Below are 72,089 nucleotides of genomic sequence, written 5' to 3'. Positions count from 1 at the left end.
TGTGTGTGGAGTTGGTGCTTTGATTATGCTTCATGGTTTGTTGGTGTGTGTGTGTGTGTGTGTGTGTGTGTGTGTGTGTGTGTGTGTGTGTGTGTGTGTGTGTGTGTGTGTGTGTGTGTGTGTGTGTGTGTGTGTGTGTGTGTGCGTGTGCGTGTGCATGTGATAGTCCCCTGATTGAACAGCTGTCACTGCTGGCTGAGTGTGTGTACCAACCAGATGGGGAACACAGGGGTCAATGGCACTGACACATTGCCACCAGATGAGCTCGTTGTAAGATCCATAACACACATAAACACACGCAAACGTGCACATGCACACACACACACACACAACGCAGTGACACCCCCCAGTGGTATGTAAACAGATGGAGCTGAAGCGCAGATAACAACAATCAGAAAGAGCAAGTGAGTTATTTTAGTGTCAGAAAAAACGCCAGTTTGTTCTACGACATTTCAGTAAAAGAAAAAAACAAGCAGCATATTTAGGTGAAAAACGTATTTTTTCGTTATAATTAAATGCAAAATTTCTGGTGGCAAACAGAAAAGTGTCAAATTCATTCTAAAAGCGGCTCCCATATCAAATGCATAATCAAATCAGTGGAAATGAAGGTGAGTACTTGTGCTGGAGTTGATAAATCTTTTATTTAAATTAAGTGCATTTAAAGCAACCTTACCCTTTAGCATGCACTTCTATATATCAGCTCAACATTGATTGCCAGATTGTATGCAAAATAACTGCTGCACTTAATGCGATACATTGTCTATATGTATATTACATGAGCTAGTTACATGTGAACAGCTGAGCCAGTGAAGGTGAACCAAAGTGTTTAGGCATATGTATTACTGCTGTTTTTTTCATTGCAGCTTAGACAGATGTGTTTGAATGGCCCTCTATACATGTGCATGCTGGTGGATGCTGTGTTTGAGCGGGGTTGATAGTGTGTTACTGTCAGATGGCTCTTCGCAGTCTGCTTCCGCCATATGTCTCCTGTCTGTCCTGCCAGAGTCTGCTGACATGGTCAAAATGTGTGCACACCTTCGTGTGTGGATGCATGCAAGCGGCTGTTCGGGAGGCATGCATATAATGTATGTTTGTTCCTTGTTTGTGTATGTTTGTGTTTGAGATGGCGTACATCATTGTTGTGTGAATGGGTATGTGCATCACTGTATGTTCTGTTTGTATGTGTGCGTTTGCGATCCTATAGCGGATTAAATGTGTGTGTGTGTGTGTATGTGTGTGTGTGTGTGTGGGGGGGTCTGCTACTGCATCAGCTACTGCATCAGCCTGCAATAGCTAAGCACTAAAATCAACATTTCTACATGGTCTTGAATTAGAAGTCAACACATTAAACACATTAAAGTGTAACTATCCACTGCCCTGAATTTAAAGTGAACACATTAGGAACATTATAGAGAAACTGTACACAATAAACACAGTTTGGTGAAACTGTCCATGGTCCTGAATTACAAATAAGCACATTAGACAAATTCAAATGTAACTGCCCATATTCCTGAAATAGAAATTAAAGGATGGTTTCACCATTTTTCCTGTCTGTTCTAAAACAATAGTCAGGTGTCCATATGAACACATATGATAGAAGTTTTCCTCACGGTAATCATTCCTGCTGTTCATATTGGCTATTAAAAGATCATGCATTTTCAATGTAAGTGATGTGTGTTTTTGAAAATTGAATTTAAAACCTTACCTGTTGAGCTGTGGTGGAAGTATAGTAACAAAAACAGGAACTTTGGCACTAAGAATACTGTAACAATGAAACATATCTATTTAATTTGACTCATTTGGGCGGCTGACGCTTCATATTAGCTCGGGGTACACTTTTAAATACATTTTTGCACAGAATGTGGATTTTCAACTTATTTTTAAACCTTACACACGTATTACTTTACCGGGCAATGATACATCAACACATGAAAAGCATTACTGTGAAAATGTGCATGGTTCTGCAATAGAAAAAAAAATATTATGGTGGAGCAGGCCATGGTCATATATCAGAAATGAAAAGATTACAAAGAATACAATGAAAATGTCCATGATCCTGAATTTGAAATGGACAGATTAGACTTAACACTTAATAGTGAAACTCTCAATGGTCTTGAATGAGATATATCAACACACTAAACACAGTGAAAGCAGACATGATCCTGATTGAATTAAACATTATATAGTGAAACCACTCATTATCATGCTTCCAAGTAAAGCAAACCCTTCTTTTCTTTGTCCTCTTCATCATTTAATCTTTATATCACCACTAATAATAAGAGAAGAAGTTAAGTCAAGTACACCATAAAGATGTATTTCATCTCAGGAGACATATTCAAGTGAAAGAAAACTGAATGCAACTTCTCTAATGTATCCCTGTTCCTGACTCTTTTTTTTTTTTTTTTTTAAACCTCTGAGTATTCTTAATGCTAGTGAGGAGAGAAAATACTGTAAGTGCAGGCAGCAAGAGGTTATCTTTTAAGTAATATCAGATGTTTACCGTAAAAGATTCCCAGACTTCACATTGTTTCGTGAGTGCAAGTAATCCATAGTCAAAGGCATTACCGTTTTCAGCAGAGGAATAGAAATGACATTGTTAAGATTTAAGTTGTAACCTTATTTCCTTTGGGGTTACGCAAAGCGACTGAGTTATATTCACATCACACCCTTTTGGCTGGAAGCCCGTGAATGCATAATGTATAATTGAAAGATGGTGATTTGGAAAACAGTGAGGATGTGCATTTTGGATCCCATTGTGTTCAATATGTCAAAAAGAAAAAAAAAATATTATAAAGACTGTTTGCTCGTTATGGTGGGTGGTGGTGGGTGTTTTGTAGTGTACTATGAGTTTGCCTTTCATGGCGAGTCAAGTCCATCAGTTTTTATACGATTTCACAGTTGCGTTGCACCATGCTGAGTTAATCTTATAAGAACATGAAGCTGTGTTTGTTTCTCAGATGAATTCTATATCCCAGTGTCTCCAGAAAACCACAGATAGAAATATATTCTGTGCATATCATGCCAATGTTCTCACGGCGCTGTTGGGAGACAGTTGAGAAGGGAGGTCCTTGAGGGACCGAGGCAGTCAGTGCACGTTCAAATCCCTCTTCATTGACTGGAAAAGGGGGAAAAAAAGAGCTCTGGCCTCCAGTCATACAGCACACCATCACTCTCTTACACACATACACATACACACACAATACTTCCCTAGCTGCTCCCTTACACTCTGTGATTTTCTGCTAGTGTCACTGTAACCAGCTTGGTATTGGCAGTATCAGGAAAATAGTCTTTCCGCAAACACACACACACACACACATATATACATGTGCACATGTAAACACACCTACACGCACTCACTAGCCTATAGACATAATGATTCAGGCATGCTTTTGCCAAAGCCTTGGCCCAAAGTTGCCCCTTCGGCATTCCATGAATAATGGATAAACGCGTGCTGGGTGCCATCAAATAATAACAGAGTACTCAGACGTACCCAAGCACACAACCACCCACCCTCCTCCGCACACACATACACTTAAGAGCCCCCAGCCGTGAACTCCCTCCATGTGGGAGGTGAACCATGAGTGCAAAATGCCAGAGTTGAATAATTCTGTTTCTGTAGGAGTATTTAATCGTCAAGTGGTTGGGTGGGTGTGGCGGTGCGGGAAACCAAATGAAAGTCTGTCAACAAAAACAACTTTGAAATAGTGAGCTGTACTCGCAATCTAGTTAGAACTGCAAGTCAATAAAGATGGACAGGGCAGACAACTGGATACAAAGTTGATCATATTTAAACTGAGGGAGAAAATGAAGACAAAGTATAGGAGATAAATACAACTTCTGCATTAAATATTGTTTATTTCTATCTTAGCACAACTACTTTACCATTTTTCCTTGTTGGCATTTTTGTAGCAATACCAATCAAGTCCTATAAGCAGTGACTTTCCATTGGTGTCATCCATTGCCCCTGACAAATATCATGTAGACGCAGTCCATTATTCATGATGCAATTCCCCCAAGCCAGTACATGTTGCCCATGGTATGGGAAGAGTCAATGGTTTGATAGCCATTGGCTCAGAAGAGTTGCTAGCTTGCTCTCTGATTTGGTGATGTTAAGGAGATGTTCAGTTAATAATTCATTATTGACAGCCATGTTCATTCATGCAGGATGATGTCATGGTGTGAATTGGAGCTTAAGAAAACTCCTTTTTAGACCTTCATTATCAGTTTTTTTTGGATTAATTATTTAACTCTTTAGGCTGTGAAATGTCAGAGTATAATCAAAGAGGTGATCATTACAGTTCCTAGAGTGAGGTCCCACACTTAAGTCTTAAATAAATGCTGGTTTTGTGCAACCACTGGTCCAAAACTAAAAGCTATTCAATTTAAAATATGATTTTAGAAGCTGCTTTGACATTTTGTGGCATCAACAGGCATTCACTCTCTCTAGTTGCAAATAGGGAATCACAAGTGCTGGCTTCAAGTCAAATGCAGCATTACTCATGATGGCTTAAGCCAAGATGCAACATTATTGATCCCGATAACTTGTTACAACAGTGCAAAGAGGTTGAAAGAAGAAAAAAAAACGGTTAAAAATGAATGAAAACAACAAAATAAGAAGATAAAGGTCCTTGATTCTCTCCTTCTTTTTCATTATGAAATCTTTAATATGAAATTGGGACTGTCAGTCACCACAAGTGTTCTCAAATTGACCAACATTTTAAGGAATAAAACTGTGAATGATATATAAACTATAGCATCATCTGCAAACATGTACACAATCAGAAAAAGGTGTACTGTCTTTTTAAATGTATCTTTTGTAAAACATAAAAAACTGTCTTGTGCAAAGCTCACCAAATCTGGACTAGAAGCAGAAATACTCAGAGATGTATTAATAGGATATGAGTGTGTTTTTGTTTGTGAGAAACGGTATTAGTTGAAGTTGAAGGTGAAATAAAATGAAAATATGGTTTAGTGGAGAGGAGACATGGAAGGCCAAAGGAGACAAATGAACAAGGGATAGGAGGAAACATACAAATGAACAAACAAGCATGTCGTTTGGGTTGTGGGTCAGATGGGGTTATCCATGGATGGATGGGCATATGAAGTGATGGAAAGCAGCCTAATACTAGCAAGCCGCACAACCAGCCACGGAGCCAGGGGTGGGAGCGAGCCAAGCCCAGGAGCGGCAGCCCAGCCCCGGGTCAGTCTGCTCCAAACTCCCCTACTGATCTCCACCCAATTAGCATGGAGTTCCATCTGCTGCCTGGAGTGACACACACACACACACACACACACACACACACACACACACACACACACACACACAAACACACACACACACACACACACACAAAAACACACTCTCTCTTACACAGACATACACACAAAGACATGCACACCACTTCCATTACCCATAACAATTGCTCAGTGACAAGATAAGTGATAGCCTCGTCCAGCCTCCTGCCAATTACAGCCTAATGTGAAAGAGACTGATTCACTATCGCTCTCACACTGTTTGGAGGGCGCAGCCTTATGTATGTATGTGTGTGTGTGCGTGCGTGTGGGCATGTGTGTGCGTGACTTGTAGACGGCTTTCTCTATTTGCAATGGTGCTCTGGTGCAAACATCTGTGGCTAGTCCCAGACAGAAGGTTGCTCCTATGTTGGCTGCAGGCGAGCTCACTCTCTCGCTCTTGTTTTTCTCTCTCTAAGCCCCCCAATCTCTTCAGTAATCAATATTTAACAATATACCCCTTGCTGAGAGACAAAGATTGAACGTTAGAGGAGGGGAAGAAAAAAGAAAGGAAGTCAAGAAAGTTTGACGGTGGAGTGGACAGCACTTATTACACATATTCGTTGGTTTCCTTCACCTGCCGGCAGTAATTTATGACGCTGAACTCTGACATCAACGTACAGTAGTGGGAAATCTGACAAAAGGGACCAGGAGGTGTTCATCCTTAATTAAAGCTTCTACCGTTCCATCCTCAGTCGGCTATTAGAAATCGGTGGTGAAAACTGGTAAAAAAAAAAACAAGACTTCCTCCCAGAGCTGTATGCTAAACAACTCTTTAATTGAGCTGAATCAATTCACATTGTGTGACCAGCATAGTTGCTGACCGCCCTTAACCATCTCTAATTACTGACATGATTAGCTTTTCATTTACACCTCCTCTCTTTTGAATTCTGAACAATTCAATATGGTGTATGGTGTTTTTTTCATATTTATTACTAATGACTTTGTTTTTAAGGCAGGCAACCCTAATATCCCGTCTCAATCCTGCTGAGCTTTGACATATTGTTGTTATTTTGTTCTTGTGTATTGATGTTAAAATGTAAACGTTGCCTAAATGGCTTATTAGAGCACATGTGAGCTTGTTTCTGCTCCGAGTGCGGCTGTAAAACTGACTGACTGCGTGGCTTTCACTAGAAATTGAGCACTGTGATCACCATCACTGTAATAAGCAAAAACCAATAACAGCAGCAGCTCATTTTTTATTGTGTGGCATCTGGAATTGTAAATAACAAAAAGGACAAAGAAAAACCATACGAGATGGATAATGAATCCTGGTGGTTTGGGAAGCGTTGCATTTTTATATCTCTGAATAAGATGAGATGCGCCGAGCAGCTGATGCTTCACATTCTGCTCACAGTCTGTGCAGCTCTTTGTCGTGTTGCGTTAATGGATGGTTCAACCAAATTAGAATATTAGATTTGAATATATTGGATTAGAATATTAATATTAGAATATTTACTTGCCTCTGGAGGTGTCTAACAATGCAGATTTGGTTTGATTAGACCAGGATCCACCTCTGAGATTTCTGCTTTCTTCTAGTTACAATAGAGGTGAATGAGATGTTGTATGTGGTGTTTACAACAATTAAATGTTATGTATGTTTATGAAATTCTGTGCAGAAACGATCCCTGCCACTCTTATTCACAAACCTCATTATAAACAGTCTTCATTGTAACTACTTTCAAAAAGAAAAAGTCGTCATGAAAACTGCTTTTCTGTTGACTATTCAGTGTAACGGACATTTTTTCAGCATCAAAGAGTTGCTGTATTGATTTTTTAAATTAATTTCAAAGCATTTTTAATGCTGTGTGCCTCACAGATGAAAATCCATTCATCTACATTGTTTTAGAGTGGAGGCTGAAATCTCAGAGGTAGATATCTCAAAACCCTGCACGGCTAGATACAGTAAGAGCTAAAAGGCAGGTTCACAGTGTTTGAAAAGAAAAGTCAGGTGCCCCAAAATTAATGTTGGAAAAGGTTTTTCTTGAAAAAAACATTCCTCCTGTTCATACTGGCCACTAGAAGATCCATTCAGAGTGCACTTACATTCTAAGTGATAATCCACAGTCCTCCTTCTGTGTTTATCTGAAGCTAATATGAAGCTTCAGCTGTCCAAACAAATTAAATCAACATTTTTCAATGTTACAGTATTTTTAGTGCTACTATACTTCCACCACAGCTCAACAGGGAAACACAAAGAGGGAATTTGATGCTAAAAAGACTGTAAATGAGGCAGATATCCATTTGATATGACTAATTCAGACCACTGAAGAGATTATTGAATGTATTTTGACATACAGGATATTAGTGTTGCAATTACAATGAGGAAAAAAAGTTCATAATTCACATGGACATCTGACTGTTGTTTTCAAACTGTAAACCTTTCTTTTTAAGTACAAATTCTCAAGAGGCTCATTAGAAAGAATATTGTACATCCTTCACTCACTTCACTTCACCCAGAATGAAAATGTTCACATTGAGTATTAGTTAAATAATTCATGGCCTCAGAATAAGCCATGCAGTAGAATCCAGCTATAGATTTATGGCTTTTGCAAGGAAATATTTCTAGAAATCAACAGCTTTCTTTTATGAGCATGGCAGATGCTTTCTGCAATAACCGATAATTGTACTATACTGAACTGAAAGTAAACAAGTAGTAAATAATGGCTTTGAACTAGAAAATTGTTGTACATCACTACAACAACCACTCCAGGTCATCTCATCATCTTATTTGTGTGTTCCCTCTCATCTTTCTTCCTCTTTTTTTGAATGTAGCTCTGAAGATAGTGGTGTGCTTTGCCAAAGGAAATGTTCTCTTCCTCTTTAATCATATTTTGTTTGTTATATTGTTTATATCAATATTTCCTGAGAGTCATTCTAATATAATGGGGGTTGTAAAAGTCATGATGTGCCTTCTCTTTGTGTTTTTCGGCCTTACTTTTGTCAGCTACTCAACTTCAAAATCCTCCCTTTAAACAGCACTGACACAAGAGTCTGCCTAACACAGACTGTCAGTTTTGTTATTGGACCCTTTCTTATTATGTGTTCTTTTACAAATTGCACTACTACATTGTATTTCTAAATCATAATTAACAAACTTCTAAAGCATCCAAACTCCTCCCTGCTATAAATAAGATATGATCTCATGCAGCACGCTAACAATATGCACCTGCGGGGCTAGAAGTTAATGTCTCACCTTGTTTTATTAAGGTCAGCTGCTGACATTTTTAATTCAGGTTAGTTAAGCCGAGCTCATGACAGAATCATGACATGTTGAGACAACACAGGGGTTGACGCTAAACGTCTTAATAATTCATGCAGGTTGAGGATTAATTGAGAATGCCTGCTCTCCGCGGTGTTGTCGGTATGTGAAGGACAGATGGAAGATGCGTGAATAAACGGGGGCACAAAAGGGATGAGTGAAATGGGTTTTATGGTGCGTGGTACCATCATCTGATAAGAGTATGTGTTTGTGAATGTGTGTGCAGGTATGTTTGTGAATATGCCACGTTGTTTGTCTCTGTCACGCTATCAAAGCCTCACCTTTAAAAAGAAACATGCTTGTCAATTTCTATTGCAAACCACTTTCAGCAGGAAAATGGGCCATTGTGTTTATTTCAGTGGTATAGAGGCTCAAGCATACACAGACCTTTTAAAGGGGGCTTGAGCACCTGCACGTTTGACTTCCTAAAGAAGTGTTTTTGTTTGATAGTTTGTGTTTTGTTTACATAAATAGATAAATAAATTCCTGTTATCCCTGCTCCATCCAATGGGACATAACAATATACTCAGTATTAGAGCCTACATCGGTCAGCTGATATTAGCAGCGGATATTGTCCTATCACAGCTATATCTGTATCGGCATATATGTTGTCCGATATGCACCAATATTTTTTTACATTATAAAGGCAGTGTTTTATGTATATTTGATCATTTTTCTTAATACAAGTTTAATATGTACATACATATGTTTTTGTTGTTGTATGTGTTTGATTATTTATAAAAATGTATAATTATTAAATTCCTAGTGAAGTTTACAGTTTCAGTGCACTGTGTTTATAGTTAAACAGTGAAATATCATGCCTGCATAACATATCTTTATCACAAAGGGCTTGATAACCACATACTGTAGCAATAATGTGCGTTTCATATACATATTCTATAAGATTATTGGCAAATATATCGATATTGGAATTTTTTAATTAGGTATCGCATCGGTCCCAAAAATCCAGTATCGGTCAGGCACTACTCAGTACCTCTTCTTGTTTCTGCATGTAGGTGTTACGTATGTATATGTATATGTTAGTGTTAATAGTTTACTGTGAGGTAAAGTGACTGTAGTTGACAAACAGCTAACATTCAGGAGGAGTATTATTGTCATGACGCATCCCATGCAAAGCAATTATTGATATTGTCACATAACATGTTTGCATCTTCATTCTCACAATCTACAAGACAATGATGATATGACACACTTGAAATGAATCACATTCTCTTCCCTTCTGTAATAAGCAGCCACAGAGCTGCTTTCAATGTAAGCTAAGTTAATCTGTGTTCCTAGCGTCAAATTGATCTGCATTAACTATAGTCAGCAGTGGTGTTGTCATTGTGTAAATAATGTCAGATATTACAATTCACAGTAAAAACAAACATATTTCCTTTCTTTGTATTTTATGTGTTATATTTGCTCAACGGGTCACTATATGTACATGTACAGGTACATTTACATGAATGTTGAATGTTGTTTTATTTTTAGGCAAATAGTTAAGTTCAAGCTATTTTTTTTTTTTTATTGGAGGGAGAGAGGGAAGGGATGAAGGATCATTACTTGTAAACTCTTTGTTTTTTATACACCTTATATAAAGTGTTGCTGTTTAGAACTATGGTTTAACTGGATGATGTCTCCCAAGGCTCAATATAATGATATGATATGTGAATTATATTAAACCAATTTGATGACACATAGTAATAGCATCTTAGGCAGACAATATCAGCATCTTCTTATTGCCAGTTTTTCCTGAAGCAATTAAACCTTCTATGGAGGTGAGAGAGGTAGCCATGCAGCCAGAGGAAGTGCATCTTTGTCAGCAGTATTCTGCAAGTGAGCATGTCAGTCAGAGGGCTAGGTTAGAGTTGAGCTGGTTAATTGTGTGGAGAGAGGAGAATTTACTGAAATACCCTTCATTTCTTTGCATGTATCATTAATTAACTGTCACGAAGCAGTGTTTAAACCAACCTCAGTCGTGGGTTTCATTTAGATATGTTTTAATACCTCTTTAACAGTGTTTCTAAAGTAGTAATTCCAGGCATATATTTATATATTTATTTTATAACCTTAACCCTAACCCATGCATGTTCCAGTGAAAGTATTTTTAAACAGCAGGTTAGGTGCACAACACCAGTAAAGTCATAAAAGGTCTACGTCTCTGGAACCACATGTGTGCCTCTACTGGCCTCACATCAAATCCTGCTACAGCTGTATTTCCTCTGCTCCTCTTTCTGCTTTCCAACTTGTCAAATTAATGAGATGCTGAAGTGTTTTCCTTTTATATGAATCCAAATACAACATCCAGTGGTCTGAAAATTGTACAACACAATCATTCATTTCTGAGTTAGATACAAACCTGTAGTGTTGTCAGTACCACTTCCAGGCCCTCTTCTCAGCTCGCTGCCCTCCCCCACTCATTCACGACTGCTGCACATTACTGAGCTACATACACACTGCTCATGGTTGCAAAGTCGGCATTATGATTATAATCAGTGTTACAAACTCACAATACATTCATTTTCCCTCAGGGTTGTCCCAGACAAATACAGATCACAGAGGTCAGAACTGGTGTGACCTGTAGTTTTAAAAACTCAAATTAACTCACACGGTAGCAGCGCACAACAAAGACATCGCCTATTTTACAGGATTGCTGATCCAAGAGGTTTGTGGAACAATTCAGGATACTCATTACTTGTGTCTTTATAGCCAGTTAGATCAGTACTGTTCCTCACACCCATAGCTGATAATATGCACATTTAAATACTGGAGTGTCTATTTGCACCCCTGGTACAAATAGCCTCGGCCACACAGCTGAACTATTTGCACCCTCGACGTATAACAACGTGAAAACATGGCGGACATTCATCTTCCAGGCCAACAGAAAAAGGCAAATTTAGAAATGTTTCATCTCTAATGTTTGTTCTAGAGACATTTCTGGCTGGAAAGTTTACATTTTCATAATCTTTCCTCAGTGAATGCATACAAGCGTCAGTTTTTCAGTTAGAAATGATTTGTCGCCAATATCTATCTTCCGTATTAGCAAACATATTGGGCTGTCACATTACTTTGTAGGAAAGAAGCGTAACGGGCAGTGTGTCCGTCATTAGTTCAGGAGACTCTGGTTCGAGTCTTTGCAGCAGCAGTTATTTATTGATAATGTTTTCAGCGGAAAAACTCTGGAAATCAAATTTTGACAGATCTATGGTTGCCATGGATGCCAAATACATTGTCAGACCTCTGAAGTCTCAGGCATTGGCCGTGAGACACGCATTTCAAACTGCTGTCACGCTAACACGCCACACCTGACATTTCTCACGCAGGGGAGTGATAGATCTCACCGGACACAAATTGTTATATGATATACAGAAGAGAACAGCGACGTATATTTATCCCGCTGTCCCGGTGGGATACGGGAATCTTCCGCATATCTCCAGACGCTCCCCTTCGACAGCATGCACTCCTGTACTGGGGTGCAAATAGCATTCATTGATATTTGCACCAGGGGTGCAAATAGCCTTTGTCTTTAAATACTGATGTTTTTAATTTGACAAGATGACAAGGTTGATACAGGTGCCTGATTATTTTAATATGACACATCCTAGAACAGTCTTGGCCTTGTAGCTGTCTGCTTCATGATTGTTCTATACTTAGAATAGTGTAACTTTCTACTATAGCAAGTGCATTAACTCGATAACTTACTGTAAGTATATGCACTGCAACCATTCCAAATGGCTAGGGCTGGGTATTGGTACTCGATACATTCAAGGTATCGACCGAAATAAATTGATACCAAGTAGCATTGAAACGTCTCCCGTCAAATGATACCTGCAATCCATAATTGTGTAATAATTAGTAATTTTTTAAACGATACCCAGTCCTAATATAGTATTTATAGTATTTGTAACCATGATTTTTCTGCTGATCTTAAATTTAAGGATTTATAAGCAAATGTTTCAATTGAAATGATTAAAATCAAGTGATCTCATTTAAACCAACAGGACTATAAATAAACAACATGGATGTATTATAAGAGCTGGATAGGGCTCCACCTCTCAGCCTTGTAGCCTATGTGTCCCAGTGGTCACTCACGATAATTCAGCAAAAAATACCCCTGCGGTCCAAAAAGCATTTTCGCCATAGACCACCATTGTTAAAAGAGATAACAGTTAACCTTGAACTGCAAACAAGGTCAAATATGACTATATCTTTTACAAATGTTTCATCCATGGAGGTTTTATATTGGTAAGACTTTCTTTGAGACAATAAAAAAGGGATTTAAAAATGCAGGGACTCATAGGCGCCCTGCCTGTGATTCCCTGCATTTTGAGTCTGTGCATATTGAGTGGGCCGCACAACATGGAAGGAAACCTGAAAGCTAGAAACTTTTTTGGGCATAATGTGCCAGCTGAGCAATTCTTATAGGCCTGAATGGTCACAATTTTTGGTCCGGTATCCAGCTCTTATAATACATCCATGATAAACAGACCATTCTGATTCTAATGTCTTCTGCTCACTGAGGTTAGAGTCACTATCTTGTGACTGTTTGAATACAAATAAATTCAGTAATATACTTCATAATATCCCTGAGGCCCGGAGAGACATTTTGTCAATTTGCTTTTAATTATTTGCCATAAACTATGAGCAGCTGTTGTATTTTTTTAGTATTCACTTTATTATGCCTTTTCAATTTTAGGATTTTCGGAAACTTGGCTAAATTATATTTCTGTCATCTCTCTGTAATAGTCCTCATAATCATTTTCATTGTTGTCAGACGGCAAGAATTGGTGGCGGTGCATCAAAATGTCAACTAAAGTTACTTCATCTTTTATTCTTATTGATAATATTTTCACCAGCTTTCTTGATGGTGATATCTTGTGTAGCGGTATTATTTACACTGACAGATCCCACCATTTTCCTTATTTTTCGTAAAACCAAAATCTAAAAATATCTCAAACCAGACTGTTCAATGATAAAGATATTAGCTGTATCCTGAAGCCTGAATTTAATGAATGTTTTCCTGGTGGTAACATTCCTAAAATATCAAATACTATGTATAATATCAGAAGTGTATGTTACTTGAGTGTGCAAGTAACATCAAGATTGTTATATGTATATTTTTGATTCAAACCAATGTGTTTTACAGAGTGGATGATACAAGTTTATTAGTGTCAATTGATGGACTGCCAGTTCCAGTTTCATTTCATGTATTATAAGTGAATTACTTGTATGACACACTGAGTCACATTATAATATGTATTTAATTACATCTGGCCATTTCTCATGCAAATACAGAACATAAGTTGCATGTGCGTGTTAGAGTTAATGAATGAGGCAAGATACACCAGTCTGGATAAAGAACAGTCATGACAGCAGACAGCTACAAGGTCTGTATTCATCTAAGGCTTTCCATCTGTTCATCGCTCCTTTCAAAGTTTTGATTCTCCTGCAGAAAGCAAGGTCATTCTTAGAAATATTATTTCTAAAATGTGTAACCCAGCAGCAGGTCTTGATGAGGTTAAACGTCTTACTCATGTATTTATTTACTAATACTTTCAGCTAAAACTGTAGTAAGTATTTTCTCAGAGATCGTGGTGTAATTATTGCCATGTCTTTTTTTCTATGTTTTTCAAAAATGCTTGACAGCTTTGTGTATAATATAATACGTAAGCATCTTCAAGAGCTATGCATGTTTTTTTGGCTTTTTTTCCCCTTTTTCTTTTTAAACACCAGTATGGATTCAGAAAAAGATCATTTGAGAGTCTTGGCTATTTTTCAACAGGTTGATCAAAATAATACTGTTTCACACAATAATTCATGTTTTAGGTGTATTTTTGAATTCATAAAAAACTTTTGATACCATGGATCATAACGTGTTTCTTATTAAGTGGACTAACTTACAAATAACATTTTAATTATAACTAATAACCAATTTGTTAAAAAAAACACTGCATATTACACTTATGTGTCATACTTTTTCTTCTTTGAATAGCTTTAGTTCATTTTTGAAATTAATTAATTGAGGTTATAACCAGCTACTGCATTGACTATGTCACAGTATGTGGCTATAGGGCACTACTATTGCTATGATTATGGCTATGGTTTAAGGGTAAATATGCTGTTCAGTGGTAAAATGGGGTACTTACTCTTAATGTGTAATTGGTTATGTTAAGAGAGAACTTTCCCAACACTTACCGTAAAACCTATGATGGTGACATAATCCATAAACCTTAAATTCAGCGATTTTGTAATCTTGGATTTGACTGTCACCTTCTTTGATTTTTGGAGCCAGAAGAAGTCATACTTACACGAGCCATACTTACAGGAAAAACTGAACAGTTTGCTTCTTTGAGGGTCTTTTTGTACAAGCAAACACTCAACAAGACACTTGGGTGACCAAACATTTTCAGTTAACTTTCATGAACTGCTCAGCTACAGTATAACTATACTCTGTGAATCTTGGGTTACACCATGGTTACATTACGTTATCAATGTTGTGGTAGTGATCAAAAGGTAGCTACGCCCTAAAGCATACCCTGCTTTAACATCTACTTTACTTAAATAAAACCATAATTTACTAAATGAACATCATGTTATATTGAAGAAGACCTGAAACTGGCGATTGAGAAATAAAGTGAGAAGTATTATATCATAGACTTCCAAACAATCAGACTTCTTTTTGCAATCAGTGGAGTCGCCCCTTGCTGGCTATAAGTAAGAATACAGGTTTAAAGCACTTCTGTATTGGCTTCACTTTTCAGACCACTAGCCACTTGGGTATGGCAAGAGGTTTTGAACTGCTGAATTGATGGATTCAGGTTGCATGACCTGTTTAAACCATCTTGGTGGATGCTAGCTCAGTAGCTATTGTCTAAGCACCACTGTTCAACTTTGGCAACCCCTGGCTTGCCCACAGCGGTACTTGAGACATTTAATGAAAAGCTGAAGAGGTATATATCAGGTCAGGGTTTCAGCAGGAATTCTACAGAACAACATGAGCCTTTATGTTGGACACCGCTGACCCACACCAACTTCAAAGAATGTCTTGAATGCAGAAGATGAAAAGTAATATCACACTAGAGCTGCATGTGATGTGTGAATCACAGTTGACGGTGGTATACTTCAATACTGAACTGATAACAGGTTAGTTTCTATTTATAAGACAGTGCACATGGAAATGTCAGAATATCAGCTAATTGTGTCAACATCATCATTATCATATTTACTAATAAATGTGCTTGCTCTAGGTCTGGCAAAAAAAAAAAAAAAAAACAGCAGAGACCTTTAGACACCTTCTGTGCTGGAGATATCTCTGGTGACTAATTAGCAAACTTAGCAAACTTTGCAAGTGGCATTGGTAGAAAAATGTGAAACTGCATAAAGCAAAAGCTCCTTTTTATTATTAATTTCTGTAATTAATCAAACGGTAAACAGTAAACCTGTGAGGATATTAAGACACTGAGAAATTAGAGTCAACTTTTGGGGCTGCATATTTATTAGCATGATGTTGCTGTTTTTTAAATGTATTAAGCAAATATACAATCTTATGAAGGCTGTTAACCTTTATAAAATTTAGCAGGAGCAAAAGTGTATAATTTGGAGGTGAAACTCTAATGTATTCTGATAACACTCTGCAAATAATTAACATACATAGCTATGTTTTAATCTGATATGTTTTATTATTTTGCACATGTATAGAAAATAATACACATATATACTAAACTGACATAATTAAAGCCTCACAGACATATGTCACAGTGTTGCATGGTATTTATTATAGGATGCCGGCTCATCACTCCAAAGGATTATATGATTTTTCGATCCACTGATCAGACATCTGACACCCTTTTCTTGCAGCTTTATAATTAGCTGTGGTCATTTTCAAAATGGACAGACGGCGACTGGTCAAGTGGAACCTGTGGGAGGATTTGTTGGCTGTCTTTTTATTATAGGGAACATCTGTTTACACAGTTAGGTGCTAGTAAACAGGCTTTGCACATGCAAACGCCCAAGTTGTTGCGTCAACCAATTTAGCAAAGATATGTTTGGACAGGTCATTATGTAACACTTGGACAGCATTGTGTTTATGTGCATACATTTTTTACAGTTGGACATACACATGCAGTGTTGAAATGCTGTTTCATGATGCAGAAAAGGGTGCAGTGTTGTTGAATCTCAGTTTGTGGTGGTTGTCCTTTTAAAGGCCATGAATTCAGATTACCCTGCACATCTACAGTCAACCCATCACTTTCACTCATAGCTCCTCTAATACACTTGACAATGGACTGTAGCAATTTAGCTGTGTAAATTCGAGAGGGTGATTTTTCTCGGAGTTGTCTGAATTTCAGATTTTGTTTTCTGAATTTATCTCACACACCACTGTGCGTGAGAAACCGGATCTTCACTTGACAACCAGACTCACAGACAAGTAAGAGTAGTTCTATCAGGAGAGACAAGTGAATAAGAAAGAGTGATGTTTCTTATATAAGTACAATGAGATAAACAAAGTCTTTGGTGCTTGAACTCCATGAAGTCATCATACCAGAACAGTCGCAAGATAGATTTTCCATGAAGTCCTGACGCTGGTGGTGGTGGTGATGCTAATGAGTCAAAGGCAATGATGGCCAATGAAAAGACTGTTGATCCTGTGGAGACTGGGAGGAGATGGGGGGGTGGTGGGGCACACATACAGTAACAGCTGTATGTCAGACTATAAGCTATCAATGAAAGTGTGGCATTGTGCTACTGGACAGCGTGACTGACAGGTGACAACTGAAATTCAAACTACACCCCCTGAACATTGACAACCAGGAAATTAGTGAACATGCATGACAGAGAGTAATACTGGGAGGAGTTAGCACCCACTATGCCTGTTATAAAATGACTCTTCCTGACTGAACTTTTGCTTAGCTTCAATATTATTGATATACTGATGGGGAAGTCATTAGTTTCGGAGGTATTTGGTCATTAAATAAAGTAATCAACAAATAAAAATATAGACGTCTTGAAGATGAGAAGTCATTTTACAATTGGAATTCGTACTGAAGGTGACATGAATGTACACATGCAACAGTACGCCGAAGATGTGCAATATTATCTATGCAATACAACTGAGTACATGTACTCACTCTGTTGTTTATACACCGGTTTTATACTATTTAGTGTTTGTTTTATTTATTTACTGTATATAGACCGTAATGTGTCTACTTCTGTGTTTTTATGTTACTGTTTATACTACGGGAGACACTTAATTTCACTGGGGTCACCAAAGTGAGTATTCATTGTCATGGAATGCTTCCATGTTTTAGATCAGAATATTAAATCTTTACCTGTCATTTAAATGCATCCTCTGGGAACAATAAATGTCTCTACAAAATGTTATAGCAATCCATCCAGTAGTTAATGAGATATTTCAGTCTGGACCAAATGTTTGATTATCTGACAAACTGACTCTGCCATCCCTTAGTGTCAACTTATTTCAACCATTACTGAAAAACAGTAATGATACAGGATCTATATTACCTATATTACATATATTATCTATCTATACAAATATGGAGATATTTGAAATGTGAGTATACTACTACTACTACTACTACTACTAATAATAATAATAATAATAATAATAATAATAATAATAATAATAATAATAATAATAATAATAACTTTATTTGTATAGCACCTTTCATACAATAAATGCAGCTCAAAGGGCTTTACAACAAAAAGAGATTACATACACCATGTGCTTTAAAAAAAGGAACATAAAAATAAAATGAACCAATGTTTTAAAAAAAGAACAGAAAAGAAATAAAAACATTAATGGAATATAAGATGGAATATAAGAATAAAAATAACAATAAAGACTTCTATTCTATTCTATTCTATAAAAATAGTTCATCGTAAAAGTAACTAAAAATAGAATAAAAACAGTATATAAAGTAGAAACCACGAGTAAAAATACAACTATTAAAAGAAGTGCAGTAGTGACTGATAGAATTTAAAAGCTAAAGTGAAGATAGCTTTCTGTTAAAAAATATTTACTCAACTGGCCTCCCTGATATCTAAAGGTAGTTTGTTCCATAGTTTTGGGGTGTAATTGACAAAGACTGCAACCCCATTGTCTTTCTGCTGTTAGCCATGTAGCTTGGTCCTAGCCCATTAATGGCTTTGATATGTAAGGAGGAGGACCTTTAAGTCAATTCTGAAACGTATAGGAAGCCAGTTCAGAGCACCTAAAACTGGACTAATGTCTTCTCCCTTTTTGGTTCTGGTTAGTAAGAGAGACACAATGGAGAAAATACAGGGAGAAGGCACTGAAAGTATGTCTGTAGTGTGTGTGTGTGTGTGTGTGTGTGTGTGTGTGTGTGTGTGTGTGTGTGTGTGTGTGTGTGTGTGTGTGTGTGTGTGTGTGTGTGTGTGTGTGTGTGTGTGTGTGTGTGTGTGCGTGTGTGTGTTCATGTGTGTGTGAATATGTGCTAGTGTGTCTTAGTCAAGTCAGAGCAGTGGAGCTTTAGTGAAAATCAACTCTGGCAGTTGAACATATAAAAATCTAGATTGTGGAAGGCCTCGAATCCCCAGTGAGGAAACCCAACTCTTCAATACTTAATACAACTTAAAAACATGGTTACCAGCATTCACTTCAATTTCATCAGAGGAAGTAGCTGAATATGTGTGTGTGTGTGTGTGTGTGTGTGTGTGTGTGTGTGTGTGTGTGTGTGTGTGTGTGTGTGTGTGTGTGTGTGTGTGTGTGTGTGTGTGTGTGTGTGTGTGTGTATGCAACACTTTTGTAAGTTTTTTTAATGTAGTTGTGCAAGTTTGTAAATGTGTGTGTTTGCTTCTTTTTTTTTCTTGTTTTACCTCAAGACCTAAACGACCTACGCACAGCAGGACAAGGGTGATTAGACTTGTGTGAAAATTGATGACGTTGCTTATAATGCAGTGATAACATATGAGCAACCCCCACCCCCCAGCCAATGTTTGACAAGCTACAGTAACATGCACGCTTCGATCTCCAGGGTGATAGAGTGCATCAGTGTGTGTATAACCTGCTGCCGTGTAGCAGATCCATGCACCTCTAAGTCTGCCTTGAATATGGAATGACTGCTGAATATTTCACATCCTACTTGTGTGACATTCCCCCTCATCCCATAAATCATTGTTTATGGATCATTTAGTTTGTGTTGCTGTACGTGCTGGGTTATGTTTGTGTGTGTGTGTGTATGAGACAAAACAGCATTTTGTCAGGGAGGAGCTTCTGTTTACACTGTGGCATTAGACACACAGAAGTCTTGCAAGAACGCAACGCTGATCAAGGACAAACAGCCGCAAACACACAGTGACATCATTCATAACACTTTCTGTCTCTCAGAAACAATATGTGTCTTTTTTTTTAGGATCAATACGCTGCCAAGTCTTGCAGTTACTACTCTGAACTGAAAAAGCACCTAATCACAGAAGATGCAGTGTAGCAAGCAGTAGATTGCTAAGCAATACACATACTGTTTGTGTTCGGTCCTTATTCAGCGTGTGTGTGTGTGTGTGTGTGTGTGTGTGTGTGTGTGTGTGTGTGTGTGTGTGTGTGTGTGTGTGTGTGTGTGTGTGTGTGTGTGTGTGTGTATATGTGTGTGTGCGTGTGCGTGTGCATGTGTTTATCTCTATGCGGATCCATGCGGCCGTTCTGTTTAGTGAGCTGTCAGACATTTGGCCAGGGTCAGAGCCCAAGGGAGTAACTGTGTGTGTGTGTGTGTATTAGAGGTGTGTGTGTGTGTGTGTGTGTGTGAGGGGGGGTCTGGAGGGACACTGGTGAACTGTACAGGCAGACAGTGTGAGAGGACTTTCAATGGCCTTCAGACAGTCAGAGAGAGAGCAAAAGAGAGGTTTTTAAAAAAGACCCCCAAACCCTAGAAGCAGAGAGCTGTTGAATACCAAGGAGAAGTTCTTCCCTCAATAGTATAGCACAGGAGCCGGAGCCCCCCCCCCCCCCCCCCCAAACTAGTCTCCAAGCTCCAATCATGTTGTTGTTAAGGCTTTGCTTCTCCACGTGAACCACCAGCACCCCGTACCCACATACCGCCAGCCACTCTCGGCTGTACTTTCACAACAGCTTTTTGTTTTGCCAAAACTTTCATTTCACGGAGTCTGTACACCTCACTCCCTGTCCCTTATTTGCCCTCGAAGGGGAAAAAAAAGAATAATAATAGGTGTTGGTGCAGGAGGCAGAGGGGGAAATGTAGCGAGCGCATTAAAAACACAGACGGCAGGACAGGAGAGGAGAGGAACTTGTGTGTGTTTGTGCTGTAGTATTGTTGTCCGGGCAAAACCGGGGCCTGTGTGAGCATGAGAAATGGATATAAAAAAAAAGAAAAGAAAAAAAAAAACAATACATAAATATTGTCCCCTGTCAGCAAGATTAGAAAAGCAATATCCCATAGTGGGGATGCATGCACCAGGTGCTGGAGACAGAGGCAGAGAAAGAGATAGAGGTGGTAGGAGAGGGGAAGATAGAGAAACAAAACTGCAGGTAAATGAGTGCAGGCGCCAGAGGGTCAAAAAAAGCGAGTTTGCGGATGATGCAAGGTGGGAGAGAAATATAGAAAAAAAAGATAGAGGAAATAAGAAATAAATAAGCAATAACTGCATTTTTTCAAGCGGAGACAAATACGTTTACCCCGAGCAACAGGAATTAGGAATCCCTTCTTGCCGCTGTTAAACAAAAAAACAAAGAAATCATCCCATTGTTGCATATCTGTCCAGGGGGCACGCCTGTGTAAAAAAGGAAACCGCAGAGTCCAGGTGAATTCACGCCTTCCTTCAATAAAACATTAGCCGCTCAAAACTTCTCCAGGGACACACCGCCAAGTGAGCTAAACAAATGGAAATTCATATTGCATGAGGGCGTCATGCATGAGGTTATACTGTATGTATGTGTGTATGTGTATGCATGTGTGTGTGTGTGTGAAAGGGAGCGTGTTGGCATTGTTGGGTGATTGTTTATCATTTGACATTTCCATTTAATTTCTTGTTGGGTCCCGTGGTGAAATGGCAATCAGTGCCACAGATTGCATTTGTAGTGGTAAATGATGTGAAAATGGTGGCAGGCAGTGGGTACCCCCCTCCCCAGATGTTGCTCTTCTAACATCTGGGCCTGTGGGGCATCGCTTGTTTAACATAAGCCAAAAAAATACCAGTTCCTCTGTTTTCCAGATGTAGATGGCTCAGACTTTTATTATTATTCACATTGTTCTTCTCATCACTGCTGAACAGGGTGAGGGAGTAACTAGTTCCATGTAACGGCATTATGTAATGTCATTACAAAATAAATGTAACTGTAATCCGTTACAGTTTCTGAGAACAAAATAATTAAATGTAATTAAATTACAAATACTGAATACATATGTTGCTGTTTTTAATTCTTTTAAATGAATATTTGTTTATATTCTATGAATAAATTATGGCGTGGGCTTATATGGTGTCACAGTACCAATTAAGTCCATGCTAGATTTTTGACTTTTTTCATCAAATATCTTTATTATATATTCCAAAATCTACATGAACTAATAAATACATTTTCAAATGAGAGATAAATCTTGCCTTAAAAGAAATGATCTTGATGGACTTAGATTTTGGTGCTTAATGGGAACACTTGAAAAGTAATACAATGTATTAAGTTACATTACTTTGATTAAGCAATTGAAATAGTTACATTACTATTAATCTGTAGCCATATTACATTTCCAAAGTACCCTTCCCAGCCCTGCTGCTGAATGGAAAATGAATGACTTTGACAGCATAGTTTTCTAGACCCCTAAAAAACAGCTTAATTCAGGTGGGTTTGCAGGACTTCAATTATTCTTGTTTACATCAGCATCAAAAGTGGGATCTGGCTGCACTGGAAGCTATCATCCATCAGCTGCCCCCCTACTTCCCCACTCTCTCGCTCTCTCTCTTTTTTTAGAGTCTGTACTTTGTCGGAGTACTGAAGTTGCAATGAATGGGCTCAAACACAAAACTCATGTTTTTCAATGTCAGGTCACTAAACCTCTGCGTGCATCCTTCGACTGCTGAATAGTAAACAACTTCCAGATGATTTCCTTCCAGCAGAGAAGCTACACTGTCACAACATTTTGCTCTACAAGTTTTCCAGACATCTACATCAATGAGTTTGACAATTTTGTTCGAGCACATTTATCAACTGTGAACAGAAATACAGAAAAAAAGAAACCTTAATAGAATAGAGTAGAATGGAAGTTGTTTTGTTATATGAATGAATAGGATGTAGAGGTAGTGCTTAAAAAGATGAGTAGGATCAGACTATAGTTTTATATCCCCACACCTGTCAGGTTCGGCTGATCATGTAGTTTTACTCCCTGCATTAAAGGGCCGGTGTGGTGCCAAAAAAAAAAAAAAAAATGATTGTCTGCCACAGGATCATGCGCCGCTTGCCTATGGCATCTATCTACTTAAAACTAAGGCTCCGTTTCTCTGCATCGAAATTTCAAAAGCGGATAACAGTGGGGAGATGCCTCTGTACATTTTTTTTTTTTTAAAAGACAAGCTCACAGTTTGAGATGCCAACTTAGTCTATCCTCCAGCATTTTATGTAGACATGCATACAATATTCTATTTGGTATTAGAAGAATCACTTAACTGAAACAGTCTATTCTGTAATATATACAGTCAGGGAGCTCAGACAGATGATCATCTTCAATAAACTAAAGGACCTTGCTCTTAAAATGTAAAGTATCCATGTATGTTTATTCCACATGTATTGAGCTGTATCACATCACACACAACTTTATTTTACATGCATTGGTACTAGTCATTACAGAGCATTTGATCCCACACACATCTAAGAAAGGATATATTCAGGTAAATGCAGCTTCCTGCTTGCCAAAAATGAGATTTCCTCTTCTATCTGAACACTGAAAGGTTTACTCTGCCTCACATTATTCCACTCATTTAGGCTCTGCATTTTATCCTTTTTTTTCTCCAGGTAAAACACACACACAAAAAGTTCTTTCCTCTTATCGCTGGACACTGATTTGAGGCAACCTTTCAGAGTCCAGACATGAGAGGAAATCACTTTTGGCAAGTAGCAACCTCAATTTCTCAAAGCATACTGTCTTCTTAGATGTGTTTTACCTGACAAAAGGAATCAAATGCTCTATAATGTACAGCATAAAGCCAACACGAGTGAAGTAAAGTGTATTTGAGGTGTCCAGATATGAAAGGAAATCCATGTTTGGCAAGCAGGAACCTGTAGTTACCTGAATATAGACTCTCTCAATGCGTGAGGGATCAAACGCTTTATAATACATTATAGCCCACAATAGAGCCTACATATTATGCAGCAATACATGAAAAATTAACATACAAGGACTAAAACGCCCGCATTTAAACAAAGCAAGTTTTAACAGGCAGGCTTATGCAGACTATAATGCCACACACTGTAGAATATTGTGTACTTGTCTACATAATATGCAGGAGGATAGGCTGACTTGGAATCCCAAGCTGCACGTTCTTGGTTTTTTTTCTTTACCAAGGCATTCCCTCACTATGTTTCCACTTTTTTATTTTCATGCTGTGAAACTGAGCTGAAGATTAAGTGAACAGAGGATGTCGATAAGCTTTCTTCACTTTCTGGCAGACAATCTTTCTCATTTTTTCTTCCTCAGGCGTGCATATGGGATGGTTGAGAGCTGTGGAAACCCCCCTCCTCCCACACCTTTCCTTTCTGACATTGGATTGGGGGGCGATATGTAACTTTCCAACACCGACATGCCCACTTTACTAACTTTACGCCGTAATTGGTCAGAAACATCGCTTGTTCTAGCTCTCCATTTTCATTCCTGGCACAACTATTCCTGTCACATTTCATACAAGCGAAAAGCAACACTTTCAATGTTTTCAAAGAGAGACTGTCTGAAAGTCTGCAACATTATCTCCTTGTTTAAACAATATCACCTCCCTTCTCTGATGTGGTGGAACAACACAACATAAGAACCAATTCTGAGCCACCATAAATTGAGCTTTACTCTATCAACAAACAATGTAATATTAAATGATGATATAGAGATTTTTTTGGTAATTTGACAGCAGTAGAAGCAACATAAACATTAGTTTGTGGTCATTCTTCTCGCCACCTGGTGAAGTTGAATATTCAGTCTTCTTTTAGTTCTGTTTCAGTCTCCAACCATTGGAGGGAAACATCTGGATCTTTAGCTGCTAAATGCTCTGTTATGTTCACCAGCTTTTCACTGACTCAGTCAGAAACCCCCTGTTACATCTGGAATGGATATAGCCTGGCTAAGGCCAGACCCTACCACGATTGAGGTAGGGTCTGGTGGGGAGCTTTTCATTTCTTCGTATTTGAGGCGGGATCAACGGATGTCGATCAAATGCTTCTGTACGCTACTGGACAAACAGCCAATCATATCAACGATACACAATGACGTATTCAGAGCCTGTAGGGAGCAGCGTGAACAAGTTTTTGTTCTATTTTCAAAGTGAACTTGCCTTCCAATTTATTTAGCACACAGTCTACCGCTGCTTCGAACGGTTGCTGCACCTCCGTGGCCGCCATGCTGGATATAAACAGAGTCGCTCTACAGTCGTCATCATCTTGAGCCCGCCTCCCCGTTCTGTGATTGGTTCCCAATCTCAGGTGAAGATTTTGTCTTGGTGGCCATGCTAACTTTCTGAGCGAAGTGGATTGTCCCTGGAAAGAGAGCATGGGTTTACCCAGGCTAGAATGGATACTGATAAGAGTGGTAAAGGCTAACCAAAACATTACATAAAAGGGCCGTTTCCACTGCGGGAACTTCGGGGTAATTTTATTGGGCTGTGACCGTTGGCGCGTGTCATTATAGCAGAAACTGCCCCTGAAGGACAATCTCCCGGAACTTTTACGGATGCGAAATGAGTATACTGAGCTGATTGAGTATACTCGCATCACCTCGGTGACGTCACGGTCAAAACTGTCGCACAACGATTATGCGTCGATCGAAACTGTTGCAGAATGATTATGTCACCTCCAGAGTCCGGTGGGTCCTATCTAGGTCCTACTCTGCAATGGAGACAAAACAGCTGAGAGGACCGAGTGAGAGGACGTTCCTGTAAAGTTCCTGCCTCCTAAATTGTATCTGGAACTTACTTAATGGAAACGGGACTAAAGTTGCAGGCTGTAGAAAGAACTAAAATGCTCCAGAGAGAGAGAGAGAGAGAGAGAGAGAGAGAGAGAGAGAGAGAGAGAGAGAGAGAGAGAGACTGCAGAGTCAGAATCATGTGATCCACTTTTACCCTAAAACTATTGATCACTACTTTAAAAGTAGTGATTAATTGAGTTGCTAATCAAACAAAAACTTTACTTTGATAATCACTTGTTCTTTTAATCAAATTGAACATTTAACAAGTTTGATAGCTGAGGAATAATTCAAGTTGTTTATTCAATAAAAACACCAGATTTCAGTTTATTTTTTTTCTTTTCTTTATTTGTTCTCTATCGTAAATATCTTGGGCTGTTGGCTCCAAAACCTACAAGCAATTTAAAAATGTCACCTGTTTCTTTTTTTTTCTCCTTCAACTAAATGGTCTGTCTGCACACAAAGGTCACATTACTGTATAATGATTTAGATGCAGCACTCGCTGGAAGATATTTGTTTACAGTATGCAGCACTGGTGGTAGAGTGTTTCTGGTATTAGTGTAAAAGAAGTAGAAAAAAAAAACTCTTCCAGCTCATGTCATGTGATGTCCCATTTAGGTGGGAATCCCTGCTCCGTCTCTGCAGTTCTGTCTTTAACTGGGAACAGAGTGTGAAAATTGAATAAGTTGTATATGCACTCATATGCACTAAAATCACACTCGTGTTGACTTCTGATGCTTCATTATCCAATCATGGCATCCCCTTGATCTGACAGCTTCATTCCTTCCCTTCATCCCCTCTTCCTTCATCCTTTAATCACTCCATCTCCCTAATGTCTCTGCTATTTGGAAGAGGAACAGTCATTCACATGCTGTGCGCGTCTTCGGTTTTCTCTTCAAACTTCTCTCTGATGTAGAATGCACCGAGCAGTTTACCTGTCATCTGATATACTCTGTGTATGTAAGCAAACTCTTCTCTTTTTCTTTCACTCTATCACACACACTGAGAAGTGATTATATATATATATATATTTATGTATTTTAAAAAACACACAGGGAAGAAACTTTCATCTACAAGTATCCCTGTATCCGACAGGTGCCGACGAAATAAGTCAAAATCCAGGGTGGTCGCCAGGGTGATAAGACATAAGAGTGGGGCTACTGCTGCCCGTTGTCATGGTGAGGACTTTTAACTTTGATTGGCTGGAGGCATGGCCTGAGGTGTTTGGAGGGGCCACTGCTGGACCGTGGCACACAGAGTGACAGGAAACTGGCCAACAACACACACACACACACACACACACACACACACACACACACACACACACACACACACACACACACACACACACACACACACACACACACACAAGTAAAAAAAAATAGCTTTCCAGTGTTGGCATCACTTCAGTTATGTTCATGTTAATGGTATACAAACGCATTCAGTTTTATTTAAATGCATTTCCATGCTTAAATTTTCTATGTGTGTTTAGTTCCATCATGTGTGTTCATGTAGATGAGTTGAGGGTTGAGTGTGAATGTAAAAGGTCAGTGTGTGTTAAGCACTGTCTTATTTTGTGTGCTTTACTTTATTAAATGAGCTGTAAGCTTTTCTTTTTAACAATCTCTATTTCTACTTTTTGTGAATGGGAGAATCTGTCTGTAATTATATCTTCCTATTTCAGACTGTACTAGTTTATCTTTGAATGTGGGTTTACTGTACTATATATAGTGGGCGCCCGAGCATGTGTTTGTGTGTGTGTGTGTGTGTGTGTGTGTGTGTGTGTGTGTGTGTGTGTGTGTGTGCATGTCTGTGACTGGATGAGTGACTGACTGCAGAGCTATGACAGCCAAGCAGAGTAGCGGCACTGTTATGGATTTTAGCTTGAGGGCTGCTGTAGGGTTTCGCGAATCAGTCTGTTCCTCTCATCTCCTCTCGGGGAGTTCAGTTACTTTTTCGAATCAAAACTCCCCTTTAACCATGCCGACGACAGCTTTTGATTACTCCTGACGCCCCCCAGTCAGTGTTTGCCGGTAAAAGTTCATCAAGGTTGCGTGCGATTGGGCGAGAAAAGTTGACACTGTGGAAAGTTAGTCTCCCAGGCCCCAGTTACAGTTGATGTAATGTCTTGTAAATTTTTATTTATTTTGACAAAGAAAGGCACATATTTGATATGAAAGAGAAATATGGTTTCTTCAAAATTCCATAAAGGAAAACGTTCAAAATAAGGTTACCTTTAAACTCTGTAAACAGAAAAGAAACAACAACCCAACCCAACACCAACAAGCAAAGGAACTTCGAACTTTCTCTTTTACTTTTACTCCTACTGTTGATCTGTCTTTTGCCTATCAAATGCAACAAGGTGGGCAACACTTGACACGACCTGCTGTATATAAAAAAAATAAAAAATAGGCCTCTGAAATAGGTGTGTTCCCGCCTGTCAGGAGTGATGGCTATGGAAAATAAAAAATGCACATATTCAGCGCCTGTGCTTTGGGGAGTTCTTACTGTTTCCATCCATGGAGCAATTTGAGTATCGAGGATAGAACAAAAAAGGTAAACACATGTCACACAGCCTCAGCAAGCGTCAGTGGGAACTGGTGCATGCCAGTGAATCCATGTGTTTGTGTGTTTCCTCTCTGTTACCCTTGGCTGTCTCTCTTTGGGTACATGCATATATGTGATTTTGTATTTAGACGTCATTGTGCTTGTGTGAGTAAGACCATTACATCTGAATTGCTGTCATTCACCTGATGTGCTGTTTCAGATAGAGTTCCTCCAATATGCAATAACTGTCACTTTTCCTTTATAATAATGCATGTTAAATAACCACCTACATGTATTTCATATTTCTACTGACTTTACATTTTTATGTGTTTTTAATTTGTTCATATAATTATATGGGTGGTCTAGTATTGGCACTGTCATTTGTCTCTTTGCCACAGTGGATTATATTTGAAGCTGCTACTGATTTTCATGGTAAAAGGTAATGGCATAAAGGATGAAACCTGCTTTTGAGTCTTGACAGATTAATAGGTTGGAATGACAATACCTCTGACACAAGCTGTCACTCAGATGACCGGAAAAGTGGTGACAGTTCCACAAGAAAAGCATTAAGCCTTCAACTTTCTTGCACCCTTGCCATCATATTCATCAAAGATCTGTAAAAAAAAGAAAATATTCGAGGGATAGGCATGGCGGGAGGAAAGAAGGGGTGATTGATTTAGTGGTTCTCTTTTTCCTTCCAAGGGCTGCTTTATTTCAGGTTTTTTGTTTTTTTAAAAAGCACAGGGAAAAGGCCTTTTTATTCATTCCTCTGTCAAGATTTATGCAAAGATTGGCTCTCGTTTACATGTAACCTTTTTCAGTTTCTGACTTGCGCACAACACTGACATGTTAGCATTTTCCAGACCTTGAAATGCTCTTTGCCTGTCCATTTCCTATTTTTATGCCAAGCACAGCGTGAATTGTGCAACAGTAGGGAGGTGCAGGTATAAGAGTTGGATGGATGTAGGAACACATCCTTAGACACTGTCTGATTTGATTTCCCCAGCAAGCTCACAACAGCTGCTGTAAGGAGTAAGGAAAGTGCCATTGCTAATATTGTCAAAAAGCCACAAAAGAAACATGTTGCAAAGGGAAAGCTTATGTGTTTTAACATTTCTACAATAAGTAGAAGGGTATGTGTGAGACTCTACCCGCAAGAAAAAAGTGAAATCAGCACGTTGTTTCAGAAAGTGCCAAAAAGTGACAAAGCCCCCTAGTGGCTGTAATAATTATGACAAGAGCAAAGCAATTACTGATCATAAAATGCTTCTTTTTTGTTGTTCTTGAGTGTGTGGACCCACTGTGACAATTTCACCCACCACTGCTTGTAGTCATTTAATTTGAAGAAGGAGGAAATGTTGGTATTTGTATATTGAACCATGGTTCTCAAACTATGTATGTTGTCACACATCATGCTTGTTCTGAGCACACATACATCCTAGTCCAGTGAAATTCCCCCATTCAGCAGATGATTTTGTAAACAGTAGAAAATATTTGATATATTTTGAAAAAATGTATTCTAGAGTGTGAGTAGGATAAAGATGCAGCCCTAGTTAGAAAATATTTTATTTGAGTTTTGAGATTACAGTTAGAAAGTCAGTAAAAGAGTCTGCACTTAGTGATCGATAAATAAATGACACTTGCCATTATCTGGCATACACAACTAATTTTACACAGTGCAAAGACCTTTCCTTTAGTCGATTAAAGCCTTGTGAAAGCAGCAGGACAGATACTGTATGTGTGTTCCATCTGCACTCTCCATTTGAGAGCACCATGCCATACACACAACCACCCATTGTGGGTGCTATGATTAAATCATGCACAGCCAACACCAGGCTGCTGTAAAATATTCACACGCACTTCGGTGTTTGTGCACACCAAGTCTATTATTCCACTATTTTATGCATTGCGTTGAGCCGTTCATGAATTACACTTTAATTAATGTATTTTTAATTGCAAAGTGGTGTGATACAGCAGCAATTAGAAGAGTAATTCAATTGAAGTGTAATTAAATTTAGTGGTGGTGAGAGTGTTATCTTTTGCAAAACAATAAAACTCTCCAGGGATTAGAACATTTTCTAATGATCCATACACTATGGCAGTTTAAAATATCCACATTGTCCTGTAGGTTAGTCAGTTTGATGGATAAAAAAGTGTAGTATGATCTTATGTTAGCCTCCTGTGACCCTGCGTCATCATATGGGAACATCACATTTTGGTTTTGCTGGACCTTAAACTTGATTCTGCTTAACTTTGACCCGTGGTCCTCATTTGCACACACTTTTTTGTGCCACCTAGTGGTAGCAAAAGCACAGTACAATGTAAGCAGTGTAAAAAACGTGATGGAAGGCTTCTTGGCCAAGTCAATCAACAGCTGATCCCCAGACAAAAGTGGACCAGGTACAAAACCTTCTCACATTCATTGTTTGAAACTTGTTTATTTATGCATGATAACGTTGTAGTTTGATACACTATACAAATATGACTAATGTTATCAATAGCAACAAGCTACAACACTGCTAATCAGGAAGTACTTGTTTGAGAACATTGAGACTTTATTATCGTTGGTACACAGGGAAGGTGTGAATGTCAGGAAATAAATAGTTTATACACTGGTGAATTAATTGTGTTATACTTTAAAATAAACCCATTGTCCCCCATATGAGAACTTTTTTTTCTTCAAAAACTACTTCCTGTTCAAAGACCAATGCATAGTTTGTATTCTTATCAGGTCCTACCAATCTCACATATCTAAAAATGCATACCAAGCAAAAGCTTGGATCTCAGGAGGGTAGAATAGATAGATGGAAGGCCAGGTGAAGATGTACATCCTGTCATTAAAAAAGAACAAGTATCAAATCAGCTAATCAGTATCATATCACGACTTTTCTATGAAATCATTTGTTAGCCAATTAGCACATTTTCTAGAATTCATTCTGCAACGGCGCAACAATGCTAAAATTTCACACAGTCATTAATAACAATGGGCTAGTTATAGTTGTCACTCACACACTGTGCGAACACTGTAACACTTTACCTTATTGTAGAATTGTATTAGGAATATGGCAATGCATAATGTGTGTGTGTAGCAGTTTGTGGTTAAGTTAATAAATGCTGCAGCTTCTCAAGACCCCCTCTCAGGTCTTGTCAGGTCTTGTTTCCCCAAGTGCTGGAAAAGTGAAGGGAGGTATCCTGACCACGCTCCCTTAAGGTGGACTGACCTTTAAGGTGGACCTTAAAGCTCTATTCTCATTTTAATGTCAATCTCAGCTGGTCTTAAACAGCAAACAGAGAAATGTGTTCCTGCTGAGTCTCTTTTGAGTTTTGCTCACCGCCTGCCGCCCCAGAGCAGTCAACCTAGTGGAAACACTGTAATGAAATTAGTTTCCATACTGTGCCCAGTCACTGAGTTGGGATCTGCTGATGAAAAACTACAAACTGAAATGTAATAGGAGTTAACTCTCTATGAAGAAAAAGAGGGTCAAGTTGAACAAGTGGTGGTGAGTCAAATTTACATGCACCCACCTTTCACTCCCACTTCATTATATTGTGTTGAATATTTATTGTACATATATTATGCTTTGTTTGCCTGGATTTAGTTAAAGATATAGACAGTGTGACTTGGGAATGTCCCAAATTTACATTAGTTAGTAGTCAAGTCATCTAAGCAGCTATGTGTGATTGTGTAGTATTTGCAATAAGTCTTATAACAGCTTATTAGAACTTTTTCATTTTTTGTTTGCTTTCAGGGAGTTTTGAGTAGCTTTTTAAAGACATGCTGTACTTGTGAATGCCATGCAGAAATGAGCAGTGTGGAAGTCATATGTGAAAGTGAACTTTTATCTCTAAATAGGTTGTGTTGTTATATTTCAACTGTTGCTTTAAAGACACCCCCCCCCCCCCCGACCTCTTTTAGAGACACGATAAATGCATTGATTTTGTCCCTTTTCATCAGATGAATGTGAAAACAGCCTTCTTGAGTCAAACTCTATCAAATATTTCTGCACAGTGAAGGCCAAACATCCAGATGAAGTATAAAATATAAGCAAAACACACATCTGAGTTTGAGTGGGGCTTGAATACGTTCACGCTTCATTGTCTCATGTCTGAACTGTCATAAGAATTAAATGGTTTACCCTTAATAAAGGAGACTGGATTCGAAATAACAAAGTTTAAGTCGAATTTATTTAGCTTGTACAAGCGGAGTGTTTACCAATGCAACAGACAGAGTTACAATAGAAAAGGCTCCTCGTGGAGCATGATCAGAGAGGCTTTATGCTGGACGGTCCCAGCACCCTCTCACAACTGGCAGGCACAGGTAGCACGTAACAATTTCTCAGTTCCCGTAATCAGTTGACAGGCAAAAATCCCCCTGCCTCTTGACCTTTTCGCACCTTCACCTTTTTGCTACAGTAATTTCATTTATTAGGTAAAACAAGAAGTATCAAATGTCAAGAACAGTCATGTAAAAATAAGAACACACTGCATGTTTCAAGACATCTGAATTACATCATAATCCTAATTTTTATAACATGAACAATACTTGTATTGTTTTGTAATATACTCCTTTGCAAAAATCAACACAATTTAGTAACAGTTTAACCAAGAAATACCAACATAAATGTAGAGAATAAGATTTCTGCAATAAAAACAGACTTTGACTTTAATCACACAACTGCTGTTTCCATTTTCTTTAAAGTTGACACATTGAGATGATAAAAATAATTTTAAAAAAGCTGAAATAAATACAAATATGAAGGGGTTAAATGCAGTATCTGTATGGAGGCAAAGGCAATGTGTCCCAACTTCCATTCAACCTATCAACCCATCTCTAACGGCTTCATGCTCCAACATTCTGGTTGCTGTTCAGAAATGTAATACGCTCCCCAAAAATAGATTTATGCTTAGGCTAATGGTTTAGCTGGTGGAGACAGTGTGTGTAAATGTGTTATGTTTTTTGTGTCTGTTAAATCTGATTCCTAGTATATTTTTGGATGTTTTCTTTTTTTGTGTACGTCAGTGCCTGGCTCCCCTTTGTTGACTTCCCGCACAAGCACTCTAATATAAATGATGACACAGCTCCTAAATTGATTGCCGCCTCAACTTCCAGTCTTTTGTGCTTTTTCTTCAATCTAGCATTCATCTTTTTTCTTTGATTCAGTGTGGGTTAGAGCTTAGTGGATGTGTATAAACACAGTTGTTCAGTTCAGTTGTGTGTGTGCTTGTGTGTGTGTGTGTCAGTCTCCTGCTTTCTGGGTGCCTGCCGCCACATCGACACACCAATCAATGCTACACCTCCCATGAGACCGCATCCAGTCAAGCTGTCACCACGAGGCCTTTGGAGTGTTGGCTACTGAAGGACATCTTCATAATGCAGCTGTACTCTGACCTTGAAGGTCAAAAGTCAACCGTGCTTAAGCCAATGCCAGTTAATCAGGAAGTATATTGATCGATTGGTGAGCTGGGACGTTGATTCTAGGAATAGACGCACTTGTCGGTTTCAAATACGTCCCCTTTTCTGGCCCAACAGCAAATGAGGACACACACACGCTGACATACACACAGCGCTCCGACAGAATACATGATGCCATCACGCCACACACTCACAGGTGAAAGTTGTACTGTGCCTTTCCTACCTGCTTGTTTGAGTCTTGAGAGGGATTCTTAAATGAGGGAGAAGAGCAGGCGCTCATGAAATCATTTAAATTTCAAATGCATGAGGTGATTATGCCAGTGAATTAGCCCAGTGGCTGTGGAATAATTTAGCTCAGTCAGGCAGAATGGAGACCCCCACACCAGACAGCCCCACCCTACCCCACAGCAGGGGTAGGGTGGGGCTCAGAGGGTTTACAGGTGGGGGAGCATGGAAATGGCGACTGGGAGGGGGTAAAAAAAAAAAAAATTGCAAGGCAGAAAAGAGGAAGAGATGGAAAAGGAAGGAACAACAGAGGTAGTTATTGTGTACACAGACCCCCACAAATGACAGGGACAGATGAAGGGAGGGGAAAGCCCTGAGAAACAGAGTGAGAGAAACGAGGATGGATGTGAGAGTGAGAGGGGACGGAAGAGGGAAAAGATGAGCAGAAAGGGAGGAGAAGAAAATCAATGGAGAGGAGGAATGGAGGTGGTAATTGCCTGACAGACATGAATGGATAGAAGAAGGAACGAGGGCAAGCATGCACGTGCAGAAAGGAGGCAGGGAGGGAGGGAGGAAGAGATAAAGAAGGAAAAACAGTGGTAAGCAGGAATGAAGATAGCTCAGGTTTGCTGTGAGATTCTGAAATAGTAAATAGAGAAAGTTGGAAGCATGGAGTTGAAAAGAGGTGCAGAAAATAGAGAGGAATTATGTGGATGAATGCTGCCTGCTGCTACCAAAACAGAGCAAAGGAAAGGAAAAGTCTTAAAGCTGCATTAATACTTTTTTAGCCAGCAGGGGGCAGAAAAACATCAAAACAAGCAGGAACCATATTTCTGGCTAATATAGCTAACCTGTCAGTAACCATTTGCCTATATTTATTCATCAACATTATTTCACAACTGGAGTTATGCTTCTGACCTCCTGACAAAAGTTAAAGGGCGAGTCAGTCATTCTGGAGAAAGATTGTTGATATTTGAACTGAACACCCAAACAAGTACATGCCTCCCTTCATGCTCCCTCAGAAGCTCTGCGCCCCAAATTCATGAAAGCGCATTGTCAAGACAACAACCAAAAGAGAAATATGGTGGAATCCAGCTAATAGAAGTTGGACAGTGCTGTGTGTACAACTGATTTAATGAGACACAAATAAGACAAAATTGCTTATAAACAGGATATCACTACAACTTTCATTCTGTTAATGCACAGGGCTGCCATCTTGGATTTTGAGGTCGGGGCTGGTGGGGTACGTTCGCCTTTTTAGAGTCGGAGATCCGACTTCAGGGGGCATTTCTTTTAAAATTGCAGAAGTTCCAACTTCCGAGTACAACTGTAACGCACCATCTGTCCACAGAAGTAGTCGTCTGTACAGAAATGTACTGAACCAAAAATAGTTTGTATGTCTGCTTTGCAGAAAGAAATCGACAGGGTTTGTATTTATGGATTCATTGGTAATCATTTAATAAGTTGAAAACACTTATACAGCGAGATACTTGCGTGATTTAAACAGCGTCCTGCTCAGATTACGCTTCACTGCATGTAACAGTAACAGCCTCGTAGCGTAAAAAATGTGATTGTTTCAGATTCAGTGTCAATTGATCTTTCTGTCCCCCTGCTGACTGGCCGGAGTAGTGTTGTGTGTTTTTCTCCGAGCCACTGTGTTTACATGTCCATTTACAGAGTGCTGTGTAGAAACACCAGATTTTTTCAGAGCACATACAGAACAGACATTGACAATAGAACTGACTGAAGAGTATAATGGGTTTACCTTTTAGTTCAATAGTTCCTAAAGCACGATGGTAGCAGAGTGGTGACTGCGCATGCCGCATAATGGCAGCGTCCCTGGTTCCTCTCTGTCAAGGGAACTTTGCTGCATATCATTCTCCTATGTCTCTCCCTGTTTCCTGTTGGCCTCAATGCCATCTACTTTCAAAATAGGCAAACATGCCCAAAAAACACAATATATTTGTTTTAAAGTTCAGTAGTTCCTCAGCATGTATCTCTGGGCTGTGCTCAGTCTCCATTAAATCTGAAATATAGGTGGTTAGGTGTTTAGCTGCTAAATGCTAGTAAGGTCCTTGTTAACTGTCATCTTTTTTATGCTGTACAGCTAGTTTACACTGGGTTTATTAGAGTTTCTTTGCTGGAAATGTCTTTCACTTGAGACTGGTAAGAGCTGTGAGACTGAACCATATACTAAATTTATGACTGGTAAATTTGTCATTTATGACTGTAAAACCAAACCACTGAGCTAAAAGAGGCAGTGTGGAGCAGTAGAGGTAGATACATTTATGTATGATTTCAGCACTATGAGCAGCCCCCTTTTAAACTGCATAGTAATTTGACTTAATGTTATTAGAATAGAATAGATACTTTATTGTTATTGCACTGATAAAACAATACAACAAAACTTAGTTCAGCAGCATTCCATATAGCAGCATTGTCATTGTAATTGTCTTAAAAAAGTGTTCTAAAATATATAATTGCCTTAAAATAATCATAATAAATAATCATTGTCATATTAAATATTCAATCTTTCAATAATGCAGTTATAGAAAAATAAAAAACGAGAATATTGATTGATTGAATGAATGAATGAATGCCTTTATTGTCATTGCATGTTCACATACAATGAAATTTGCTGTCTCTCATAAAAGAAAACCATGATTCATGTAGATTTAAAATCATATTGATAGATTTTAAGGGGGCAGTTGGAACAAGCTGTAAACACAACACCTTATGAAGGAGATAATATGCCTCGTATTCTCTCTCTCCAGAGAGAGAAAGAGCTAAATGCTACATGTTTAGCAGTCATTATATGTTTTTCTGCTGTTTGGTGTTGGACAGATAGTGTACAGTTGGTAGGTTGACTGGAATGGTGAGAGGGAACTAATTAAAACAGCATGCAGTAAATATCCAAAACAATAAGTAAGAGTCGGGTCATAATCATATGGGTTTATCATTACTAATGTCATGCATCACATGAGAGAATCCACTGTTATATATACACGGTCGCCTATAAAGTTGGAATAAAATGTTGTTTACTTCTTCTCATGAAATGATTGTGACAATATGATTTATTCTTGATAGATAAAGTGTATATATTCTCAAAATTGTATTGATCAATCTCATTGCACCTGGTCAAAGGTGATTACTGATGTGTATAAATAGAAAATAAAAAGAGGAATGTGTCTGAAAACAAAATTATTCCAACTTTATGGGCGACTGTGTATATTTATTTGTGGAACTTTAATATATTTATTTCAGATTTCTTATCAAGAGAAAGGTGGTGAAGATACTGTGAAAATGAATTCAAAAGAGAGACCCTTAGCGATAGTTGTAGGGTATGTGGGTTACAGTCAAGCATGAAGTACCCCCTTCCTCTCTCTACTGCACCCTGCATAACCCCACACACACGATATTATGTTCTGCTGTCAAGGCAATTATTTGCGATTAATCATTTGATTGATGTGGAAAACATGTTTCTGCTTACGACCAAATAATGGATCAATCAGGGACAGGAGAGAGATCATTTAGAAACACAGGAGAACCTATAAATTATCTCTGATTGCCTAACACATGATTAATGCTCCAGTGTACATTGCCCTAATGTGATTCATCAGTGTTTTTTATGTAATTGGTGTATATTGAGGGGGGATAAATTAGATTGGTGCAGCTGGCAATAAAGTGTTCATAATGCTGTTGCATGGGATATTGTTTGGAGACTGTAACTTTAATAGTGATAATCACAGCTTTTTAATTGAGTAGTGTAGGTCAGAAAGAGTTCAGATGTGTCATATGCCGATATATATATATATATATTAAATCGATAAATATTGCTGCTGTGTAAGTGCAAGAAATAGAAACTACACTCACAGTTTGACAGTTAATACATTTTCGTTTCTTAAAGTCAGTTACTGTTGCAGTTAACAACTGAGCTGTAAAAATCTGAAAACCATGGTTGTCTGTGAAAAGCATTCCATTCCTGCTTTATTGTCAGAGAAATGTTTTCCATCAGTTCCCACTTCTTCACACATTGCAATCGAACATCGCTTTTCAATACATGAATAACCAAGACTTCAATGAAAATCAATTGCTATTAAAACACCATGGACAAAGAAAGCAAATACTGCCATAAATGTGCACATTCAGTCTGTATAATAACACCAGTCTTGGAACCTATTGGACATCTGTCTGATGACGATTTTGCCTCTGGGGGCAAGGGCCAATATCTTCACGACAGATGACATCTCGGCCAATCTCTATAAACAGATACACGAATGCAGATAAATTAAAAAAAGGTAATAAAAAACTAAATTGTTTGTCATATAATAGCAGATCTGAGATTGCATATCAGCCAGTGTGTTCCACCTCTTTGGCCCTCCTCACAGATTGTTAACTTGTATGCAACCAAAGCCCGCTCAAATGTGATTGATCAATACTATTCAGCCTACAAACAGAAACCAGACTGCCTCCAGTACCAAAATCTTGTCCCATTATCTACAGATTTTACATTCATGTCCACATATCTGTTTATAGATGTTATAAAAACACAGGCATGCCATTCTACTTCACTGTGTCTGTATTGTTTAACATCTGATAAAAGGATTTCAACTCCATTAGAGAGCTAAGTCTTTTGAACAAGCAATTTATGTGCCATAGAAGCCCATTTGATACACCCTTTTCCAAAATATACCAGAAGATGGTTCTTCATATATAGCCAAACCTGGCAGTTTATCTATCATCTGTCGATAGGAGATATTCTTTTAAAAAGTGCAATAAAGCTCAAGCTGCTCCAAAGCTAGAGAGATTTGGTGGGTTCAGCTGTTGTGGATCATCAGTCATTAATCTACAAGCTACAGTACTTTGGTCTTGAGTCAGCAAAGTCCTTGTCCCGCCCTCTTCCCTCTCAGTTGCTCAAGTTCCTGCCCCAACACTTGTTTTTTTATCTTGATGATGTGTCTTTTTTTAAACAGTATTTAGCCCTAGGTTATACAATATGTGTGTCTTAGTTGTGTTTGTTTTAATGTGCCGTGACAACCATTTGTTGTCGTTAACCTATCACGTACCTACACTCTAGCTGAAGAGTTTTTTCAGCCTAAAATGACAAAGTTTATAAAAATGAAAATTTGTTTGTGTTCCATCACAACACTGCAGGTAGTACAATATGATCTTTGGCGGTTGTTTTAGTACAGTGGGTTGTATTCTTTTTCTTGGGCATTTCTGTCAGCAGTCGCAAGCCTGTGCAGATAGAGTGAAAAGAACATCATTTCAGAGATCTTAAAAAAAAAAAAGAAACTATGTGAGCAATTACTCAAATGTAATTTGTTTATTGTTTTAGCTCTCATTGTCATTATAATCTCAACTAACAGCAGAAACAAGGGGAATCTTCTTAACATTGAACGTCAACATGCCTATAAATACACATTTATCATGGTGGAAAGTAAGAATTCAAAGCATCCAATTCTACTCCTACTCAGTGTGTGCCTGTCTTTTAGTTCATTTTGTTTTTTCCTGTTTTTAACTTTACTGTTTAAGTTCTGTCTCACCTCTCTAATCAACCTCATTTCAAGGAGCCACTGTGCACAATCTGTCAAGCACCAAACAGAAGACAGAAAAAAGTTAGTGACTAGCTGGTGAATTAAGTGGCACAATTTAGTAGCTTAAAGTGTTGATAAAGACCAAGCCATTGCTCAAAGGAAAACAATGATATTCCCTTTCTTGGACTTCAATTCATTAGTTGGCCACAAACACAATTCCAAAATCATGTTACTGCTTATCAGCTGGATATATTTTGCTAACACATTTGCCATAACTACATTATATGGGGATATGTCAATGTTGTGTATGCCCAGGTGACCAAAAAATAAAATAACAGAGCTTTCAATTTCTTTTTTTTAACTTTAATGATTTGACATTATAAAAACAAGCCCAGTTATATATAGGTGTGATAGTTACCAGTGATTAAGTGTCCTGGCACTGCAAATGTTGTGTCAGCAATGCACAAGAGTGGGAGTCCAATACATTTCTAACTTTAAGTATTTAACCATAACCATAGAACTCAGCCTTCCAACTGCTTAAGAATACTATATCTCTATGTGTTTATGGATGTGAAAAGTGTTGAGTAAGAGCTGCACACTTCACACAATTTCCCATGGATAAACACAAACTTTAAAAAAAAAAAAAAAAAAAAAAAAAGCTTTAGTGTGGGTTCTTTTTTTTCATGAAATCTTGTTCACTGATTTCAAATGTGATAAGCATTAATGGAGGATCGCTATCACTACTTTCAATCTCTTTGGAACTGAGACATAGACGGAATGACATATGAATATCTGTAATATCTGCCATGAAAAGGAGATTTAGTACACACTCTTATTAGAGTTTTGGCATTTTGAAAAGGGGTAGTCATGGTTATGTGCTACTGTTATGTTATATCACCCCTGGTTTCAGCAGCCCTTGTACTGTAAAATAGGCAGTGAAGCTTAGGCATGGAAATGAGGGTTAGGCTATGTTGCAAAATGTCTGATGTCTCCCCATTCTTGCTCTCATTGCGTGTCTCTGAATATGTCAGAGCTCCCCATACCAGAGCACCCATTTTCTTAATTTTTCCATCCTTTCTCACCCCGCCTCAATTTTGTCTTCTTCACCCCTTGCTTTTTTTCATCCCATTCACACCTACCACTAATTTGAGCCCCTTCATTATAACTACAAAAAAGGAAAAGAAAACTAAAAAAACTAAAGAGAAATTCTCTGATTGTCTTACTCCAAATACCACAGTGCCCCCAAGTGGTTCATATTAACATGACAGCCTTTGAACAGTAAACTGTATACAGTTATGCCTTATGCGCACACAGCCAGAGTGATGATGGATCTATGGAGTTAGAGAATGAAGGTTAACAGTAAAAGGGTGCTCTGAGGGAAGCTAATGCTTGTGAAACAGACTCCTCTGATGAAAGCAGGTAAGAGACAGAAGTGGGGAGGATAGATAGATAGATAGATAGATAGATAGATAGATAGATAGATAGATAGATAGATAGATAGATAGATAGATAGATAGATAGATAGATAGATAGATAGATAGATAGATAAATAGATAGATAGATAGATAGAGAGAGAGAATATATCCTTTATTGTCATTGTCACCAGTACAACGACATTTAAAGTGCTCACCAGTCAGTGCATCAATCATGAATAAAAATAAATAAAACAAGAAAATAAAAATAAAATAAAAGATAATCAATAAAAGATAATCAATAAAAGATAGATAGATAGATAGATAGATAGATAGATAGATAGATAGATAGATAGATAGATAGATAGATAGATAGATAGATAGATAGATAGATAGATAGATAGATAGATAGATAGATAGATAGATAGATAGATAGATAGATAGATAGTAAATGAAATGTAAAATGTGCATTGTGTATCACAAATGTATTGTGCAATGCCACTCAGCAGAGGAGTCTTCCCTACCAGAACAAAGGGGAGTCACTGTAGATGATATTGAGTTGGACAGGAATGACCTCCTGTAATGGTCCTTATTGCAGCAGATCTGAAGGACAGATAGATGAATAAAGAAAAATTAAAGCTACAAGCAGCGAAGAGGGAGCAGCAGCTGTGATGTGGCTACATGTAATGGAGGTTGCCCGACAAGCATATGAATTTTCATGAATATCAGACGTTGCACAAAGGAATTAAATTTCACTTCCTGTGCACAATATGTGACACTAGAGAACACCCACTATTTATACGTCATGTTGCTGTATATCATGTGTAGACCACACCATGTAAATTCCATGTGAATCGGATGATGTTTGTCACAAATGGCTTAGTTCTTGTTATCAGTAGGTGGTGCTATGACTATGACAAAATTTTGACATTAAGATGTGTTCAGGTCTGGACTATTATCAAGCATGAGAAATATGGGGCAGATTGGACGATATAAAGTGGAATTACAACAACTTAGCCAAGGGCGTCCCATGAACTTTAGCATCGCAAAGGTCTTTAGATGCCATCTATCAAATTTGAAGTCGCCCGGGTTAATTGTCTAGGAGGACTTTGCTAAATTACGACTGTAAATGGCTTCACTTTACAAAAATATTGCATATTAAATTCAAAATGGCTGGCTTCCTGTTAGACTTAGGGTATGGCTCAGAAGGCTTTTTTTATAGTCTGGAGATGTTACATCTTCTTACTAAATTGCATACATCAAATTCGTCAAATTTATTTAAAGGTTAAGACTTTGACTTTGAAATTTTCTAGGGGGTACAAAGACTTATATCACACATCAAGTTTTTGCCATTTATCATTCATGTGCAAAGATTCCTGAGCATCTCAAAAATGTTGAAAGTAATTAGGGAGCGCTATAGAGCCAAAGTTCCACGTCTAAGTCCACAAAATCCGCATAAGACCACATAATCAATGCAATGATCCCACCAAACTTCATTAACATCAGAGCAAATTTATTCCAACATAGCTCTGCATTTAGGGGCAATAATACCAATAATCTCTACAAAAAAAAAAACATGCCAGAAACCAACACTGGGCTCTAATAAAAGGCAACAAATGAAATCTAAACTCTATGGAATGACATATAAATTCGCCATCCACTTCTTATCACGTTGAGTATACCTGTCACGTTGAGTAACCAGGCTTTTGCTCTTATACATCAGTGCCACAGCCACCACAGAATCACAACATTGTGCTAAAAATCAACACACAAACACACACACACACACACACACACACACACACACACACAATACTCATTGAGCTGTCTTTTAAGTTAATATGGTCGACTTCAGTGACTCTTTGTCATGCAGCGCAGCATTACAGTTTTGACATTTACTCACTCTTCTTTTTTGTCATGCATCACTTGCTGCCTCAAAGTGAGATATCACTGTAAAAGCATCAATACATGTAAAGTTGCTTCCCTAAAAGAGACATTTTTATCTATTTTGGAACAGAAATCCTCTGCTCATGTTAGACAACCATTGCTTCAAAATCATTTCCCTCTAAGACCATCTGTTTTAAAAGAAACAATAGATTTTAATTTAATCTTATTTAAATGCCGTTACTAGATACTAATAGATATATATAAATTGAATGAAGTGCAGGTGCAAGTATTGGTTGAAAGAAGAAAAATGGTTTGGCTACACTTGGGTTTGATTAAAATGCAAGTTTCCTTCCTGGAGCTATTTAGAAGTGTGGTGCAATCGTTGTGTTCCTTCCAACACTGCCAACATGTACAGTATTTCAAGAGTCATCCTGTTAGCTCTACACTCACCTCCAGTTGCTGTATTAAATTCCTGCAAAGTACCTTGAACCAAATGTTTCTGTATATTGTGCATTCATTCTTGTTGACTTTTAATTATTAGATTATTACTTTCACACATATTATTTCTGTTACATGGTTGAATATGTGGGGTTACCTGTTTACATTTTCTTTCCGATGTGTGTGTTAATATCAGAAATATTGCTTGTTGTAGTTACATGTTTAGCCTGTTTTCAGACCTCTGACTCCCCCTCCCACATTTCAAACCTAGTCAAAGGTCTGGCTGTTTTCCCAATTTGAAAAACACTTGAGACAATTAAAGCTTCTGCAGGCAGGACTAAGAGTTTCCTACACTTTTTTAAGCTGTGTCAAGAGTCAGGCAGATAGAGACATTTTATGGTAAATATAGCTGCCAACAGTTTAGTTACTATACATGATAAATTACAGCCATGCACACTTTCAATTTAAACATGCTCATGATCTCTGCCTTTTGTTAGTGAGGTTTCTATATGTTTGCCTGCATGTGTTGTTGGTTCTGCCTGGACCAGCCATTAGCAGTGACTCTTCTCCTTTCTATTATCCCAGTGCCTGCATATAAATGGTTACAATATTGTCACCCTAGATCTATAAGTACAAGCAAAGGCTTCCACTGGACACTGGGCAGACACATTGCATTGTATAGTTTTGTTGGGATCAATGCTTATTCTGGTAGGCACGTCCTGATATGCCAGCTATGTTTATGCAAAGTTCAATGGGTGAATATGTGCATGTGATTGGATGAAAGTAGTACCCATGGGGACCAGCGGAGGATTGAGCCTGTGTGAGATAGAACTACACAATTTGTGAGTGGAGGGGGGACTTTAAATTTCTGTTTGGTTGACATTTCATACTGTCTGAGTTGGAGTGCTTTGACAAAAAATTCATAAATGTACAAAAAAAAAATCTTACTGCAGTCAGCATGGCAAAAGTTAACGGATATTATTAACTGACATCTGCTATACTGTGACTTTAACTACATTTTAGGCCCCTGTAAATATATTCAGAGTGGCATTTAAACACAAAGAAGGCCCTGATTTGATTTAGAAAAAGCTTACGCAAATGCTGGCTCTGTAGTCTAAACAAAATTTGAGACAGACTAACTAATGATGACATATAAATCTTTGTCATGGTTCATTAATCCTTTGTTGAACCTAAAGGGCCGCACTAGGTTAATTCTAGGATTTCATGTTGCAACACGGGATGGAGAGCCTCGCTTCTATGGTCTGAAAGCAAAAACAATCAACAAACGGGGGGAGTATGATTCTCAGTGTGACGCTTCATTACTGCATCATTAAGATGAGACAGAGTGAAGAAAGACAGAGGAAAGTCATTAGAGCTAACAGAGATGAGATGGAGATGGAGGGAAGTGTGTATGTGTGGGGGGGTTGGGAAGTGATACAGAAAGGAAGCAGTGACAAAGTTGGTGAATTGAGAGGGAGCATGTACCCTGCAATCACTTCCAATGTTACTTTGGACTTCGTCATCACAAACGTGAAAAACTACAGTAACTCCCCTCTCACTTTGTCTTACCTTTCACTGTCTTTTCTCTTTTGTGTTACTTTTATCACCCATGTGTCTCTCCATTCATTCCCTCACAGTAATGCCACTGCTGGCTGATTGGTCATACAGTAAGAATGAGCCTGATTGCTCTAAACTGGGGAAAGAGCGAACACTTCCACTGATGAGGGGGAAGGGTACCTCCCTCTGAGAATCAAACCACTTGATGTAGTAGCTTCCTGAACAGCATCACTGAGGTTCCCGCAACACGGATGCACACATTCACATGCTTGCGCGCACATACACACACACGCACCCACGCACACACACACACGCACACGCACACGCACACACACACACACACACACACACACACACACACACACACACACACACACACACACACACACACACACACTGACTCTCTCTCATTCTTCTCTCTCCAATTTTTCCTCAGTCTTTTTTCTCCCTCCTCCATCTGTTTGTTGTGCTCCACCTCCCTAGGCTCTTCGAGTGCATTAATCAGTCAAGCCAAAGCGCCACAGCTATTACTCATCTGGTCAGAATAAGAGAGAGAGAGAGGGAGAGAGAGTCCATAAAACAGACAGAGAAACAATGACAGAGCGAGACAGAGACCAAGAATGGTTTGGAAGAAGGGGAAAGCTGGAGGAAAGGGGAAAAAATTGAGAAGTGCAGAGAGGGAGCTGCTCTGTATTCATTCATCTTTTAATATCTCTCCTTACCTCAAGGCTTTTCATCTCTCTAACCATCCATCCATCCATCCACTCATTCAGCCAGCAACCATCCATGCATCCATTCATTCACCTATTTATAGATGCCACTACCCCCCCCCCCCCCCCCACCACCTAATCATGCATCCATCTTTCTATCCATCTTTCCATTTCCCCTTTCACCTGGCTCCACATCTTCTATCCATCTCTCCATCTCTCCTTCTACACTTGTCTTTATCTTTATGTCTTTCCTCATTTATCCAATTGCTTTTTTGCTCCTTTTCAGAGACCACACAGGGTCCAGAAAGAAAAGTGAGGGGAAAAGTGAGAGATGTGGAGCTTTTATTCAACAGCAGGGTAAGGCAGATGTAGGGAGGAAAAGTTTTCAAAGAGCTCAGTCATTTTCTCTTTTTGCTTATTTCTGAAAATGTTCCAGTTCAGTACATGCATGTGACACTTTTAGATTCTGATTACGGTTATCATATATGTTCAAAAAATATAGGTTATCCCATACAACTACTGCCAGTAACAGGGGCTTCCACTAAGTATAGAGCACAGACATCTACTTTAATTATCAGTTTCAGTGGAAAATGTATCATTATTGTACATAAAGTAGTTCAACTAAACGTAGATGGCCTTCTAGCTAGCGTTAGCTACCCGGTAGGTAGAGACAGACTGAACAAAGTAGAATCCGCACACTGTTCAGTCAACTCTCAAAGTTCCACATCTTGTTGCAAGAGATATTACCTAGTAGAGACACCCACTACATTAACTATGAGATAGCCATGGCCAGCTAGTCACCTGGAGTTATAAGAACCCCCTAAACTACAAGTTTAGGGGATTCTTATCTTCATGATAAAGCCACTCCCATATCAGTACCTATCAAGAACCAAACTCAATAACACGTATTAACACAATATAACATTTGATATTGAATGAGAAAATGTTAGTGAAGACTTTAAAGTAGCATTAGCCAGTTAGCTAGCCAGCACTGCTGATTATTTAATGATTAGTAAAGAAATCTCACGAAGATGTAGCTACTGTTTGTAGTAGTAAGCTCTCTACCCTTTCTACTAATGTCTATTGCGAGTTTTGTAAGATGCATTTCAGTGCTGCACATTTTTTTTTGACAAAAACAAGGATATATCTGCTAATAATAGCAAAGGGGAGCAAGTTAACATTAATGTTAATTACTTAGAGCTATAATTAAAATCACTGATGCTAAAGTCTCTTTAAATAGGGAAAGATTTTTGAAGTTCCAGGTCTAGTACTGTATAAATTGATTAAAGTGATATTGTTTCATTGCGTGATCAGAGTTAATAAAAACTGCATGTTGCAACATTTCTACACAACTTCCATGGCCATGGCTCTGCTAAAGTCTAATAAAAAACACTTAAACCCCTCAAACACTTATCAACCCCTCAAATTAGATGGGCATAAATCAACTATTCACTTCACAGTTTACAGGACTGTCATAACACAAAACAGCTAATGTAACTGTTACTTTTTAACTGAAGAAAGCCTTTTTGTGGCCATTATAATAACTCAGTTTTGATAATGACATTTCACAGATGCAAAAACAACAATTTGAATTAATGTAATGAATTGGCCAAGTGAATGTGGCCATGTATGTTTACAGTGAAAGCCTACAAACACAATTTCACATCTTGTAAAATAAATTGCAAATGGAACAGATGGCTCTATGAGGCAAATGATTTCTTGCCAACACTATGTAAAGGTTATTGTGCAGGCGGCAATTTATTAAGCTATAGCCTTCCCGGGTTTTATGGTTACCATCGTGCAGTGATGTGTGTGTCCAATCCATGCACATGCACAACATTTCACACACCTAACAGGTCTTTCAGTAGGCTACCCACGCCTGAGGTTTACAGGGTTAATGCGAGTGACTTAACACTGTACACGCACTAGTGGACACACATACTGCAGACTCAGGGTGGGAAGTATGCAATTACCAATGTGAAGGCTTGGTGAGCTCATGAAACAAAGCTTCTGATATTCAGACAAACTTTTAGCACTGCCACAACACGCTCATACATTCATAAACAAGAAGGGAGAGAATGAAATACAGCAGCGGGCAGAAGACTGACATTTACATTTGATTAATTTCACTTAGACTCTCAATCTGAGCAATTTAATTGGAGTGCAACTGTAGAATTGGTAAAATCCCACAATGTGGCCCAAGTGAATAAAATAGACACGATACTTGAGTCGAAATTTCACTACAGGGGAGGGTATGGAAGACATAAGGAGACCGCCAGCCAGTTTGGAAACCAATGGAGGTGGGGAGCTGAATGGCCAGTGGTGGCAGAAAAGCAGAGCAGAATGGTGTGTGAAAGCCTGGATGGAGGCCTGGTGATGTGTCTGTGTGGATCCCATTGCAGCCCTGTTTGCCAGCAGCAGGATTTTATATTCAATACGAGCAGCCGGTGGAGGGACTGTGTGAAGGGGATAACATGGGGAGGGTCTGGGGAGGTTGAAGTTAAGGCGTGTTGCTGCGTTCTGGATGAGTTGTAGGGGCTGGAAAGAAGTGAAGCCACGGAGGGATTGTAGTAGCCCAGACAGGTGATGACTAAACTTGAGTGAGGAGTTGGACAGAGTCTCTGGTGAGGAAAGGTCTGATGTTATATTTGTAGTATCAGGCTGTGGCTCGACGATAAGATAAGAAAGGAATTTATTAATCCCCAAGGAAATGTGTGTGTCGTCAACATGCTCAATGCAACAGAAACACAGGTTAGAGAGAACATATTTCATAGTCAAATCTGTTAAAAAGTTAAAAAGATAAAATAAAATAAAAAATAGAATACAAATATTTACACAGTGCAGCCATACATATGTATGAATGACAGCCAAAAATAGAACACCATACTCTAGCTGTCGATGACGGGTTGAAATTGACCATTTCTATTAATATTGAGATGATAAAATGATAGAATGGTGGCCACATTAGTGATAGCAGAAGTAAACAGATGGGGGTGAAGAGATGGGATGAAGAAACTGCACACTCTTCTGATATAGCATTCAATGTGGATGGTAGATTACCTATTGCACACATCTGGTTTAAACCCATAAAATGTTCCATGTCATTGTTCTTACTGAAAGGGTTTTTTTGGTGCAAAGAGAGGCGTCTGATGGCATCCAGGAGAAAGGTTTTCCTGTATTGCTGTACTGTACATTCTTGCACTGACAGACAATGTGGCTCCTGCTGTGTGTGCTCAGATGTCCTTTTAGGGAGGCATTCAGTGGGTGAGAGGGATTGCCCATGATGCTGAGAGGAGGATGCTGAGAAGTTTTGTCAGCATCCTCCTCTCAGATACATCCATCAGACCCTCTAGTTCAACTCCCAGAACAGAACCAGCCTTCTTAATGAGCTTGTAGAGTATTGTTAGCATCAGCTGTGTTCACCCTGCTGTCTTGGCACACTGCCACATAGAAGAGGACTCTTGTCAGAACAGTCCTGCACATGTTGAAGGACATGAGTGTCAGTAGTGATAGTGAACTCTGGCCCCTTTTGAAACACAGCATCACTGTTCCTGGACCAGTCCAGTTTATTGTCAATGTATACTCCTAAATACTTGTAATCCTCAACCACCTCAATTTCTATCCACCTGGTGACAGGAGTTTGGGGTTTCCTTCGCTTTCTAAAGTCCAAGACTATCCCTTTAGTCTTTGTGATGTTAAGCTGTAGCTGGTTGAGCACAAACCACTCCACACAGCTATCAACCACCTCCCTAAATTCCCTTTCCTGTTCTTCACTGATACAAATCAACACAGAGTTCCTGCATATGACAAGACTTTGATCTGTACCTGGAATCAGAGGTATGAGGGTGAAGAGGCAGGTATATAAGACAGTCCCCTGTGGTGCTCCTGTGTAGCACACTAAGGTGTATGAGGAGCAATTCTTTAGTAAGCTTGTGAGATATTTGGTAATCCAGGCCCTGAGTGTTGTGTCCACCTGCGTGTCAGTTAGCTTATTCCAAAATAATAATAGTCTGATGGCGTTAAAATCACTGTAGAAGTAAAAAAAAAAACATGACCCTCACAGTGTTTCAGACTCCAGGTGGGAATAGGCCTGTTGCAGCAGGTATATGACAGCGTTGTCCACACCAATGTGGGGCTGACAACTATAGTGGGTCCAACTATGGTTTCACCAGCATGCACAGGAGGTTGAGGATGACTCTTTCTATTGAGGTCAGAGCCACTGGCCTTTAGTTGTTGAGAGAGAGAAGGAGGGCCTTCTTGGGGACAGGGTCAAGGCAAGATGTTTTCCAGAGAACCGGGACCCTCTGCAGTTCAAGACCCAGGTTGAAGATCCACTGGCTGAGAGGCACACCCCCTGAGGACTCTGGGGTTAATGTCATCAGGACCAGCGGTATTGCAGCTCTCCCCTGATGTCATCAGCTGAGATGGACAGGGTGTTGAAGGTTGAAGGTGCAGGAGGAGGTGGAAATGGGGAGGAGCGCTAGGTGAGAGAAAGCCAGGTGTGGAAAAGCACTGTCACTGTGGATGCCAGAAGAGTGGGCAGGGGTGTTTTTGCAGATGGGAGGGAGAAGGAAGAAGTATGGTTGGCCCTATTTTGTGGGTATTGTGGACTTGGAGTTGCACTGCATTTTGGGCATTCTGGGTGGCAGTAACCATTGTTTTGTCAACAATTACAGAGGAGTCTTTTAAAAGGCAACATTTCCCAAGAGAGAGAAAACCTTAAAATTGTTATGGCTGAATTTGAAGTGGTGGGCAGACTGGCCGAACAAACAAAAGGGGAACAAACATAGACATGGTTTCACCTGAAAAGCATACAAAGAGAGTGGCACATATTGAGTTTGGTAAAGTGATTCTAAATGTGAAACAACACAATAAAACACAGATAATTAGAGCAGTGCTATTAAATATCTCATCCACCCGCAAGCGATTATTCTTTTTTCTTTTTTTTTTGTATTAGCCTGCCTGCGCTGTAAATAGACCATGTATTTGTGTACAAATTAGAGCCCCCCCCCCCCCCCCCCCCCCCCCCCAACCCACACCTCAAATAAAATGCATGAGTGGAAATTAATAAATAACAAACTGCCTTCAGGATATCATCGCATTCAACTTCCTGTCTTGAACACACAGAAATAGTCGCTGGCCTCGGGGATAAACTTGACATATTTTCTTTTTCTAAAATTAATGATTTCCCACACACAGAAACAGCTAATAATGGTTTGCCAGACGGTGATTGAGAGGAAACTGCCAGAATGCCCTGTTCTGCAGTTTACATTTTGTCTTTTTATTTTTACTCAGCTTTGAACTCCACCCACTCCCCTGCTGCTGACGAATCCCGAGAGAGAAGGTGAGCTGCACTGCAAGATGGTCATGATTGTCTCTTCGGTGTTTGTGAGTGTTGTCATGAGTGCTGTTTATTTGTAATAAGCGTGAGCACGTGTGTAAGAATCAATCTGGTTCTTTTTTAATGTTCCAAAAAAAAATTACTTCTTTTTAGTTATTTGAGAAGACAACTTTTACGCAAAGGTTGTAATTTGAAAATAGCTGCCACAGGACTAATGCAGTCGGTTCATGTGACTTCTGATAAGCTGCAGCAAGTACACTTGACAAAAGGCCTTTTTTTACAGCAGACATTTTGAAAAAAAAACACAGGTGTCACTAATAACATTAATAATGTCTCCATGTTATTCAAGTGTCCCAGCAGGCCATAATATTCAGCCATCATTCATTTTCTCTTATTATTTACACCTGCTTTTCCCACTGTGAAATGTCATAATATCCCATAAAAAAGGACCTATTGCATTACATAAACTACAGCACAATAATTGCACTGTGCAACACAGCTACAGTAAGTCTTTGGGCAGTGACACATTTTAATTGCATTGTATCTGTACACCCAACATTTCTAATGAAACAGTGACTGTCCATCTATTATCTATACCAGCTTATATGCAGGGTTGCAGTGGACTGGAGCCTAGCCAAGCTCACATTGGGACAATGACTGATGGAAAACAACTGGCTTTTATATACATAGTCTCCCAATTTTAAGGGACTGATTAGTTTCAGTCCTCTAAAATAAATCTAATATATAAATATAAGCTTAAAGGTTTCTTGTAAACAACCATCCATGTTCACTGTTTTCGTTGGTGTATTGCTGCATTTGTCAGTGCTTGACTGCCACTAACTGTCAATCAGCAAAATAGAATAAAAGTAATTACTGTGAGATTGCTTTTGATCCGCGTCCAGTTCTCATAATCAGGAGTATCACAGTAGGAGGGTTGTTTGGGAAAAGAAGAATAAGACTAAAGGCATTTAAACTTAATCCTAGAGTTTTTGTTCCTGCCCCGTGCATGAGTGCCTGAAGTTTGTTTTTCCTTCCATATGATTACCCTCTTCTGCAAGACCACCTGCGTTTATCTTGAGTCTTATATGATAAAGACAGTCCTGGAGCACACCGCTACCTCTTTTCCATGAGAAGAATAAGAATTTTAAAGCAAGAATCTACTTGTAAATGACAGTCTGGTTACTCTGCTAATACTGCTGTGTTCAGTTCAGACAGTGCCTGAACTGAACCATTTACAGTAGGTACAGCTTCTGCAATGTTCTCTCATTCCAACCCATCGCAAGACAGGAATGTCAATATTGGATGATTCTGCAAAACGGTTGATCATGTTGAAAAACAAGAAAAGATTATTTTGTATTTAATTTTAGCCAATGAAGAAATATCAACCCCCCATCATTTTTTAGACTGGGCCAGCATATATACTGAATATATTTATATTTAAAGATAAAGATTCTCCAGGCATGTTTTATCATGTATATAAAACACTCTATTTTGAATAATAACTTGAGTCTGATATGTTTGATTATCTTGGTAAAAAAATCATCTCCTTCTCCCTCCTTAAAAATTCCAGAATCTATAAATGTGCAAATATATTTCATTTTGAAAGTTTAACTGCTAGACCGAAGTTGTCTCCATTCTCAGTGTTTGCGCACCGGAGGCTTGAAGTTTCCACATCACACTTGTGGAAATTTCACACTGGACCATGATAGGCTTTCAAACTTTTTGTGATGTCACAAATCATGTTTGTGGCACCACCCCTGAAAATCTGATTTTTCACTGACATCAGAGTTACTTTCCACTTTCAGCAGATGAATGTGAAAACAGCCTTCTAATGTCAAACTTTGCACAGTGCAGCTGAAATATTCAACTGTAGGAACAAGATGAAAAACTTGTTTTTGAGTTGTGGGGTACTTTTAACATTTCAGTAGAAATCATCTGCAATGACTGTCTAAAGTCTACAACCCACAGACATCTGCCAGGGTGTCTGACAGTCATCTTCATTACTTATTTCAGTTAGTCTGAGGTCAAGTAACTGAACGTTCCATGACTTGGGCTTATCACATTCCCTGGCAGCCTTTCAAGGATCATGGTCCTGCTGCTGACCTAAAATTGTGGGGATTATGTTTCAGAAAGAGCCACAACCCTAAAAGCAAATACCCCCCAACACCTGACTACACCTGACGCCCCAGTCTACATCCATGCTAGCAGCTGTGAGAGGCACAGTAGTGCTTTAGATAAATACAACAGCATGCTAACATTCTTACAATAACAATGCAAACATTTACTAATTAGTGCTAAACACAAAGTACAGCCGAGCCTGATGGGAATGTCATTCCTTTTGCTAGTATCAGAATTGCACAAAATATAAATTTTGACCTGATAATGGCGCTAGATAAAAAGTCTCAGGTTCACCAAAATTGTTGCAATTCATCTTGAGGGGTTCACGTCAGGAATAAATCCCATAGAAATCAATTCTGTGGTCGTTGAGCTATTTCACTTAAGCCATGTGAACTGCATAGTGACACTAGAGCAAAAGCCAGAAGACCATGAATGTCTGAACCAAATTTCATGTTAATCCATCAAGTAGTTGTGGTCTGACCTGCAGGCTGACATTTGCCATCCACAGAGCCAGGAGGCTAGCATAAAAACACAGACTTCAAATCTGCTCTGTAGATTCTGGTCTCAACCTTCTTGACTTTCACTGAGCACAAAAGGATGCTGGATGAGAATTTGCATCTTTGCGGCATGAAAAAACAATAGCTTTTGAACATGTAAAGGGCAATTGTGTGTAATTGGTGCGAACTATACATAAATATGCAAGTGTACATTTGCTCCTGATGTACCAGAATGTTCACAAGAAAGCTCAGTGATTAACCTTCAGTGTTTACACAAAGTCATTTGCTACAATATAAATGATTGGTTCTGCCTGGTCAGTGTTATGGACGAATAATACTCTCAACACCAGTGCTGTGACTCCTACACAAACTGTATAATAATATTCAGCTTTTTACCCTCTGTCTGGCATGTTCCTGTACCTCTGCCAAGTCGCTCCCTCTCTTTATCTCTCTCTCTTCCTCTCTTACACACACACACACACACACACACACACACACACACATGTTCATTGCACTTACCACCCACACAGGCACACGTACACACACTTACACACACACACACACACACACACACACACACACACACACACACACACACACACACACACACACACACACACACACACACACACACACACACACACACAATGAGTGACCTTGCCTCCCTGGGGAAGGACCATGTTTAATTGTTCATCAGCACTTTCCTCAGTGTTCCGCAGGCAGGGAATTAAAGGAGAGGAGGAGAGGGAGAGAAATAAGGAGGGAGGTAGAGAAGTTTGCTCCCGGGAGGATACTGAACACAAGAGGAGAGACGAGAGGAGCGGAGAGGAGAGGAGAAAACAAGACAGGAAAGCAGAAAACAAGACAGGAGAGGAGCGGAAACCAAAGCATGTGCTTAATTGTTTCGGAAGCAGATGGACAAACAGTCAGGCAAACACATTCTCTAACTTAATCAACTCCGGCATGATGAGTATCCCGAGAATAAGCCCTGTAGCGTCATGAGTAATTGTTCTATATGTCTAGTTAGATTCCAATAAGAACACTGTAGCAGTGATATATTGTTAACACTATGGTGAGTAACTGGGGGATGATATGCTATTTAAACCTCTGTAAATCACAGTGAAACATTAAACCACTGCTTTAATGGTAAATATATTGGTCCCTCAGCTCTTTTGTACCATGTATGCTGACTAATCATCTGCTGACCAAATAGACTGTGATGTGTGAAGTGATATTCACTGATTTATTTCCATCTCCCTTTATTTTCTCTCCCTCACTTTTCTTTTCTCCTTCCTCAGAACTTCTCTTACTACTGTTTTCTCCACTCACTTTCATTCTCTGTGCACCTCTCTCGCTCTTTTTGTCTCTCTCTCTCTTCTCTCCCTCACTCTCTCTCTCTCCCTCTCTCTAGACTTCTGACTAGATAGGGTGGCAGATAGTGATGAGCCAGCAGAGGCCATGCTCGGCTGCTTTAGCTAATGGAACTCTCCTGTCTGTACAAGGCCTCACAATAGTCCAGTACCAGGGCCTTATCTCATCATGTGTGTGTGTGTGTGTGTGTGTGTGTGTGTGTGTGTGTGTGTGTGTGTGTGTGTGTGTGTGTGTGTGTGTGTGTGTGTGTGTGTGTGTGTGTGTGTGTGTGTGTGTGTGTGTGTGTGTGTGTGTGTGTGTGTGTGTGTGTGTGGTCGTGCATGTAAAGGTCTAGCACCTTTCAGTGTGTTTGAGGTCGCCGTGAGCAGACAGCACAGTCGACATTATAAAGTTCAAACAGAAGTAGCAGTAATCAAATAATTTTGCAAATACTGGTAGAACTTGTATGTAGTTAAACTTTAAGAATAATATGTGGTGGCCCCTGAAGACTAAGCACATACAAGAGAGAAAGGACTAACAATTTAGAAAAAAGCAGGCTACAAATACCAAAACACACACAAAAAAGCAGAATACATGCAACAGCAAAAATGCTACAAAGCTAATCACTACACCAGTAGTTCTCTGAGCTTTGTCTTTAGGGGCCATTACCAATACGTCTGGATAGAGACAGTGACGTCACTAAAAAATCTAATTGGGCTAGAAACACTGACAGTAAGATAATTAGACAGTTTGTTTGGTAAAATGAAAATGAAGGCAAATGGTAAAATCATTACCCAAACTGTTTTCTTGTGCATTAAAGGATTACTGCTGACGTTTCAGTCACGCCTTTGCTCCAAATGAAGGTCTTTATCTTTATTAACCTGAGTAAACATCTCACTTGTTTACAATCTGTCAGACTACTAATTTATTGCTTCATCTGAGTTTTTGTTCCAATGTCGCCATTAAATTATATTTGAGCAATTGCTTTGATGAGTACAATGTTACAAAACTTCCAAAATTACACCCAAGTTTTAATAAACTGGAATTCTTATTTCATTTTTGAAGCAAATAAGACTGGAAACAAGGTTAGGAGCTGTGCCACAGCAGTACAACTGTAGGTTATGAACTCAACAGTGAACAAAAAAATGTTTAAAATGCTCCATAGAGCTGAGGGGAATTGCAGAGTTGAGGGGTAAATCTCTGTGGTTTCATCACTGTGAATGTCTCCTTTAATAAAACACATACTATGCTTTTAATCTACTGTTAATATAAAGATGCATTAGTGCCCATTTAAGTAACTTAAAACCGCACCTCTTCTTGTACTTATTGTTCCATGTGGGCAGACTGACATCATGCCCCGTGCTGAAATTATTCACCACCTGACACGGTCAAAGAAACAGACCTTCTCAGAGTGTGGGCTGGCTGCTGTGAAAAATTTGATATCATTTGGCAGCATTTTAGTCTAATTGCTGAATAAAACATTGATAAAGTATTACTTTCTTATACTTTGCAGTCTATGCAACATCTGGTTTCATCTACAAAAAAAAAAATGCAATTACACATCACTGGTAATGAAACTTTAATAGAATACCCAAAGGTGTGAGAATGTGTTTCTACTAATAATACAGTGCAAAAGCATTAATTTTCTTCATTTTACATGAGGTAGACCCAACCACTGCAACTTTTGAACACACCTAGACAAATAAGTAAGGACAAGCAAAGTCAGAGCCACAGAACTTTGATAAAAAAAAATGTGTTAAGTATTCCAGAGACAGATCATTTATTTTCCAGTCACCACTATTTCATATATATATATGTATAGTTTTTACTGGCTGCCACAGGTGAATGTCCCTATGACGTATATCTAGGACGGACAGTATGTGCAAGCATTGATGTGTGAAGGTGTGAATCAAAGTGTTCATGTGAATGTGTGAATGTGCTAAAGAACAAAAAGGCAGGTATGTCTGTGGCGGTTTGCGTGTATGGGTATGTGTGGGTATGTGTATGTGTATGTATGTGTGTGTGTGTGTATGTGAGCCGAGCTGGCTGACGCTCGCAATCTCATTCACTGCATTCTTTGTTTTAATTCACGTCCTTGCTTTGCTCAAGGCTGTATGCAAATGCACGCTTAGGAAAACAAATGATATATGAATGAAATCAACCCCCACACAGTATATTAATGAATGTATGGAAAACAGCAGCAGATTGTTTGCGCTTGCACTAAACTCTTTCCCTTCCTCTGCCTCCTCTACTTCCTTTACCCCCTACGGTGAACAGACGGAACTGCCCTTGGCTTTTTTTTTTCATGCAGTTAAATGTGTTAAACTGTGTGTGTACTTGTGTGAACAAGTGTGTCTGCTCAAGGGTTTGTATATATTCCAGTATTCATTTCAAGAGGCCTTTTCTATATAATTCTGTGTTGAATGTGCATTGATTATTCCTACATTGGTTATTCCTTAAGTAATTAACGACCTGCTTTATGATGGACATAGCAAAAGGACAGAACATAAAGGACCAGTGGGGGCAAGAGTGGATGCGGCTATTGCTGTTAATAGCTGCAATATCAATGGATGTTAAGATGGCTTTATTGACTCCGCTTCGCTTTACAGAAGACTGAAACATGTGAATGCATGTGAATATATATATATATATATATATATATACACACATATATTGGCACTGTCACAACTAAAAAAGCAAGTGACCTGAAAGAGGAAGTCATATCAAGAAGAAGAAAGAAACTGATGGAGCCTGAAACACTCTTTTCTGTAATCCTCAGTGGATGGAATACAATCACATCACAACCACAATCGCTGCTATGAAGGCCAAGATCAAAGCACAGGACGACAACAGCTACATGCAGTGCTGACACACATGGACAGCACATCACACACACACACAGAGCTCAAAATCCCCTGCCTAACCGCTAAAGCATGGGCTAATTAATTAATAATACAGACATTTGCTTTAATAATTAATTAAAGCAAATGTCCGTTAAATCTGTTTAAGTACTTTGGTCCTCATTAACTCAAACAAAAGTCTTTCATTACAGGCTCAGCCCTCTCAGGTGTGAACACACACACACACAAATTCATACAGAGACACACATCATAACACAGTGTGGCGTACCGTCTTCGTAATGCCTTCAGTTAGTTACTCAGATTAGTTAGTTAAAGTCAGCGAGGCTACAGGAAGAATGCTCATTGGCTGTTTAGTCCCCATGGAAACTGGTGGCTTGTGAAACAGCGTGGGAGTAGGAAATCAGGCTCATGGTATTGTTTAATGTTGGTTTATGTTATTAAAGGTGCATTTTGCATTAACAATAAACAGATTCATAATTTAATTTTCAAAGAAAAAGAAAAGAAAAAATTTCCACCTCACTCAATTTGTGTTGAAGTCTGACTCTGACTCTTACCAGAGCTTACCAGGAGCTATACTTCCTTCTGGTATTTTCCTCTTCTTGTCTGTCCTCTGGTGAAATGAGTCACACATTCATATTTTTAATTAAACTTGAAACATTCGCTTCAATTTGTGCCACCTACAGTGAATTCACATCGTTTTGTGTCCACTGGTGCCTTTCCATTGACTTTGCATGAAATTATACCACCTCTAAAATGTGCTTTGTGATAAGTCTTGTAAGAGTAAGAATGGAATAAAGCAGTGTGTACCACATTCGCTGTTTCAGGCATTTAGCACAATTTGTTAAAGGTGTATATGTGTGTATTAGCTAGAAATGACTGTGTACTTTCATAATATATTGTTTATTGTATTAGTTATAACTAAAATATTGTTTACCCAAATAAATATGGCCTTACAGAGTTGCTAGCATGGCTGTAGAGTCTTGGTCTTGTTTAGAGCCTGACCGATACTGGATTTTTGGGGCCGATGCCAATACAGATATTAGGGAGTAAAACATTTCAGTTATCAATATATTGGGCGATAATATTATATGTAAAGAATATATAGATTTAACACTTTTTTAATGATCCCTCAAATGTTATGAAGGTATGATATTTTACAGTTTAACAATAAACTTGATTGTATAAAACGATATCAGTGCACTAAAACAGTAAACTTCTTTGGGAATTATTAATAATAATAACAATAATAATAATTAGAATTAGCTATGAATTAAAAAAACATGCAGAACAAACCAAAAAAGCAACAACATATTAAACTTGAATTTTAAAAAATGGTCATATAAAATGCTGCCTGTGTAACTTTTCACTAATATTCACTGATACTGATATATCTGTGTTAGGTCAACATCGGCCAATAATATCGGCTGAACGATATATCAGTCGAGCTTAATCTTGTTATGTTTTAACAATTAATAAGTGAGAATAAGTAATATAAAACAGGTCATTAACAATTTCTCTGAGTTCTACAGATCATTTTAGAGCCTTTAAGATTACTGTTTTGGTTGCACAACTTTACTATCTTGTTTCCGTCATGAAAAGATAATGACAATTTTATGTTCTGCTGCCCCCATGTGGTCAGAAAAAAATTACAAACATACACGCAAACACCTTTAAAATATTTTCATCAATAGGTGAGCTCAGGCTAAGAGATGCTCTTAAAGTTTATTTCCCATTTTGATGAAACTGTAAGCAGAATGATAAAAGTCTGCAAAAAAATTGGGAAATTATGATTTTTCCAATGTTAAAAATACAAGAAATCAGCCAAATAGGAGCAAAAGTCACAAATTGAAAATAGGTGATACATTCGACTATTTTGACTATTTAACTAATGTGTGGGAGGCAAATGTATGTAGACACCCAAACAAAGTGTATGAAAACCTGAGCCACACATACTGGTTCTTGTCTCATTCCAAAACCATGGACATTCATGTGTTCCTATAATAGCCTCCTCTATACTGGGAAGGTTTTCTAGAAGACATTGGATTGTGTCTGCAGGGATTTGCCCACATTGTACCACTGCAGAGTACAAGTAAAATCCTTATTTCCTATACCCTTACTTTCTGTTTTCACATTCATACTCACTGTATCTCCACCACTGCGTTTTCTCTCTCTGTGTAGCACAGATTTCAGATCGTCACTTATCCCTTAAGCATGCCTTGTATTTTCGGTGGGAGATCTGACACATGTGAAGTCACTGGAACAAATGCCAAGCAGCACACACAGGCCGTTTTACAACTCAGCCTCAATTTGATAGTAATTTTACACTTGAGAAAGGCAGCGATGACAATATGCTCTCAATGCGTGCAGAGATCCCAAGCTTGTCGCACAACACTCTTCACAACATTAAAGACAACTTGAGTAATTGTGATTTATGCGCTCACTTAATTTGCAGGCGGCTTTCCAGTATGTTGGATGATGGGGGGTCATTATGAGCCTGAAAGAGAACAGTTCTCTCCTTTTTTCTAGCCCTAATTCTCCATCACAGTTTGCATAATACTGGATGGAACCCGGTTACTTTTTAGATAAGGATTTATTTCATGAATACAAAGGCTGAAAGAAAATTAAGAAGGCAGAATTTATAAATAGATTAATTTCTACTTATGTTTACTTCCTTAATTTTGCAAACATAAAAAAGGAAAAGGCAACAACCTGATACCGGATTCTTTTAATTATAAATGTTTATCTAAATCCCAAAACACTGTATGCATTTAAACTTCTATCACACAGCACTGTGATAGGGAACATAAGTGATTCATGGCGCGTGTTAGCTCACGGTAAATAAATGTGGGAAAAAATTATTTTGTTTTCCTTTTATTTTCATCCATTTGTCCTCTCTTTGATTTTTTTTTTCTCTCCCACTTTGACTTCCATGGGTGCATTTGTGTGAGATCTGTTTACTATTTCACAGCTTGCAGCACTCCTTTTCCATCTACTGTAGGCCAACTTGTCCATGTTGATAAGTAGGTAGTTTTTGCTCTGTAGCTGACAGGGTCATTTGCAATGGAATGTTCATTTTTTGGGGGGAGTGGGGTTCTGAGAAATACCGATCTTGATACATACTGTTAGAATTTGCCTTGGAGTGAAGGCACACAAATATTTTAATTAGGTTTTTTTTCCTCTCTTTTTGAGAGTGAGTGAGAGAGAGAGACAAAGAGGGAGTTCGAGGGGAAGGAGCACAAGGAACATTTCCAGGTAAATGATAAACTGATGAAAGCAGTGTTGAAGTGAAAGCAATGAATTATACATCATTCAAAATGCCTTTGATTTCTAAACACATTTACTATAACAGACTAGGACCACAATCAATCTGCATGTACAAAAATGTTTGATTAATGAAATTTAAAAAAAAAAAGAAAGGATGTGTTACATTATTTTCCAAGGCAGCAGTAGAATGAAACCAGGCATGTTTTACGTATATGTTAATATGGGGTGTTGTGGAGGTGGTTTAACTCCATGAATCTACAATTTCTATACAAAAAAGAACAGTATTAAAACTGTTATTCATTGTGTAGGACTAGAGTTTGCAAAAAGCATCTCTTATATTCAATGCATTTATACTCCCAACCATTTTAAGGACAGCCGGATTTAAGAAAATTCAATGACTAGTGGGAAGTACACAAATATACAACAGTGTAATGCTGTTAAACTTTTTTCAGATTACAGACTCTGGTTTTCCATTAGGAAAAGCATTAGGAAAGTCATGTTCTTTTTCTTTGTAGGTCTCCAACTGCCACAGAGAAATATTTTTGTTATATTTTGTTAGTTCAGATAAAGAAAACAAGTTTGAGGATTCATCTTTTTTTCCTCCCAAAAAGGCAAAAAATAATGTTTCTGAAAATGAAGGGGCACAAATTGTTCTAGCTGTAAGAAAAAAAACTAACAGGAAATGAGAAAGATGAAGAAACAAACAACCTGGCGTAGCTTTTCCATGCATGTGTGTTTTTGTGTGCGCGTATGTTGTGTTTTATCCTCCAGGCTTTTTCCTCGGGCTCCACCTGCAGTCATTTTCAGCATTAAAGTTACAATTATTAAAATGTTCATGGAATCAAACTCTAATTTTGATACTATTTATAATCTGTATTTTTCTGCAATACAAGGCATATATGTTTTTCCTAATCCATCAGCAGTAATAGGCAGGACAACATAATTTGTCTGTTTTCCAAAACCATTACACATCACTGTTCAAAAATAAAGCTACTACTTCCTTCATCGTCATGGCTACAATAATAAACACAGGGTTAAGGTTATGGGATGATAAAAACTGTCATAATACCACAGCCACTAGATGGCATCTGTCATTTAAATGTAACTATGTCGTTTTGGGGCGTATGACATCACAACTATTGTATAGTTTTTCTTGGGAGGACAGTCTCGTACATTAGACATTCAATGTTTTTTGCATTTGAAATGTTCTCTCTCTGTAGTTGTTATTGTCGCGGCAGAGTACAGCATTCCTTCACTGGATTTAGATTGCCTACTGTAGCACAAGGGAGTAACAGGAAATAATGCATGCATGTAAACCATTGGGATTTTATCCCATTGATAACAGCCTCTTTATACACAGTTCACACCCTTCACACCACATTAGTCCAGACATGCAAACATCCTACTGCTGCTGCTTTACATTAAAAGTGCTCAACTTGCAGAACATGATGGTGTTTTTTGTTGCAAAGCAGTCATAGGAAATGCACCGATACTGATATATCTGTGATGGTTACAGCTGACCAGTATCATTCATCAAAAATGTGTCTACAAACAAGTTTGTGTTTGCATCAAGTATTTGAGCCTCATTTCTAAATTTTAACAATCGTAATGGAACAAGAAGGAGTAGCTGCAATTAACTGTTAGATGAAGACTTGCAAGCGACAGGCCGCACACTTCCATATCCTCAGTTAGGTAACCAACTTAACTGTGTCCCGCTGTCGTGTGGAAAACTACTCTCACCGCGCACAGCATGAAATGAGATTACGCCTGCAATTATTTTTGACTGACTTCTTTATTAAAACAATGTGAGCTGCTCAAGGAGGGTTGGCTTTAGTACGATAAACCACTCTTGCAGAACAAAGAATGCAGGGTAATAATGAAATAATAATTTCATAGTGTATAGATTAAGGCAATACAAGACAAAAGGCATAAGTGACAAAAGCACCTGCTGCTTGGCCTCAAGGGGGCCTGGCAGCATACTTTAAATAAGATACATACAATTTAAGAATAAGTGAACAGAGTTCCAAGATTTCAATTGCAATAATTTAAACACATTTTGACAAACACATAAATATGTTTCTGCATGTGTTTAAGGACTGTTTCGACTGGTAACAGGCTAGACAGGATAAACCATGCATGAAATGTTGAAACTGCTTGTGCATGGGAGTTTAGGGCTAATTAGGAAAAAGACAGTTATATTTAATAGTGTGCTTACACTACTTGGATTGAGTGACACACCTCTACCTAACAAGCAGGTGAAGTATACCAGTTGGAGACGAAGGTAGAAGTCAAAGTATTTTCCTCACACAAAAATGGGATTGTGTTGACTATTGTAGCACGATGAAGATGTCTGTTTCTGAACAGATCATCATCTCCACTCTGGTTACTTACACAGTGTTTTTTGATGTTACAAACCACATCATTTATATAATGGATTCATGTGATCAGCCAGGTTTTAAGGTCATGGAATTCAGTAGCTGACAAACCACTGAGACCCCAAGTTACTGTCAAGCTGTGGTGGAAGAACTACTCAGATCTTATACTTATGACAACACCGTAGTGTAGAAATATATAATAATATAAATATATATATATATATATATATATATATATATATATATATATATAATAGAAAGTACATACAGTACCAGTCAACTTTTGATGAAAGAAAAAACTCTGTACACTACCTACTCAGACATCCCAACCTGCAAAAAGTCATTTAAGGGAGGTTGGTTCCGGGTGGGGGGGGGTTGTTACACTCAGTGTCTAATAAGCAGCAAAACAGAGCTATAAGGAGGCTTTGCTCTCACGCTCTCACACGCGCTGCATTTATAGTCACACAAACACACACGCAGACACTCTCTATTGCGCGCTATGCCCGCTCACTCCAGATTCCCGGATATTGTGTCTCATTTGCGGGCGTCAGGGAGCCGCTATCAATATGCGGGAGACTCCCGGAACTTCCGAGAGAGTTGGGATGTCTGCCTTCTCTGCACCAAACAGCTAGCAAACACAGTTAGCAACTAGCTAATGAATATAGTGAAGCATTTAGCAGCTAAAGACCCAGACATTTCCCCTAGCAGTTGGTAGAAATCAAAAAGAGCTCAAGCTAAAGGACAGTGAATATTGGACTTCTATTCACCTGGTGGACACCTGCCTACCATATGTATAAAACAGCAATTGTTTGCTACCAAATTGAATATATCAACTTAAAAGATGATGCTATGTCAGTGTTGTGTTTACAACTTGTTTAGCTGCCCCCAATTGTTCAAAAAACGTTTGATGCAGGTTTAAAGTACCAAAAGTAAAAGCATTCAAAATATAAAGTGACTCATTTTTTAATAATACATATACTTATTGGACTCTAATTATGAATGCATCAACGTGTAAGACTTAATGTTGGGGTAGTTTAAATACTTTTGATACTGCCTGGTTAGTTCAACTATAATAATGCATTATAATTTATTAGTTGTATTTTGTAATAATCATCGAAATCTGTAAAAAGCAGCTAAAGCTTTGAAATAAACATAGTGGTGTAAAAAGTACAATATTTTCTTCTGGAAAAGTGGAGTACTAATATTAAGTAGCATAAAATGGAATTACTTAGGTAGTACAAGAATCTCAAAGCTGTACCTCAGTACAGTACTTGGGTTAAAGTACTTTAGTACTTTCCACCACTGCTGTGAAGTCACATACGGATACATTTGTCATTAAAGAGTGTAATGAACTGACACCTACTGCCACATTTAGCCTTGCATCATTAGCTGTTTTTGTATGCAGTAGGAGGCTTAGTTTACGCCCCGCTTTCCAAATACTGTACAGTGTACACACACCCACAGCTAGGTAGCATCTGGTGGTGGTAAATCCTTCATGGCAGCAATGATTTAGTGTTGGCAATCAGTACATGTCTGACGAACTGGCAGAGTGTGTCGCCCTGTTTTATCCGTTTAAAAAGGTCACGCTAACATTTGTTCCTGCAGTGAAAATTGGTTGACAGGTAGTTGGAAAAAATAGAAGTAAGAAGTGAGATGAAGCAGGGTTGTAACCTTAATTATGGTACCAGAGTGTTCATATTTAAAATAAATAAATACATAAATGGAAATGGATTCTGAAAAACTTTCTGTGCAAGAAAAAGTAAAGTTGCAAGGGCACTTCAAGTATTAGCAGTAAAATTTGGAAACCTGTTTTAAAGGGAAGAGGGTTAGGGTTAGGAAATATAGACAAGACATCTAACCACATACTCTGCTCTCAGATCCCCACTCTCATTAACACTTGCTGTCTTTCTCTTGCTCTATTGTTGCAAGGCCGCCAGAAACCCACAACCAAGTATCCAACATAGTAGAAAAAAGCCTAAATAGTACCCTCAAAGAAAGACCATCAAAGGGGCCCATTCAAAGAACTCAGCATCCCAATGAACAGAGCCAGAGAAAAAGATGAGATTTCAATGAAAGAAAATGCAAAGTAAAAAAAGATCCATACATTCATAATAGCATATCACACTTTAGCACAGTCATTGCATAGAGTTTGCCTTTCCCTCCTCATACTCCTTTGAGTTGTTTTACTACTCAAAACAAATACCATGCACACCTCTGTCTGAATATGGTGTTATTGTGTTATACTGCAGATTTAACAAGAACCAATCAAGTTGTTTGTCCTTGGAAAAATAACACCTTCTCCCGTGGAAGAAGGTTGTGTTAAATGTCAAGTTGTTTCTCAGATGAGATATTGTAATGGAAACAAAGTGTTGCTGTTTGGTGGAGAAAAAAGATGATAATGAAACTCCCAGGATCAGTTATAGTAGCAGCTTTTTTCTACTTGATGTTTTGGGGAATATGAAATATATATATATATATCTCATGAAACACATTTTCTAACTCGAAGACTTGAAACTAGACCATAAACTCACTAGGAAACTGTTTACTGGGGTAACGAATCTAACTGTCTAACTCTACTTCTTCTTTATTTAAAAAAAACGGAATCTATGAATATGTAAATTGTGTTCATTACTTGGCTCATAAGTTCATTCTCAGTGCATGTGCACTGGAGGTTTGACGTTTCAACTTCACATAACACTTATGTAGGCTGCAAATTGGACCACAATTGGCTTCCAAATGAGTTGAGATGTCTAGGAATGCATGTCTGCACACACACCTTTCTGCACAGCAAATATCAAACAACAAAGTGAATAAAGTACATTATAATAAATTAATAAGAAAAACATATTTTGGAATGGATGGGGGCTTTTAATATTACAGATTTCAGTGACTAGGCCTATAGTAATTTCAAAATTCATGCATGTTTAAAATTATTTTGAATACCTTCTAGATTAAATATGTGTATTGGGTTAACTGGTGAAAGATAGTGGTAGGCAAATTTCTTTTTGACTTGAGACAGATTCAGGCTAGCTGTTACCCCTGTTTCCAGCCTTAATACTAAACTAAGCTAACTTCCTGTTGATAGTATCAATCTTCTCATCTCACCCCCTGCAAGAAAGCAAATATGCGTATTTCCCAAAATGTTGCACTACAGTTTATCTTACCTGATAGCAGGTGTCACACAGATCACAGATTGTCATTTTGATTGGTTGCCCACAGTGGGTTTTATCTAAAATGAGAAAGACAGTTGAGGTCACAGGGTTCAGGTAAGGCCTGCATCTCTTTTTTGTTGATGGCAACCAAATACATTCCTTATATTCTGCGGTCTGAAGGTACCATAAGGTTTTGAGGAAATTAAATACCCCTAGAACTAAAAACAAATCATTCTACATTTTTAAGTGCAGTCAGCAGGGATTAAAGGGATTTGGCAGGTGGGGGAACCCTAAGATCCAGTGTAGCGGTGCAGCAGGGGAAAATGACTCGCCTCAAAATAACTCCCATTGATTTGTACTTTTAGCTCCAGTGGGCATGTTTTTTGGGGGTTTTTTTTGTTTCATTGTTTTTTGTGGACAGGCCATGTGATCAGCTGACCTTCTTTTAAGCCCCCATTTCTTGCTGGGGCTCTGGGCTGTGCTGCTGCTGTTACTTTGCATCTGAATTAAACAGATAACTTCAACATCACATCACAAACTTTCGTAAACTTTTATGGACTGAAAACTCATTGTGAAATACCGGCAGATATGCCTATACTCTGTGAATCTGGGGTTGCACCACAGTTATGTTAGAGCATAAACGTTTTATTGTTTATTTTACTTTAAATGGGATCATAATTTACAAAATGGACATCATGCTGTATTGACGAAGACTTGAAACTAGACCTTAAACTCACTAGGAAACTGTTTACTGGGGTAACGAATCAAGTGAGAAGCAGGATCATTTTCTCGTAGACTTTCATACAACCGTACATTTCTGATTGCTGAGTTAGTATCTCAATGGCATCAGCTGGAAGGAATTCCACTATAATCTGTGGAACTGCCAGTCAGTTTTATTTATTAAATGTTCAAGGCCAACTTTAACCCCTAGCAGTCAGGTTAAATCACTTCAGGTAACTCTGTATTATACATACAGTAAGTTACACACCCTTTCTAACAGGACATACTATTTAAACTGCAGGAACACTCACCCAGTTATTCACATTATTCAGTCAGCTACCATGTAATCAGCTGTTTTGCTGCAATATAAACTCTGCTGCTCTTTTTTGAACAACAATGCTCTTGCTATACCCCACTTTTATTCACAGCAGGTATGCTTTTTCTGCTTCCTAATTGGTAGCTCATGCTCAGTTTGCGTAAGGCAGACATAAAAAGGGCAAAACCAAAACTTCCACATCATTTCATCACATAATTTGTTTAAAGAAAATACCCATGTCATCTTGAAATTATAGAATACACTATTAAGATCAGGGATGTTTCTTCTAGACAGTACTGTTACTATGGTAACATTATTTTTGGTCACTGCAGGCGAGTGTGTTTTCACTTTCTGTGAATAGTGAGAGTACAACCTCAAACTTCATGGTGGCATTGAATAAAAAAGCAGGGTTTTAGTTTAATCTGAAGTTTGAAAATACAGTCTTCTGTGAAGAAAAAAAAAAAAAGTAAATATTTTTCTGTGTTACCTTGGTTAAACAGTGTTAAACTACATTAATTATGCCTTTAATAGTATTAGAAGTAAACTATTCTGGCGAGGAAATTAGATGAATGTTCCCAATATCATAGAATTGTACAAAAGTGAGACATTTTTCAGGCACACATGACACATACAGTATTCACAGTATAGTGTTTCAATTCTAATAGAACATTAGAACACATGCAGTGACTTTTTCTCTTTTGCAACCCTTTCTGTCTTCTCCAGTGTAATGGTTACTGCTATGATTTACCTGCAAGTTCCAAGGGCATAATACTGAAATATGGAATGTGTAACTAATATTTAAGAGAATTGTGTTGCATAACCGTGCACTGAAGATTTTAATCATGCCATTTGTATTTTGAATTAAGCGTAGACTCATCCGTCCGCAGTCTATTTTCACTCTACATAGTCGTTGCAAATTGATTATGATTCTTAAAATATTCTTATCAAATATATTTGACAATGAAACAGACTGAATATAGACATTCAGAGAGTAAATAACTTGGGGGAGTTCACAGGAACAACCTGTTTAAATCGCTGTTCGGGAGACTGGAGTGGAAGGCGCTTTTTGAGGTTATTCTTTCACTTGCCATTTGATCCTCCACGTCTTTATCCCCCTCATCTTCAACACACTCAGCTTTCTCTCTCATCTCCTCCCTGTTGCCCATCTGACCCTCTTGCTTCCTGCCCGTGAAAACTTTCCACTTTTCTCCATTAATGTGAAGAGAAAGGAGGGTGAGGTTGACCCAGACAAAACTTCTTATCCACGTGTGAATCTCTGTCTGTATCTATGAGTCTGTAGGTCTAACAAGGTGGTTCGTAACCTGAATGACACGCAGGCTTTTATTTTTAGTCTCCTTTGTACTTGTAGGATTTGTGGCTTGTAGATGATTCACCAATTCTGTGAATTGTTGTTTTTTCTGGAATGGTATTGAAACATCGTATTTTTGGGTCTACATGTGCTTGCAATAGTGTCACGAGTATATTAAAAGAAATAGCTATGGACTATCACTACTTCAAAGCTTCAAATAAAGCGCACATTTTCAGCATACACAAAAGTGAAAGTTTACTCACTAATTGATCATTTCTGCTGTTTTTCTTGACATAAGTCTAATACAGTATCTACAGACAGCTGGCTAGCTAGCATGGCAAGGACAAATCATATCCACACACTGTCCAGTCCCTCCCTCCCCCGATATATAGTGTAATTATTAAGTTTGTGATGTGACTTTTTGACAGAAAATAACAGTTTTTATGCATGTTGCAATAACTCTTCACAACAGAGATATTTTCTAAATAATCAAATAGTTATATTGCTGAGCACTGCCTAATATGTGAAAAAAACTATGTGGATATGAACAGCTGTCACAAACCCTTATGGCTAGGCATATATGGAAACTTTGACCCTAAATGTGCCTTAAAAACAGATCTTTCAATCAAATCCTTTAAGGTGAGAGAAACATTTACAGTAAAGTACATTTTTGCATGCAAGAGTTATCATCTGCTCAAGCTGGCAGTAATTGTCTGAATATCTGAAGGAACAGGTAGGTGTGGGACCAATTTTGCATCATCAGAATAATTCTTCGCACCACTATTCTAGTAGATTATACTTTTGTTACACATATTATAATCTATTGCAGCATCAGCCATGCTGCTTGTTCTTAACATCAGGAAAGAGAGCATCACTCAATATCACAAGATACAGCATTGGTTTTGTGAGCGCAGCTAAACTATGAATTCCACTGAGCTTGAAATATAATATAGGAAAAATTAAATATTAAAAAAGAAGTCCTCCCATGACCTTGTCTGCATATCAAGTGTCCCTGCATGGAGTCCAAAGTTTAGAGAACCACCATCCAGCTATCACTGACGTCGTTAATGAACAGCATCCAATTTTTTTTCTTTGCTTCCCCTCACCAGGTGACACAGTCACGCACATGCACACACACACACACACACACACACACACACACACACACACACACACACACACACACACACACACACACACACACACACACACACACACACACACACACACACAAAGAGAGATGCCAACAAAGAATACTACTGATCCAGACAGTAATTAGCAGTGTTCATGCCTCACTGAAATGCTGCTGGCCCACCTGCTGTGCCTTCCAGTCTGGTACCACCAGAACACACTCACACACAGACACACACACACATACAGACTCACATGAATTTAGGCTGTAATGTCCCACTCTGACACCAAACCAAAATCCTTATTATAGCCTTTGATCAGACTGAGGCAATAATAACCTGCCAATGTTCAGGAGTGTTGCTGTAAGGCAAATTGTATGTTAATCCAAGATGATGTGTAATAATGAGACATCACATAGTAAGTCATAACACAAAGTGTACATACATACATTCTCTCTCTCACACACACAAAACACATGTAGACAAATGACCACAATGACCATAATAACTATATATGTCCAAATTTAACAATAAATGTCAATCATTAGAGATTGCCCTTTTGTGTGTGTGTGTGTGTGTGTGTGTGTGTGTGTGTGTGTGTGTGTGTGTGTGTGTGTGTGTGTGTGTGTGTGTGTGTGTGTGTGTGTGTGTGTGTGTGTGTGTGTGTGTGTGTGTGTGTGTGTGTGTGTGTGTGTGTGTGTGTGTGTGTAAGAGAGAGAAAGGAAGTGTGTGAATGTGTGTTCATGCAGCAGGGGGTTGTCTCAGGCTGTCATGTAAATCACAGCGGAAGTCAGACTCTGTCAATCACCGCTGTCTGCTGTGGAAATGACACACAACCAGACTTCAATATAACTAGAGCTGAGTGACATTTAACACAAGCGTGTGTGTTTGTGTGTATTTGTATGTGCATTGTTGTGCGTGTGTATTATTCTATGCGTTATCATCTTTTCATTTCCGCTCCTCGCCTGCTTTGAAAGTCATAGAGATGCCGGGCCACGGCCCTAAATCATTCCTGATGTGTGTGAGTGTGTGTGCACCTACTGTAATTCTCTCATTCTAACCACAGCCTATCTCTTCCTCTCTTCACTCTCATCTCTATTTCCTGTTTTTCTCCATATATCAGCTATTTACAGAGTTGAAAACCCTCAGCTGGAGATATGGTTGGAATTGTATTATTTTCATCTCATTCCAACCATGTGATTTCTTCCTATATCTTCAATTTATCCTTTCACGTAAAGATCTGTAATATTTGAGTCACATGTGTAAATATGGAAGTGACAATAAAACAACTACAATAAAAAACAATATATTATACAATATAAATGCATTTTCATATGCATGTTTATTATTATTATCATTATTATTACGTAAACCTCTCAGTGCCAATCATCTTCCAGCATAAATGTGCATAAATATATAATGAGAATTCAACTGACAGCTTGTAGAGGGAGCGTCATATTTCAACCTGCCATCTATTCCACCTAGACTACCTCTATAGCCCGGTCTCCCCGAGTCAGTGCATCTATAGCAGCTTTGGTGCAAAGATGGGGAGAATGAATTATATATTACACTTCTCCAGTACGTGTAGGTGCGGGCATTGGGGAGGGGTTCGCTAATGCTGTGATAGAAGCTAAGAGGATGCTATTTAAGGCTGCAGACATAATAGAGTCCAGTCCAATCCAAGGTGGTAAGGGGGAAGATGAATAGGGGCGGATGTGGTGTTAACATGGATTTTGAAAGAGATTTGGTGATCAAGACTAGTGCGACATGAGGCCTGGACCAATGAGATGGATGTGGGCGAAAACGAAGAAAGAGACAAAGGGAAGATTTATGTAAGGTATGAGGTAGAGGCAACCATACAAATTAGAAAACCCCCTTTGCAACTGGTAATAACATTCTATAATTCAGACTCTAGACCAGCTGTAGATGGATTATGTTTATAATTTAGATGTAAAGTAGTGAAAGTCTCGCTACGACACATACAACATGTAAGTCACCTCCACTCATGGTCTAATATGTTATTGATTTAGAAATGACTCTTATATTTTGTCTTGTTCTCCATTGTCGTAATATCCTCACAATCCATGTCTCACAAGCAAGCCATCTATTTGTTTTCGCAATAAGATGCCATTTCTATTTATGCGTACCCCGGCATGTAGCTTTGGGAGGCACTGAAATTACACTTTGCTCATAAATTCTGCCAAATGCTTCTCTGATGATCTCAGTGGGAGG

The sequence above is a fragment of the Scomber scombrus genome, chromosome 2 (assembly GCF_963691925.1).
Source record: "Scomber scombrus chromosome 2, fScoSco1.1, whole genome shotgun sequence".
Taxonomy (NCBI): domain Eukaryota; kingdom Metazoa; phylum Chordata; class Actinopteri; order Scombriformes; family Scombridae; genus Scomber; species Scomber scombrus.
Note: the sequence above shows the minus strand (reverse complement) of the source record.